The following is a 72,089-nucleotide window of genomic DNA, read 5'->3' as shown; positions in this document are numbered from 1 at the left end:
GGAAGAAGGAGAAAATGTTGCTCAGTATAGTGCAAGAATGAAAGAAGTAGTAAGTGCAATAAGAAGTTTGGGTGGTCAACTACAAGAGGAAAAAATGAGTAGAAAATACTTGAGAACTCTGCTCCCTTTCTATGATATAACAGTTTCAGCCATCCAAGAGCTAAGGTGTGTACATGGAAACACACTAACCTTTGAAGGAATAATTGGAAGACTCATTGTATTCGAGCTATCCAAATTTGACAACTACAAGCCAGACAACTTTGAATCTTCTTTTAAAGCCAAAATGATAGTAAAAGATACTGAGGAGGTGCAAACAGAAAAGAAGAATAGAAAAGGAAAACATGTATCTAGTGATAGCGGCACTAATGAAGATGATGTAGACCAATTGGAGGCATTACTAGCTAGAAGATTTCATAGAGAAAAAGGAAAATTCAAAGGTAAGTTGCCTATCATTTGTTTCAATTGCAATGAAGTTGGTCATATTGCAACAAGATGTACACAAAGGAAGAACCATAAGGAAGGAAGCATGTACAAGAACAAGAAAGAAGACAGTAATAAAGACTACAAAGACAAAGGCAAGAGATGCTACATTGTTGAAGAAGATTCAGATGATAATGATGATGAAGTAGTCTATGTGGCTATGAAACATTAATCAGATGAAGATGGAGCAACAACCTTGGTAACCTGCATGAATAAAAATGACAAATGGATCATAGACAGTGGATGCTCTCATCACATGACTAGAGATACAAGTAAGTTCATTACCTTTACTCAATATGATGGAAATAGTGTTAGATTTGGTAATGATGCACCATAACTAATCAAAGGAAAAGGTAGCATTAAACTTGTAGAGAAGATATCATGTGATAATGCATACTATGTAAAAGGCCTGAATTATAATCTTCTAAGTGTATCATAGTTAAGCAATATACGATGCAAGGTATAATTTGAAAATAGAACTGCCAAGATCTGTGATTCTCATGGAAGCTTAATAGGAAAGGGTGACCAAACTAGGAGTAATCTATTTTATCTAGATATGGAAGATACTTCTTGTCTTATGGTACATATTGATGATGTATGGTTGTGGCATTAGAGGCTATGCCATGTAAATTTTGACAATTTGATCAGCATAAGAAAAATGAAGAAAGTCAGAGGATTACCAAAATTGAAGAAGCCTAACAACACAATGTGAAAACAATGTCAATTAGGGAAGATGACAAAGTCTAGTTTCAAAAGAAAGACCTATACTTCCAAAGAAGTATTAGAGTTACTTCATACTAACTTATGTGGTTCAATTGAAGTACAAAGCTACAAAGGAGATAGATACATAATGCTATTTGCAAAAAATTACTCAAGAATGATGACAATCATGTTCTTGAAGCAAAAATTTGATGCATTCCAAATGTTCAAATGGTACTTGGTCAAAGTTGAGAAGGAGATAGGAAAGAGCTTGAAATGTCTAAGATCTAATAGAGGAGGTGAATTCACATCAAAAAAACTTTAAGAATATGCAATGACAGAGGAATCAAAAGGCAGACATCATCACCTAGGACTCCACCATAGAATGGTATAACAGAAAGAAGAAACTGATCAGTGATTGACTGTGCTAGAACTTTAATGATGGAAAAGAATGTTGCAGTTAAGTACTAGAGAGAAGCTATAAGTACTACAGTCTACACCCTCAATAGAGTTTAGATCAAGAAAGGTACTCATGCAACACCTTTTGAGCTATAGTATGGTCATTCACCTAATGTCAAACATTTCAAAGTATTTGGATCTAGTTGCTATATACTTAAAGAGTTTAGGAATGGAAATTTTGATTCCAAAAGTGATGAAGGCATATTCCTTAGTTATTCCACTAGAAGCAAAGCTTATAAGTGCTTAAATGTTAATATTAACAAAGTTGTGGAAAGTGAAAATGTAGAATTTGATGAGCTTGTAGAAGTTCAAAATGTTGAATGTACCAAGAAAATGGAGGAATACAAGTTTTTTTTATACTTCTATGAAGGCATGCCTAATGAAGGTGATGCTGCAAATCAAAATGGAAATCAGCAGCAAACTTCAATATCTGTCGAGTCACAGCCAGTGAATGTCATGTTGCATTTAGAAGTTGAGCTATGAAATGTAGAAAATGCATACTCTGACTCTGAAAACATAACACATGAAAGAGATGAAGAGTTACCTAATAGAGATATGCACAGTAACTCTGATGCTGAAAGGACTAACATACAAACAAGGAAAAAACCAAGATTGGCAAGGTATGTCAAAAGTCATCATCTTCTAGAATAGATCGTTGGAAGCAAAGAGGCCAGACCAATGACAAGAAACAAGCTTAGATGTGAGGCATGTCTAATCAACAAAGTGGAACCCAGGATAGTGACTAAAGCTCTACAAGATGATGATTGATACAAAGCAATAAAAGAAGAGATATAGGAAATTGAGAAAAAAAAGACTTGGATCTTAGTTCCAAGACCAGCAAATAAGAATGTGATTGGAACCAAGTGGGTGTTCAGAAACAAGTTAGATGAAAATGGTGAGATCACAAGGAATAAAGCCATATTAGTCTGCAAAGGGTATGCACAAGAAGAAGGACTAGATTATGGATAAACTTTTGCTCCTATTGCAAGAATGGAAGGAGTAAGGACCTTACTTGAATATGCTATTTATAAAGATTTCAAATTCTACCAAATGGATGTAAAGTCTACATTCCTAAATGGTATACTAGAAGAGGAAGTCTACATAGAGAAACCATAACGGTTTGTTGATGAGAACAACAAAGACAAGGTTTATAAACTACATAAAGCTTTGTATGGATTGAAGCAAGCTCCTAGAGCTTGGTATGAGAGACTTCAAAAATATCTAGTAAAGATAGGCTATGAAAGAACTGATGACAATAGAAATATGTACATCAAATCAGAAGAAGGTAAGGACATCCTTATATCACAAAACTTTGTGGACGATATAATCTTTAGAGGAAAAGAAGTAATTAGCAAAGGTTTTGCTGACAAGATGAAACATGAATTTGAGATGTCAATGTTTGGAGAAATAAAATTCTTTGTTGGAATGCAAGTACATCAATTTTAATATGGTATATTTGTGACCCAATAAAAGTATATCAAAGAGATACTCAAGGCATTTGGTCTAGAGGACTCCAAACCTATTAGCACACCAATGGAAAGCAGACACAAGCTATCCAAGAATGATGAATCTACTAAAGTCAACCAGACAATGTACAGGTCTATGATTGGAAAGTTACAATATCTTGTACATAGTATACTGATATAGCATTAGCAGTTTGAATAGTGGCAAGATTCTTTGCTAACCCTAGAGAAAATCATCTCATGGTAGCAAAAAGGATAATGAGATATCTTAAAGGAACAGATGATTTTGGTTTGTATTACAAGAGGAGTGATAAGTTTGAGTTGAATGGCTACACTAATGCTAATTGGGGAGGAAACATTGATGATAGAAAAAGAACCAATGGAGGGGTACTCTTCTTAGGAAAGAAAGTAGTCACTTGGACTAGCAAGAAACAAACATGTACATCACAGTCCACAACAGAAGCAGGATATGTAGTAGCAACCTTTAATTGTACAAACATTGTATGGCTCAAACATCTATTGAAGGGAATAAAGGAAGAGATAACCAAGCCAGTGATACTATATTGTGATAACACAAGTGCTATAAACATATCCAAGAATCTTGTAATGCATGGAAAAACCAAGTACATTGCTATGTTAGAGAATTGGTAGAAGACAACCAAGTGAAGATGGAATACATTCACACTAAGGAATAGATAGTTGTTATATTCACTAAACCATTACCTAAAGATGCTTATGAGTATCCTAGAGGTAAGTTAGGGGTAAAGCCCCTAACCCAAGCTAATTAAAGCAATACCAAAAGTTTCCCTACATCAAAAGGAGTTGATCATTGAAATATTAGAAGTTGATGTAAAGGATGTTAACAGAAAAGAAAATTTCAAATTAGTCACAAGCATGGTGATAGAGGGAGAAAATTGGAAAAGCATAATCTACATCAAGCATATTCAAGATGCAACATCATTGGCATTAATGTCAAAGATGGAGATTTATGAGAACCTGATCAATAGTAGATCAGAAGGAGAGATAGAAATTCATCAACAATAATTGTAAAGAATTAGAGGGAGAAAGCAGTAAAAGCTATTAACACTAAGGGAGTAATAGCAGAAGAAATAGATCGAACATACAAAGAAAGGACATAGCAACTTAGATGAAGAAGACAAAAAGAGAAATCAATTTGTATCAACAAAAGAGGGAGATATGATACAAAGAGAGAGATATGAAATGGTGTGAAATGATAATAAGTTTTCTATTTGACATACAAGTTTGATGGTAACTAAGTTGATCAACTTAACTAATTTTTCTATTTGGTTTGCCACCAATGCCAAAGACGGAGATTGTTGGAAATGATAAAAAAGATCATTGATAGAAGTATAATGGAGTTGGTAAAGAATTTTTTCAATCATTGTTTTGTAATTGATGTCAAACTTTCTATTTGTAGGAATGACAATTTCTTACATGATCCAAGTACTATCACTTAGTTGATTAACAAGGAGGAGTTAATCAATAAGAGGTAACTAGAACACCTAGAGAAAAGGTTGAAGTTATGTTGTTGTAATGAAGTATAAGTATCAGCTAAGACTATGATGAGATAATTTATTGATGACATACTCTAAGACAAAGAGGATGGACACACTTAGATACATTAGAAGTGCAAGTTTTGACAAGGTCAATTGCAAAGCTTAACTAAGTTCATCTATGAGTGCCGAGCAAGCTAGTTCAAGCTGAGAAAGTTTTTAGTGGGAACCGAGCAAGTGCAAAATCTAGTGTGTGCCAAGAAAAGTTCAAGTATGGAGCATCAAAGAAATGTAGTGGATGTCGAGAAAAATTGTTTAGGTGTTGAGCATTAGTAAAACACAGTTGATGCCAAGTAACATAGTATGTCCTGAGCACCAGTATTTCAATAGTGTTGAGTTGCTACATTATTTGAAAAGTCAAGGATTCACCAAAATAAAAATGATATTGTTGTTACATTGAATTTTGTGAACCAGTTGGGTGACAAGGATGATGAGTTGGTGTCACAGACTTTTATGCTAACTAATTCTAGGTGAATGCAAATGGATTTATCATGATGTTTCTAGAAGAAACAATTTGGAGGGAAAATAACATCATTTATCTATAGTCCAATTCAAGTTATGAGTAGGAAGAATTAAGCAGGAAATGAACTACAAAAATTCTTTATAAGGAGTTATTGGTCAGAGATCAAAGAGAGAGTGGAGAGTGTGGTTAATAGAAGAAGCCAAGAGAAGGCTAGTGAGAAGTGTCAAATGGAAGACACAGTAAAAAAAAAATAGAGCACAGAGACTCTAATTCGATCAAGTGACCACAAGGAGATAGTTGCATTGGCATAACAAGAAAAAGACTCAAGGAGACAGATCTTGAAGGGTAGATAAGCTATCAAAATTGCAACGAAGGAAAGCCAAGCAAGGTAGATGAGCTGAAGTGTGATCTGAGATCTACAAGGTTTAAGTTGCAAATTGTATTAGGTCAAAACTTTATAATACTCTCTAGAAATTGTATTAGATATTGAAATCTTATATTGATAGGTTAGCTTAACAGCTAGGTGGAGAAGCCTTTTGAGAAGCTGATTGAAAGTCCTATGGAATTAGCTGGGCCTAACAACCTTTTGTAAATCCTTTAATAGGGTGAAATTCCAAGTTGAATGTTCTAAAGTCCTCTAACAAGGCACACTCCTAATAGGCTATTGAAATCCTTTGATAGGGTCATATTTAACGGTGTGTTGTAGCCTTTAACCTGGTAGGCTTTTAACAGGGCATCACTTCAGAAGGGTAACAAAAGAAGGTAGCATGTTACTGGTGGTTTTCCCAAATTGGGTTTCCACATAAATATCTTTGTTATGTGTTGATTCTATGTGTTTCATTATTGCATATTGATTTATAGTGACTTGCTAGGATAAAGAATAAAAGCTTGGATGAATGGTAGCATGTATGGGCCTACTATAATTTAGCAAAAGTTTGAATTGGACATATTGGACCCTAAATAATTGATTCACCCCCACCCCCCTCTTAGTTATTCCAAAGAATTCTAACAATTAACATACATAATACATCCATCCATCATTAATATAACTAAGTGTGCAGTACCTCCTGACTATCAATAGCATCATTAGACCATCATTGGCCCTAGCCATCATCCATGCGTAACATTGCAAGCTACTAATCAAATCATCGGTACTATCATAATAGGGATGTCACTCCTAAAACATGCTGCAACATAGTCATAAAGAAATCTAACATGCTACAACATATGCATAAAGAAATCTAACATACAAGAATAAAGCATAAGATGATCCTACAAAGTAGATAACATCATCTATCACATGCTAATCATCAATATAAAGAAACATGTTAGTAAATCACTCCCATCATAATGATCCAAGAACAAAGTGAAGGTAAATGCCTACCAAGAATGGTCCAGCCACAGTGTCTATGGACAAATCTCAAAGATAAGAGTGAAAAGCACTACCACCCGACTACATGGAACCTAAATGGCCCACTCCCACAATGCTGAGGAGATAATCTCAAGTCCCAAATAGGATATCAAATCACATAACACAAACACTCTTTAAGTTCAAGAAATCCTAAAAGTATACTAACTGAAATGTTCCAACATATGCTGACATCTATACCTAGAGGCATTCAAAGAAACATAGGAATCTACTATGTAAGTGGGAAAGTGTCATCACACAAATCACATTTGGAGCTACTTGAGCAATCCCTTCGAAATCCTAGGTCCCTAGCGTTCGCTATGGCCACTAGTATCCTCTCATACCAATGAGGCATACTACAACATGTAAGAATGTAAGCAAGCATTCTCCCTACTCCCATCATAGTTTGTACTAGCACTTGAAGCATGGGTGAGAACATGCAATTATCTTATTAGGTTTATTTTAATCCCCATTTAGTGTAATGTTTTCACTTATTAATACAACTTACAATAGGTTACCTCCAGAGCCTCTTAGGGCTCTCGAGCCCCATTGCAAGCCAGTTCCTGACACTACATATAGATAACCTACCCTAAGCTCATGAAATCACAAATCACATGATAACGTCATCCCTATACAAGCGACTAGAAAGAATCATAATTATAATCATGATATCACATTAATTCTCTATGAGCAACTGAAAAGCATCAAATGATAAATCACAATATTCATTGGTTCTCAACGAGCAAACAAAAAATATCCCAAAGTAAATCACAATACCCTTTGGTTCTCAATGAGCAACCAGAAAATATCCCAAAATAATACTAATCAAAGACTCCAAAATGGTTAAGTCAAATATGTCACAACATGACATCATCAAGATCAAAACAAACACTTCAGTCCCATCAACGCAACTAGAAACTAATCCAAATGTAACTAATCAATGACTAAAAAATGGTTACATCAAGTATCTCATAGCATAAATCTTGCTATCCAACAAAGATATTGAACATAATAACCAACAATATAAACATACTCATCATAAGCATACGATCACATACAAGGTTGAGGAAAATGATCGAGATCGAGTCAACATGATACCACACTCACAAAACCCCTGAGCCTCTAGTAGATGTCCTATAATTGGTCAACAATCTAGTCAACCCCAAAACTCCAAACATAAATGTCACACAAAAGAAAAGATGTAATTTCATATTTTGGTTTTGTTTGAATCACATGGTTGGGTTAAATACAAGGTCTTCCATTTTGTTCCAATGTATGTTTTCAAGTCAAAGGGACCCCTTGTTAAGCCGTGAATTTATTTAAATAACACAAGGATTTACCACCATAGTTTAAAAATCAATTTCCTAAAGTACCAAGGGTAAATATTATATTTGTTTGAGATTGCTAAAGTAAGACTCCCATTGATTTGCAATTCTACTAGAGTCGGATTAACAATCTTTAAAAATATCTCCTATCTTTAATGCTCATAATAATTTACATTAAATTTTATTTTACATAAACTAATATCTTTACATATAACATTTAATTAATTTAATATCTCTTAAATAATATTAATTAATTATTATAAATTAATAACTTTTAATAAATTTTATTAATAACATAATATGTAAAATAATTTATATTAATATTATTTTAAAAAACTTTATCTAAAATAAATTTTAATAAAATTAAAACTTAATTCTAAAAAACTTTTTAAAAAACCTACGTTCTAACTATCATTTGACATTGTCTTAATATATATGGTAGTGCCATCTGCCTATTAATGCAAGGCTATGACATCATGGTTGTCGCAGTGTCTACGGTAGTAGAGTTGCCGACACTTTGCCATTACAAAGGGGTGGGGGTGTAGGTTCGTCCCTCCCCAAAATTCATTTAATTAATTAATTTTAAAAAAAAATTAAAACATTATATTTATATTAAACTTTTTCTATTCCACATAAAAATTTTTATAAATAATTTATTTATGGGTTCTCATGCAGACCCATAAAAAAAGAATATCTTTTTAAAACCCATCTACATTCAAAACCCTATGCTACTAAATTTCTTTAATCTACTGAAGAGGGTCATATAGATTCATTGGGTTTTCCCATACAAAAGATTAAATATTCATGACAAGAATGCATACAATTAAAAACATTCATCTCAAGAATTCCTTAGAAAGCATTCAGCAGATACGAAGAAGACAGGAAGCAAAAAGGAGCAAAATAGTATATGTAAAAATCACAAGTGTCTACTTGGATACTGATGCTAATTTTCTACTCCTTACAATCTGTAGAGAAAAGTCCCTTCTCCAACATTTGTAGTTCCATCAAAATGAACCCCAAAGCCACTAGGAGTGCTTTTAGATAAGCACCTCTCAAGAAGCACCTAGAATGTCTCTAGAAGCAATTAGGAGATAAGATAAGCATTGACAACTAAGCACAAGCCTTATGCAACCTTCTAGATAAATAGATAAGAATGATAAGGTTGTAGACACCATGTGCTTAATTAGTGTGCTTGCTCCCATGTTGTAGACAACATGTGCATAAAAGAGGTAAACATACTCCTAGGTAGACTTATAACTTTTATTTTTTATTCTCTTTTATTTAATTATTTTATTTAATTAATTTCCCAATTAATTAAATAAAATAAAATATCATATTAATTTTCCATTAAATTATATCATTAATTAAATCTTTTAATTAGACCTAATTAATAAAAAATTTGGCAAAGACCTCCAAAGTAAAATATGAAAATCCATCATAGAAGAATTCATACACAATTAGACGAAGGGGTTATAATCATGAATTACATCATCTGACGCATTCAGGAGGTAAACATCTCAGATACTTGTCCTACTTTTGTAGGAAAAATGGTTTAAGGGTTTAGCATTTGGACCCAAAACAATAGTACTAATCATCAAACATAAAACTAGCCTAACAGAGTTTGGCAATGACTGAACAAATGCAAACTAGGGGTGTGCACTACATATTATAAATCCAATATTGAATGACCAAGATTTTAATTGTTTAAATCAACAATCCTATTAGATCAAGGAAATCTACAAATTAGCGGCTGATTTCCTTCTATTGTACTGTCACCCAAATTGTTTCTCCTTTTTAGATAATGTAATATCATCTTTTGACTATACCCAATATGAGATGATAGTGAAGAGATTTGTCCTTTTTCCATAATTTCTAATTTAAAATAGATACATAATCACTCTTCGTGCAATGGATTTATCTGTAGATCTAGTTTTTTTCCCAATGGAATGTAACCCTTCCTTAACACTTTCAATAATATATTTTTCTAGTTTAGAAGTTTTCCTCTTTTTTATACTTGTATCAACAGCCAATAGTTTCAATGACTCTTTTAATTCATCTTTAAGAAGTGAAATTAATAATATTTGAGCTTTCTCCACTGTATCAAGATTCTCAAATTGTACAATTATTTCATTAGAGTTTTCACTCAATTTCCTTTTCATTGTATGTATAGGTTGATGAGCATATTCTCTCAATTTTTCCAGATCCATTTTAATTTAATGATCTATGTTTTCTCTTCAAACTTTGAGCTAGATTTGCATTCTCATTCATTGTTTGATCTCGGGCTACAAGAAAAATAATATAAAATAATATAAAATAAATACTTGAGATATAGCTTCTCTTTAGGGTTCACATATATGTATATACATAACAAGTGAACTATTAGATACAATTTGTATCTAGCCTTTAGATGATCCTTGTTTGATATCCATTGCTTCATCTTGAATTTCCTCATGTCCAACATTTTCATCATTGACTATTGCACATGCATGATATAACAAATAGAATCAAGCAATTATGTAAGAGGATTTGTCTCTAAAATTTAAAATCAAAGATATAACGTTTGCATCTAGACCTAGAAATCTAGAGAGAGATTGTACTTGGGAGAGATGCTTGCATACATACCTTTTTGAAAATGGGATGAACCTTCTCCAACCTCAGTAGGTTATACTGGTTTACAATGTCCTAAATAAATTCATAATTTAAATGAACCCTAATTCTAAATATTCATAATTAAAAAACCATAATGTAACAAACCCTAATTCTAAATATTCATAATTTAAAAACCATAATGTAATAAACCCTAATCCTAGCTATATACATACAAAAAGTCTACAATAAGATTGTACACTATATGAAATAAATATGAATTGGAAAAAAGATTGTACATGTGTACCTTGCATCTTATAGTATCCTTTCTGATCTTTTTATCATGCATATTTACTCACTCTGTTACCTTTATTGCCCATGTCACAATTTTTTCTTCCAAATTTTGAAAATAGACAAGTTGCAAAATATTTGCTCCCTCCAAATTGAAGTGCAAATTATTTGATTGGATTTGAATGTTACAAATAAAAATAAAATTTATATGAAATTTTTTATTTTAAAAACCCTTTAAAGCCAACCTTAGTTTCGATCGAAATGACATTAGGTAGTTTTGATTGAAACTAAGGTCGGGTCAGTTAACCACATGGGTTGCACTTTCTTAGTTTTGATAGAAACTAGATAATTTTGTTTCTATCAAAACTAATGTTTTTAATTCCATCAAAACCAGGTAATCATAGGTCTTCCCCATGTGTAAGAAGATTTCCAATGTTTTCATGGCTTCTAGACTCATTTACCAGGTTTAGATGGAACACTAAAGTCATGTCATTCTGCATGATAAAAGTACTCTGAGAGAGATTTCTAATGACTATGAATTTGCTACATTTTGAATTTTTTAGGTAAACATTTTTTCACATGAATTGAACAGAGGTTTGTTATAAAAAATAAACTTATTTATTCTATGCTTATGGAAAAATAGTAACAAAGAGAATATTATAATAAAAAAATACCTACAGTCTTCATATTTTAGTCCTCTTTCAAGAAGAAAAATTAATTTTGAAATTGGCTAAATATACAATAAGTTACATGTGTCAAAATCCACGTATGTCCAAATTTGTGTTATGTAAAATTTAACTCTGATAAAATATAAAAATCTAAATTTGAATGAATCACATTGATATCTATTGTAGAAAAAAAATTATGTGAGTAAAAAATAATGTCAGTTTTTAAAAATCATGTTTTCAAAAACATACCAATTTTTGTGGGAGAAAAAAAAATTCAATCAAATCTATTAAAAAAAAAATTAAAAAACATATTTTGATTCTACAAAGAAAAGCCTAAAATGCTCTAATTTAGTTCTTGTTCAAATTCCTAATCATTAAATGGCAATATGTATCGAAAAGTAAAAGTTTTCTTGAAAATTGACAATTCAATGTTAGTTAAGGCAAAAAGTGTAACCCACTATTGTGGGTTCACCCATAATTGGCATCTTCCACTTTGATTTAAATTTAAAAAATAGTTATTCCAAATATTTTTAAAAATTCTCCTACAATTTTGTTCTAACATTTTATCATGCATTGGCTTCAAAATATTTCTATCAATGTCAATTACTTACATTGTGTGCATTCATCATTTCAACTTGAGATGTCACATTAGGCGCATTAGATGACATAAGTGTATTTGTCATAATCATTTCAATTGGGGTGCATTGAAAACTTTTGTTTGTCAAATTAGGTGTGTTTACAACATTAATATCAATAGGTAGATTTTCATCATTTACATTGGAGGAATCTGATGATGTACCTTCATGTAATCTCCTTATACGCATCCTTGTTTTTTCCTTTGCTATCTCTCATTTTTTAACAATTTCTTTCTTGTTCTCTCCCATGATTTTAGATTTGAATTACCCAACAAACAATAACATTAATAAAATACAAAACTAATTAAAATTTTATGGCTATTTTATGCTCAATCATAATATAGTAACATAAAATAAGATACATTGGAACATGAAAAATATAAAATGTAGCATTTCCAAGAACAAAAAACCTTATACTTGCATACTTGGTATAGAAATACATGTGAAACAATAGTAGAATATCATGGAAGGCACTGAAACAACATAATAACCATTGACATGCTATTTTATTTACATTTTTCAATAGCTTGATCTAGTTATTGAGTTCTTACTACATTATCCATATGGACTAATATCCCGATCGGATCTTACATGACCCATTTGGATTTGTAACACTCAATCAAGTTATGTATACTATTACACAAAGGTAGATTGAATGAGGGAGAGAGTGATGGAGAGAATGAGAGAGAGAGGGTGAGGATAGGATAAAGAGAGAGAAGTGGATATGAAGAGGGAGGTGGGAGAGAGAGAGAGAGGTGGGTGAAAGGGATAAGAGGATGTGATAGAGAGAAATTGTTGAGTGGAGAGAGAGAGAGAGAGAGAGAGAGAGAGAGAGAGAGAGAGATCACACACACACACACACACACAATATACTCTTGTATAGTAGTAATACATAACCTGATTGGATTTTAGAAAACCTAATTGGGTTCTACAAAACTCGATCAGATTCTACAAAACCCGATTAGGTTATAAAAAGCTTGATCGTGTTCTAAATGCATTCTTTATTTTAAGAAACCCGATCGAGTTATTTGAATGCAAAATTTCCAATTGGATTATGCCTTGGGAATAGCCTCGAGAAACAATCCAAAGGCTTGGGAGACTTTTTTCATCCTTTAGACGCTTTTTCATTATGTAAAATGAATTGTTATCTTTGTCTTCATCAGGTATGTGAATGGTGAAGTGGGTATCTCTAAAATCACCACCATAATCTTACACATCTTCCTAGATTTCTTATTATTTATTATTTTCTACTTTTGGACAATGTTAAAATATATAAACATTAATTACTTCTACCAATGCCTTGACATTCCTCACAGACATATGTCTACCATTTTTTAAATAACTTTTGATATACTTAACCAAATTCAAAATAAATTACATATTATTGTTCTACACTTGATTATATACATTTTTTTAATTGAAAAAATCATTTTAAATTATTTTGATGCAAGTTATGCTCAACACATGAGAAAGTACCAAAATTTTATGATGTAGTATGTTCAATAATTGATAACAAAAAATAATTCATCACCAAATTACAAAGAAAATACACAATTTCTAGATATGACTCTTAACTATCATCCTACCAAAGGGATATGAAAAATAATAAATATAACTATGTCTTTTGTGTTGCACACAAAAACAACTATGTTATATTTTCTAAAAAAATCAGGAACTATTTTTCATGTACATGGGGTTCAACCCACCTAATCTTATCTATTGTGTAAAAAATCTAGTAGCTTAGAAAGAAGATTAAGAGTACTATCATTTATATGTTTTACACATCTTATCATTTTTTGTGGATTACCATCAAATGTCTCATCCAAGTTTAGGTTTACCTGATTTCAAAAAAAAGGTGTCCACTGACACCCCTTTTTTCTACACCATCTTGGTGCACTCACCCTTTCATTTTCATTTTCTATCTTCATTGTTTATTTCTTGTGGATGGCACAAGAACTATATTTCTAAGCTAATCATGCATTCTCATATCAATAAATTTCTCTGACTTATTTCCATTTTTATGAATATGGATGAATTTGTTAAGACCATCTAGACTGTAGAGGAAACTCATTCAATGGATGCAACCATGGGGGTAGTAGTGGAGGGAAAAAATGAGGGAGATTAGTGTATAGTATGATACAATCCCAAGAACCAAATTTAATTACTCATATTAGCATTAGTGCAAAGGTTGTACCTTATGACCAATGCAAGGTTCACCAAATGATAGCTATCTTTATTATATCTATTTAATATGTAATAGAAACACATTTTTTTTGGAGGACAATTTAATATGGTTTGGAAAATAATCAAATGTATAGATAATATTGTATAGATAATATTGATTGGTTAATCCATCATTCTCACAAAAAAAAATTCCTTTCAATTTTAGAGATGCACAACATTGGCTTAGCTATACAAATTTACAATGAGATGTATAAAATTCCCTATGAATTTGCCAATGTGGAAACTTAACCAAGTGAAACAAACAAGGGACCTTCAGCAAGAGAACTAAATTGCTAGCCAAGAAACCCTATTTCAATCACTTTATGGTTAAATTACAAGAATATCAAGTTCAATCCTTCAATTGTTTCGAGAACTTAAAGTATTTACAAAAATTGTTTGTAGGGTTTGAAATATTGACTTTTCCATGTCATCAGTTTGTTTCACAAGAACTTGACACTAATGTAGGAATTGTAGCAATTGATGCACTCACTCTAAAGCCAACTTCCCTATAATTGGTAACGTTTACATTTCAAATCTATTTGGGTAATAGAGGTGTTGGGATATCTTAAATCTATTCCTCGAATGTAATAAATGGAAAATAGTATTTGAGAAAAATAAATAAGATGACTACTAAAAAAATCTTCGTTTCAATCCCTTTTGAACCCTACTTATAATTTCAATGTCCAATCTTTAGAAGAACCAAGCAATTTAACATTCTTCAATGTCTAAACTTCACAACATCCAAGTAGTAGCATGACATTTTAAATGACCCTTTCTTGCATTTGAATTACTCATGTTTGCATGCTTACCTCTACTATCACAATAATGAATGCATAGAATATAATTTGAATTCTTTTAGTATAACGTTGTTGTTTAAAAAATAATATTCTTAAAAAAATTATATTTATTTACGAGAATAAAAATATAAACTTATAATTAATATCAGCCTAAATCTTGCACTTTTTGTTACAAGTACTAGTGACTATAGCTTACATATAAGCTTTACATTGTTCTAGATTAACATTTACATGATGATACATGTTTATAGATTGATACCTTTTTTCAGTTGGAAAATGTAACATCTATCAAACATTTTCCTTACATTTCTTACATTTCCTCTCAATGCTAAATGCTAGGAATACCTAATAAGTATAGCTTACATTATTCTTGATTAACCACGTCACCAACTATAGCTTGCATATAAGCTTTACATTATTCTAGATTAATCACGTCACCAACACTATTACTCTCAATCTGAATAGCTAGCTAGTAACTATAGCTTACATACAAGCTTTACATTACCCTAGATTAACCACGCGACCAACACACTCACTCTCAGTAGTGTTTCTCTGATATGTTCGATTGTCAACAAGCACAAGGGTCATGAATTTCAAATGAGATGGCTCCATCTTCCCTTCCAGCATCAGCACCACCTGTCCCATGGTTGGCCTCATCTCCTCATCTCTTTCAATACAGAGCAATGCTACAACACTTGCTCTTCTCACCTCTTCAATATCTTCCTACTCAGAAACACCCTTTTCCACAAAACTAATCATGTTCCCCTAACTAATTTGGGTCGCAATCCATGGCAAAAATTAATATATACTTGAATCTTGCACATCTAAATCCAAGTTCTTCTCCTGGAAATGATTTCCAAGAGCGTCATGCTAAAGCTATATGCATTGATCTTTGGAGTAATGGGAACACCAAAAATCCATTCCAGAGCTAAATAACCTCTCGTTCCCCTCATTGTGGTAAGAATACAAATTAAATCCCTGTTCACAAGCTTTGCCAACTTGAAATCGTCCAACTTGGGGCAAAAATCAGCATCAAGCAGAATGTTCTCAAGCTTTACATGTTGGAATATTAAATGAAGCGTATGTTAGCCCCTTGAGCAAAATGCTCACCTACCACCTCTGACGTCTAGAATAGACAAAAACATAAATACAATGGGTGAGATTTTTGAAATAAAAAATGAGGGGGAAAATGGAATGTGAAAAACGGGAATGTTTCTACATTCATTTTCATTTAGACAGATTATTTAGAGATTTAGTTTAGCAAAGAAAAGAAAAGGAAGAAGAAATTGGTCAATAGATCCACTTGTTGCAGAGACAAAAGGAAGTATGTTCAGTGTCTCCAGTTGCACGTGACTCCTCTGTTCATTCTGTGAGTTGGTTGTTGTTTTGTTTTGTCTAGTTGAAGAAGTGATTGCTCTAGGCACCATTGTATGCAGCCATTAGTGTTGCAAGTTTAAAGTTTATTGAAGTTTGAAGATTTACCAGTTTAAGGTTATTTTAGGGTTTTTTGGTTGAAGTTGAATCCTCCCAGATTTTGTAATAGTTTAATCTTAGTTGAATAGTAAAGAAAATAGGCATACTTGAATCCATTGTTCTTCTCTTGTTTATTGCATTTGACAAGTTTTTTTGGAAGTTTCAAGTATTGGCTCTTTGGTTTTAATGGTGAAAGCATTCATGTTGAAATTTTATAAGTTATAATATTTTTTCAGTTTGAACACAACACTCGGCATCCTCTTTTGTTTTCTTGGTTGGAGGCGAGTTTACTCAGCATCTATTGTTACCGAGCACTCTTCTTCATGTGTCGAGAATTTTTTTTTGGTTTAGAGTTTTGAGTTTTAAGTTTAATTTATATTTCTCACATGGTATCAGAGCTTTGAGGCCGCACATCCAAAGTGAGTTAGAGCATTTTTTTTTTTTGGGATATTCGACATGGCAGTAGATACAGGAAAGATTTGGCAGCAACCACCATCATTTAATGGGAAAAATTATGATACATGGAAAAAGAAGATGAAAATCATTATGGTTGCAAATTATTTGTGGGAGTTTGTAGTTAATGGGTTCAATGATCTGACAAACCCAACTCAGTATGCTGCTCTCACAAATGCACAAAAGACTCATTTGAAAGTGTCAAGGAGAAAGGATGCAAAGGCATTATGTTTGATTAAGGCAGCAACGACAGAGACAGTATTCCCAAAGATTACAACAGAAAATTATGCAAAAGAAGCTTAGGATATCCTTGAGACAAACTTCAAGGGGACTGATTAAGTCTGTACAGTAAAGCTACAGAATATAAGGAGGGAGTTTGAGAACCTTCAGATGAAGGAAAATGAATCAATTGCATATTTTAGTTCAAGGACCTCCAATGTGATTAATCAACTGAAATCAAATGGAGAAGACTATTAAGAGTAGAGGATAGTGGAAGAGATATTGAGGAGCTTACCTCATAAATATGAAAATTTGGTCATGACCATAGAAGAGGCAAAAGACCTCATTGTTTTGACAATGGATGAGTTGATGGGTACTCTTCAAACCCATGAGCATGGGATCAATAGATCTACATCTTCTTCTTCCTAAGAGCAAGCATTCAAGACTCAGTCAAATCCAAGAGGAAGGGGGAGAGGAAGAAATGGCTCAGGCAGAAACTCCAGAGGTAGAGGCCGAGGTAATGGAGGACAAAGAAATGCTACAACAGAAAGCTCAAGAAGAGCAGATGGACCAAGTAGCTCATAAAATACTTGAAGAGGAGGTAAGAAAAACTACAACTCAAATAAGAGTAATGTAGAATTTTACTACTATCATAAATATGGGCATTATGCAAGTGAATGCTGGAAGAAGCAAAATGATCAGTCAGGACAAGAAAATGTGGTTAATATGAACATGGGAAGTGGAAACAATGCCACTGCCTTCATCATGTGTAATGTTGGTGAAGAAGGAAGCCCTGAGGTTTGGTACCTCGATAGTGGATGTAGCAACCACATGAGTGGTAATGAAACCTTGTTTTCATTCATTGACAAGAGTTTCAAATATGAAATTAAAATGGCTAACAATGGAACCCTACCAATTATGGGCAAAGGATCTATTATGGTCCGCACCAAGAAAGGTGAGAAGAAGGAAATACAAAATGTGTATTTTGCCCCTGGTATTAAGTAAAATTTGATGAGCATTGGTCAGCTCATTCAAAATGGATACAAAGTGCTGATGGAGAATGACATGTGTGTCATTCATGAAAAGGATGAGAGCAAGAACCTACTTGCAGTAGTTCAAATGACAAAGAATAGAATGTTTTCCTTGAAGATAGAGACATGTTTCCCATCTCAAGTTGGTGCTGCACCTCCCACACAATCAACTCTAAGGAGTGTGATTGAAGACTCCTCACGGCTATGGCAGCTCAGGTATGGTCATCTAGGCTATGTTAGTTTAAATTTATTGTTAAATAAAAGAATGGTAGAAGGTTTGCCACATATAGGAAATTCATGTGACAAGTGTGAGGCTCATATTTTGGGTAAGCAACATAGGCTTCTCTTTAATTCTAAAAATTCTAGGAGGGCTAGATATCCATTAGAGTTAGTGCATATTGACCTTGTCGATCCTATGCAAGCTACTTTCATTGGGGGGAGTACTTATTTTATGAAATTCATAGATGATTTCAGTCATAGGACATGGGTGTATTTCTTAAAGAATAAATCTGAAGCATTTCATAAATTTGTAAAATTTAAAGCCTAGGCTGAAAGAGAATGTGGACATTATATGAAAGTCCTCAAATCAGATAGAGGAGGGGAGTATACCTCCAATTCTTTTGTAAACTTTTGCAAGAAACATAGCATAAAAAAAGAGCTCATAGCTAGCTACACACCATAGCAGAATGGAGTGGCTGAAAGAAAGAATAGGACATTGTTGAAATGGCAAGAAGCATGATGAAAGAGAAAGGTCTCCCAACTGAATTTTGGGAGAGAAAATGGCAATAGTATTTTACCTAATTAATAGGTGTCCTACAAAGGCAATATGTGATAAAATTCCAATGGAAGCATGGTCATGAAGAAGATGGATAGTTGAACACTTAAGGGTGTTTGGATGTGTTGCATATGGACATGTGCCTAAAGAGAAAAGGCAGAAATTGGATGACAAAGGTGTAAAGTGCATCTTCACAGGGTATAGCTCAGAATCAAAGGCATACATATTGTATGACCCATTGAACAACAAGATGACTCTTTCAAGAGATGTGAAATTTTTTGAAAATCAGTCTTGGTATGGTCTAACGGATGAGTCACCAAGCACTTCAAGTAAAGTGTTGATTATGAGTGAAGAAGATGCTGATGAATAGGAAGAAGAAGGAGAAAATAGAAGAAAAAGAAAGCAAACTCAGTCATTATCGAGCTCCTCTAGGTATGACCGAGTGTTAGTGTTGAGTAACAGTGAAGACCAAGCTAGTCGGCAAAGCAGTAGCAGTGAAGATTCTGATCCCACACTCTCCTCCCTATTACCAAGAAAGACCAAGAGTCTTAGGGAGATATATCAAGATGAAAGGTATGAAGCTTATGATGAGAGTGTTAATTTTGCATTATTTTCTCATAGTGATCCAGTATATTTTGAAGAAGCTATTAAGGAGAAGAAATGGTGTAATGCCATGGATGAGGAAATAGATGCTATAGAAAGAAATGAGACATGGGAGCTAACTGAATTGCCTCTTAAGAAGCAAGTGATTGGAGTGAAATGGGTCTACAAGACCAAATGCAATGCTGAAGGCAAGATTGATAGGCATAGGGCAAGGCTGGTAGTCAAGGGCTACAAACAACAATATGAAAGAGACTATGATGAGACATATGCCCCTATTGCAAGAATGAAAACCGTACATGCTGTTATAGCAATTGTAGCTCAGCACAAATAGAAGGTATACCAAATGGATGTGAAGTCTACCTTCCTAAATGGTGTATTGAAAGAAGAAGTATATGTGGAGCAACCACTTGGTTATGAAGTTGCAGGTGAAGAGAACAAAGTATATAGATTGAAGAGAGCTCTTTATGGGCTCAAGCAAGCTCCAAGGGCATGGTATAGTAGGATTGATTCATATTTGATGAGCAATGGCTTTAGCAAAAGCAATGGTGAGTCTACTCTCTACATCAAGGCATCAAATGGTAATGTGTTGATTGTTGTGTTGTATGTAGATGATTTAATTTTTACTAGTAATTACAAGGCTCTAATTGGTGAGTTCAAAGAGGTCATGAAAAATGAATTTGAGATGACAAACTTAGGTCTCTTGAAATATTTTCTAGGCATAGAAGTAAAACAAATGCATGATGGCATCTTCATCTTTCAAGAAAAGTATGCAGGGCAGATCTTGGAGAGATTTAAAATGCAGAATAGTAAAGTAGCCCCCACACCAAACTTAGTAGGTCTGAAATTGAGCAAGGAAGACTCTAGCAAGAGAGTGGATGCAACACTATACAAGAGTATGGTTGGAAGTTTAATGTATTTGATTGCAACTCGGCCAGACCTAATGCATGCAGTAAGTTTAATTTTTAGATTTATAAAAACACCAAAGGATTCCCATTGGCAAGCGGGAAAGAGGATCCTAAGGTATGTGAAAGGTACCAAGGGATTTGAAATTTTGTATACTGCAAATGATGATTTTAAGTTGGTTGGTTACACAGATAGTGATTGAGCTGGAAGTATAGATGATAGGAAGAGCACTTTAGGATACATGTTTCATATGGGATCAGGTGCAATTTCATGGGCATCCAAGAAGCAACCTATTGTTGCTCAATCTATAGCAGAAGCTAGATACATAGCAGCAAATGCAGCAGCACATCAAGCTATTTGGTTAAGGAGGATCTTGATAGATTTGAATGAAAGATAAGAGGATGGAACCACAATTTATTGTGACAACATCTCATCAATTGCATTGTCCAAGAATCCAATCTTCCATGGGAGAAGCAAGCATATAGAGATTAGATATCACTTCATCAGAGAGTTGGTGGAGAATGGGGATATCAAGATGGAATTTTGCAAGTCTAAGTAGTAGCTAGCAGACATTTTCACCAAGCCATTAGGCATTGGAATTTTTGTAGACCTAAGAGAGAGTCTTGGTGTAGTTGATTTGGATCAGTTGTGATCCTTTTTTGTTTGGCTCGAGACAAAGGGGGAGTGTTGGAATATTAAATGAAGTGTACGTTTGCCCCTTGAGCCAAATGCTCACCTACCACCTCTAACGTCCAGAATAGATAGAAACATAAATACGGTGGGTGAGATTTTTGAAATTAGAAATGAGGAGGAAAATGGAATGTGACAAAAGGGAATGTTTTTACATTCATTTTCATTCAGTCAGATTATTCAGACATTCAGTTCAGTAGAGTAGAGAAAAGGAAGAAGAAGAGAGTGGTCACTAGATCCACTTGTTGCACAGACAGAAGGAAGTATGTTGAGTGTCTCCAGTTGCACGTGACTCCTCTATTCATTCTGTGAATTGGTTGTTATTTTGTTTTGTCTTGTTGAAGCAGTGATTGCTCCGGGCACCATTGTATGCAGCCATTAGTGTTCCAAGTTTGAAGTTTATTAAAGTTTGAAGATTTACTAGTTTAGGGTTATTTTAGAATTTTTTGGTTCAAGCCGAATGCTCCCAGATTTTGTAATAGTTTAATCTCAGCTGAATAGTAAAGCAAATAGTCATACTTGAATCCATTGCTCTTCCCTTGTTTATTCCATTTGACAAGTTTGTTTGGAAGTTTCAAGTATTGACTCTTTGGTTTTAATGGTGAAAGCATTCACATTGAAATTTTATAAGTTATAATATTTTTCAGTTTGAATAGAACACTCGGTACCCTCTTCTGTTTTCTCACTTGGAGCCGAGTTTACTCGGCATCTATTGTTGCCGAGCAATTTTCTTCATGTGCCGAGCAGTTTTTTAGTGCCGAGAATTTTTTTTGGTTTAGAGTTGTGAGTTTTAAGTTTAAGTTATATTTCTCACATTACATCGCCATGAATGATGCGATCTCTGCATTCCTCGTGGAGATATAACAGAGCTCGAGCAATGCCTAAGGCGATCTTGAACCAAGCCTTCTAGTTGAGCAACTTGATTTTACTTTTGGAGCCACCGGTGAAGAGTATGGAATTCAGCAATCCATTGGGTATGTAATCATACACCAGTAACCGTACTTTGGATCCTTGTGCACAAAACCCTCCAAGCCTTACTAAATTCCCATGTTGTATATTTCAAAGTGAACTGATTTCCGTTCGAAATTGCTTCTCATCTCGGCTTGAATTGGACTCCAATTTCTTCACAGCCACAAGTGTACCGTCTGGTAGCGATCCTTTAAAAACTGAGCCGAATCCTCCGCTCCCCAGCTTAGACCTGAAGTTCCTAGTCGCAATCTTCAACTCCTTGTAACTGAACATTCTAAGAAAAGAGTCGGATGAATCTTCACAAAGTTCAGTAGATCATAGTCGATCTTGTCGCCTCCTCCACATAAAAAATGAAAAGACAGCTAAAGCGATGGCGAGCGCAGTGACAATAGCAATCACAACAGGCATGACGGTTTTGCGTTCGGATGACGATGGTGGATAAAACGTTGCATGGGCAGAGGCAGGGGCTACTCGAATGAAGACATTTGAATTGCTACTAGTTGATGGAGAATCACGCAAACCAAACAGAGCTGTGGACCAGATTTGGCAGGGACCTGAAGGTGGATTGAAAGCATAAGCAGTGCACGAGCAGTTGCTGAGGCAGGCTTTCTCGCAATCTGTCGTTGTGGGCGCTGGGATGTAAGAACCATAATCATTAAACGATGTTGCATTGGACTCGATGAATCTGTCGGCTGTGCAATTCAAGGGACTCTGGCGAACACAGCCACTGCACGACCAGTCCAGTGAATCCCAGGCTTCATTGTCTTTTGGTGTGAAGCCATTTACACAGCTGTAGAATTCAGAATTAATGGAGTTACAGACGCCGAAAGGGCCGCAGAGGCCATACACCGCGCATTCATCTCTGGGCAGAGACCAGAACATGCTCCATTTATTCCCATCGAACTGAGCAAGTCGCATATCTCCGGACTTGGTCAAGATGAAATGCATGGGCGCACGCATATTATGCGTTGGTGTTAAACTGACATACAAACTAGAGCTGGTGATTTCAACGCTGACATTGAAAAACCTTTTGTCTGTCATCTCTGGAATACGACTAAAAATTCTACCATCCCAAACTCCGCTGGACCAATACTTGACAGAGTTATTCCACATTAGTACAATTTGTTTGGCGCTAGATGGATCCAACTGGAAAGAGAATAGCCCAGGAGCAGGATCCAACGAGCTTTTCCAAGACACCAGTTTTAGTTGTTCACCAAATCTCATTGCAGGCAACCAGATATCTGTCGGCATGTCGAAACTCTGCCACACAGTTTCAGATTTGTTGTCATCACCGCTCAGCATCAAAAAATTACCGGACTCTAGTATCACAGCACGGGATGCCTTCTTCGATATGTTGACCGACCAAATAGACACACCCTCTGCGTCCAACAGATACAATTCAACTTCTCTTGACAGCTTCAAAACTCCAGGCTTGTTCCTCGCGGGAGTCTCTCTGTTGGCCACCAAAACGATCATCTTCTGTCGCATATTGCGGTACCACATTCCAACGTACCAGTTATTGGTTCCGTTTGGGCTGAAGAAACCCAATTCAAATTTGCCATTCTCTGAAATCAATGTCTGATTTCCAGCAAGCGAGGCGCCCAAAAAAAGAGTATCTCCGGCCCTGACATAGCTACTCAATGGAATAAACACAGCAACTGCAAAAACAAGTCTGAACCGCTTCTCATTCATCGCCAAATTGTGAGCCATTGATCGAACGTCCCCCAGGCTTTAAGGCAACGGCTATCCAGGCAGTTCGTTCGACTGCATGGATGCCCCATCCTCATGGCAACGGCTATCCAGGCAGTTCGTTCGACTGCCTGGATGCCCCATCCTCATGACATCCCCATGCATCCCATCCGGCCTCCTACGTCCGTCCACGTCCGTCCTGCTGGGCCGTACTCAGAGGGAGGGTGACAGAGGGAAGTGCGTGGAACGCTAGATGTTGAGGAAGGTGGGTGAGCCATTGCCCTCTACATCAAGTTTCTTTATTATTTCCATATATCTGTCCTCCCGACATGTTAATTTCTTTCAAAATTCATTAATGAAAAACAGCTACACATACTCATATATCTTTATCACTTTAAAGTTATCATTTCTTAGATTAAGTGGATGTTTATTTCCTCGTAGGCATTTGTTTGGATGTTTATTTTAAGTTTCTTATATTTCCACATTGACTAAAAATATTTTGCTTGGCATATGACTGGTGGCTGGTAAATATAATAGTTTTGAAACAAAGGGAATTGTTGAGCATCGTAGAGGAATTTCAAGCCATCGTGGTTTATGGGATTGGAGATTGAAATCAAGTTAAGAAAAATTAGTATCTTATTTTCTTTTGTACATCTAACAACACTTTCTAAAGATAACAATATCTCAAAAATATGATTTTAGTTTTACCTTCAAGAAATTGATCTTGCATTTGACTTTATCCAGTCTATATCATACTTGATTTCATTTTTTAATTTTTTAATTGTCTAATATATATTATATTTATAATATTAAAAAAATAAATTTAAAATTATATATTTTAAATTATATTGATTCGTTCTAATTTTAGTAATTTTAGATTTGTAACGTAAAAAACAAATGATTTGATTTAATATTTGAAAAACTCTATAACCATTAAAATGTAATCTTGCATCTATTTTGAGAGATGTGAAGATTGAAGATAGATGGATAGGAAAAGATAAAAGGATATATGGATAGGAAAAGATAAAGAGCTATAGTGATATATATAATAAGATGATGTGATAGAGACAAATTTAAGTGATTAATTCAAAATGCAACATTGTCAACTTAATCTAGTAAATGATAACTTTAAAGTGATAAAGATATATGGGTATGTGTAGCTATATTTCATTAACGAATTTTGGAAGAAATTAACACCTCGAGAGGACAAATATATGGAAATGATAAAGAAACTTGATGTCGAGGGCAATGGCTCACCCACCTTTCTCAACATCTCGTGTTCCACACAGTTCCCTCTGTCACTCTCCATCAGAGTACGGCCCAGAAGGACAGATGTAGGAGGCCGGATGGGATGCATGGGGATGCCATGAGGATGGGGCATCCAGGCAGTTCGTGGGTGAGCCATTTCCCTCTACATCAAGTTTCTTTATTATTTCCATGTATCTGTCCTCCGGAGGTGTTAATTTCTTCCAAAATTCATTAATGAAATACAGCTACACATACCCATATATCTTTATCACTTTAAAGTTATCATTTCCTATATTAAGTGGACAATGTTGCATTTTGAATCAATTACTTAAAATTGTCTCTATCACATCATCTTACTATATATATCACTATAGCTCTTTATCTTTTCCTATCCACATATCCTTTTATCTTTTCCTATCCATCTATCTTCAATCTTCACATCTCTTAAGATAGATGTAAGATTACATTTTAATGGTTATAGAGTTTTTCAAATATTAAATCAAATCATTTGTTGTTTATGTTACAAATCTAAAATTACTAAAATTAGAATGAATCAATATAATTTAAAATATTTAATTTTTTAATTTTTTTTAAATATTATAAATATAATATATATTAGACAATTAAAAATTAAAAAATGAAATCAAGTATGATATAGACTGGATAAAATCAAATGCAAGATCAATTCCTTGAAGGTAAAACTAAAATCATATTTTTGAGATATTGTTATCTTTAGAAAGAGTTGTTAAATGTACAAAATAAAATAAGATACTAATTTTTCTTAACTTGATTTCAATCTCCAATCCCATAAACCATGATGGCCTGAAATTCCTCTACGATGCTCAACAATTCCCTTTGTTTCAAAACTATTATATTTACCAACCACCAGTCGTATGCCAAGCAAAATATATTTAGTCAATGTGGAAATATAAGAAACTTAAAATAATCATCCAAAAAAATGCCTATGAGGAATGTATAGGAGAAACACAATCTTTTGTTAATTATCATTCTTCATAATGTTAAAATATATTTAAATTCTGAATTTGACTTTTGAACATATCAACATCATTATTTCACCTTTCGATGCAAAGCGTATTATAGTTAAGTTTATAATTATACAGAAGTTTGAAATGCCCTCTAATTCATTAAAGTTAATTGACTGAAATGAATTAAATTAGAAATGAATCAAAACGAATAAGGTGGATATCATAGTTATCACCTTTAGTCTTTGTTAATTATACTATTTTAAAGTAAAGCATATCTAACGTTGCTCGCTTCATACAATTCTACAATATGAAAACCTTGAAATGGTTTATGATTCCCACTAATGCTTCAATGCAAAATTTGTTCATTTTATTTATTTGTTCACTACACTCAATTCCACCCAAGTACTTGCGCTATGCTTATTTAATGACACCTTTTTTTGGCCTTTTCAGGCGTGACCAGATTTTATTTTACGGCCTGACATGATTTTATTTTATGGTGTCCAACACTGCTAGACACTCGGAAAAGAATCCTACTTTTATGAAAGAGGCAACGACAAAAGAAGTACCGACTAGTAGTGTGGTGAGAGGGCAACGGCTATCTAGGCAGTTCGTTCAATTGCCTAGATGCCCCATCCTCATGGCATCCCCATGCATCCCATCCAGCCTCCTACGTCCATCCTCCTGGGCCATACTCTGATGGAGGGTGACAGAGGGAAGTGTGTGGAATGCGAGATGTTGAGGAAGGTGGGTGAGCCATTCCCCTTGACATCAAGTTCCTTTATAATTTCCATATATTTATCCTCTGAAGGTGTTAATTTCTTCAAAAATTCATTAATGAAATATATCTGTCATGACATCAACCTTTTTTACTGTGCACATTTTTTGTTTTTACATGAAGTTAAGGAAAGTCCAAGAAAGCTGGTTAGCGTAAAATTATATTTTTTGCTGCTCATCAAACATTTTTTCATGACCATTCCACAATTAATTTTAGAGTGACCAATCCACACGTTAATTTATCAAACAACTTTATTAAGTTAATTGTTACGTTTGAACTAATGAATATGACCCAGTTGAGGAGAAACAAATGTTGCCATCTTCAATTGTAGATTTCATTATAAAAAAAATATTGCCATCTTCAACTGTATATATGACTATAAAATTATTGTAAGTTTAAATTGCAGGTATGACCAAATCAACATGAGACAACTGGTTAGAAAACTAATGTCAATTTTAAGAAAAAATATCTATAGTATTAATAATTAAAAAAATGTTAAGTGTGTCAATATATGAAATGACTATGATAATACCTATATTATAAATGCTCAAAAAAAAGAAACTTTAACTAAGCTTGAGAAAAATGTAATTAATACTTAGGTGAGAGATTATCAACATAAAATATTTTAATTACATCAATAAGAAAAATATTTTTTAGTATTTTGAAAAGCTATTAAGACAGGATCTTTTTTATCACATTGGTTCTCTTCAAGTTCAAACATCCGGTGACCACATCATATAGCTCTTCCAAATTATACTTTTCCATATCATGACTCTATTTTATGGAAAATAGCTTAGGTTTTATGTGATTTTTTCTATTATCGTATTTCTTTCAAATCACCTCATTTCTTTAATGAATTGCAAATGATTGGTTGCAACTACTATTGTACAAGTCGGAGGGGAAGGAGAAGAACAAGGAGAGTTAATTCTCCTTTAGTTTTATTTTTGTTATCTTTTCTAATTTGGTACTGGGCCCTTATGAGCACTAATATGGTGCTTTTATGGACTCTCTTTTAATATTGGTTGTATATATACTATGTTTATGACTGCTCATAGTTTCTTAGTGATGGTTAGACTTTGGGACACTTTGATGCAGGGGTTTTTGAAATCAAGAAGGGGGTAGGTTAGTATGTGTTGTATTTGACTTTTAGTTATTTTATAGCATTTTGTTTCTAGGTTAGACCCCTTTTTTTGTTGATTTTCAATTTGAAAAATATACATTGAAAAGTTGTATAAAGGGATAAAGGGCATCTCTAGGAGAAATGGAGGAAATTGTCAGCACATGGTATTATTTTATAAGATCAATAAAGTAATGATGTTGTCATTGTATTGTATTCTCCTTTATATTTAACAATGATATTGATAATATGCTATGATGAAGAAAAGAACCATGTTCCCTTCTAGATGTAATTTTATCAAGTGAATGATTGGAGTAATTAGTGAACATAATATGAATGGTAAAAATGTGTAGTTAATAACTTAAATCTAGGATGTTCATTCAAATGAGTAAACATGAGTAAATATTTAAGAGTGTTGATGAGAATGACGATGTCGACTTGAGAGGACATGCGAGTTCAAGAGAAGATGGGTAAGCTCTAAAAATTAAAAATTAATGAGATGGTTCAAAGATTTAACAAGTGCCACATAGTGGCTTGTATTTTCCTTAAGTTTTAATAATTTACAATTGATTAAGTTATTAAATAAATTTAATAAATAGAAGTTAAATATAGGTAGTAAAATTATTTCCCCTCCACGTCCGGATGTTCACCATTCTCAACCAACCATGGTAGCCAGAGAAATCCAAGTATTGCAGAGTTGACATGGTCCCCAACTCCCTCGGAATATCCCCACTAAATCCAGCCATTGAAAAATTCAAGTAGCGCAAATTCTTGAGTCTGGTCAATCCAGGAGGGATGGGAACTCCAAAGAAGTTATTGAAGCTCAAATCGAGGTACTCCAGGTGTTCCAGATTGATCAATGGGGAGAGAACATCCCCAACTAGATTAGTTAGAGACATAACATCAATGAAAGCATCAAAGGAACTGTGGAGATCGAGACTAGTGACATGAAGTGTGTGTAGACGGCACTGAAATGGAAGAGGGAATCTCTTTCATGGTCTGGATAACATGTAGAGCCATTAACATGCAAGAGCAAAAGAAGAATGGCTTCCCAAATCATTTTCATTTAACAAGACATGGACCGATTGCTCTTTTTTTGTGGCTCTGAGTGCCTCTATTATATATATATATATATTTGAAGGATAACTTGCCAGAAGGGCAACGGCTATCCAGGTAGTTCATTCGACTGCCTGGATGCACCATCCTCATGGCATCCCCTTGCATCCCATCACTAACTAAGAAAAATAAAACAAATATTCTAAATACACATGAACACACAAGAACACTAGATTTATGTGGAAAAACTAAGATGGGAAAAGCTATGGTAAGAAATGTAATAACTCTATCTAAATATCTAATTACATATTTTATGCTAAAAGCCAAAGAACTCATTTTTTTCACCAATTACAGTACACTGCAAAGGGTTATATAATTCATAGTGAACATAGATAGAAACTCATTAATTTAGAAAAGGTAAATATAAATTTCCAAATAATGTAATGACCTTTTAGTCTAATTTTTTTCATATTTTTGTCTTGTTTAGATTGACTTGCCTTTGCACATGAATAATCTAAACTTCCAACTTTCTCACACACTCTCTTACAAATTTATTTTATTTCTATCAAAATATATAGAGATTTATCCATCACAAACATCACAACATTCATCACGAGAAAGTAGGCATTATTAATAAAAAGTTGGACACCTTGAACAAAAAATACTCAATGTGGTCCACTCTAGGAAGTAAAAGGACCTAAACACATCATACATGTTCATTTTAAATTAATAGATATCATCCAAATGCATCATAATTCTTTTGAAAACTAGACCAAAAAATAATTTGCAACATGCATTAAATCTGCATTACCCATTAAATTCCCAAAATATCTTCCAACATAGTAGTGCAATCTAAAGTATGACATGCCATGGTAAAATCATCTTATATCCCAAAGAACTTTCCTTGACCTATATCTTAAAAAAAAATGTACCACAAATATTCAAGTAATTCAAAAGCTAAAAAGAATAGTATAATATTGCATGTGACAATAACACTACACTTATAAATCAACTCATGAATAAATATATGAAAAAATACCATAAAAATCATATCACCATACCCATAAAGATGTGTAACCTAGAATTTCATCTCAAACTAATCATATCCATACAAGCTTGTTGAGATCATCTTGACAATAATTCTTACATTTGGCCAAAAAGTGCAATCATTTCTTTTCTAAATAATTTGTTTGTGTACATGTACACATATCAGTACAATATTTACAATAGCTAATTATGAGTCCTAGAGTTGTAAGTAGTCATCAACTCAAAGAATTCTTCAATTATCTTTCATAAATATTTGTCCTTTTGAAATATAGTACTTCCATGATTATTCAAATATTTTTAATAAATCAATGTCATAGCCTTTGCAACTTCCTTACATATTTTTCTCAATAAATATCTTAGAAACCTCCTATAAATCTAAGTAAATTTATTTAACTTCTTCAAATAAATTTATCATTAATGAGTATCTCAACAACTTCTTCTTTGTTCTAACAACTTCTTTAACTTTCTTCAAATCTTCTTCTTTAGTAAATATCTCAAAAGCATAACATTAATGCCACACCATAGGTTGACATAAATGACAACACAAATAATAATTGATGTTACCATATAGGATTTCATAGACGTGTTAGATCCACTCAGTAATTGTGATATTTACTACTACAATGGTTAAAATATAAATAGTGTAAAGTGATCTACTAAAAAATAGAAGCTACATTTTCTTGATTGGATCTTTGTTCTTTCTTTATCGCTATCTTTTATGCACTCAAAAGCTTCCTTTTCTTTTCTCTCTACTTGGATCAGTTCACTTTTATCTCTTCTCCTTCAACAACTTCCCATTCTACAACAACTATCAATCATATCTCTTTTAGCTTCATTGGCTCTTGAACAACATCAGAATGACTTCATTGCCCACTTTGATACAACAACCTAAAGCTTTAATTTTGTCCTCCTTAAATATATTTCTCAATGCTTCTAGATCCTTCCATCTTTTTCTGCTTAATCAAAATCATTGATCCTAGGGTTGCAATTGAATTCCATCATACAATGAATTTAGAAACATAGAAAATATAACTTTGTATAGAACTTTGTTTTCCATCCTTATCTTCAATTTCCTTCAATGGATTCTTCTTGATTTTTCTGCATTGTTGATCTTGCAAAAAAGTTTTTATTCTTGCAATAGACCTTCTCAAACTTTCCAAATTTCCATCAAAAGTTGGCCATAGATTCCAATTTCTGAAAAAAAACTGATATGGCTATCACTTAGGAAACATTACATTTAATTAGGCAACACATAACTTGGTTAACACTAACTTACTCAGGCAACATTGCATTCTTCATCTTCCTTACAATCGCTCAAGAAATACTATAATCACTTACCCAATACATTCTCCTTCATTAACCTTGTGACTCAGTGAAACTTGTGAACTTCAACATATTGAAACAATACATGATTGTAAAACAATCTAACCAATATTACATAGTCATTATCCAACTCCTTTAAGTACCCATTAAATACCTTACATATCAACTCTATCATTACTATACTTTCTTCAAATCCTTCTCATAAATCAAATGATGTAGTACTTTCTTGAGTTAGCATAATGTCTAGCTAATTAAGACTTTGACACTAGTGACAATATAACAATTGATATGACTCTTTTACATACATTCATAGCATCATTAGTTACAATATCAACTGGTGCTAACAATCTCCCCCTTTGGCATTGATGGCAACACATAACATAAGATTCTACATTGCAAAACATTACATAAGATAATCAAATGTATGCTATGTAGGAAAAAACAACCTTGTGATTCTTATTGTTCAAACTAATACTCGGCGTGTATCTCTAGTAGCAACAAAACTTCAACTTATTCAACATTGCTCCCCCTTTGATTATTTTCTTTACTCATCATATTGTCTTCTTTGTTTTCTATCCCATTGTTGGGTATATGCAACATTTGGTATATTCTCCCCTTTGGATATATTCTCCCTCTTTGTACATCTTCTCAGTTATCTCCCCTTTTCTAGATTATTCTCCCACTTTGACAACAATGTTAAAGGTTATTATAAATTTCAAATTTGAAACTTATAAAACCTTGTAATTACCTTTGTACCTTGCATGTATAGATTACATAAGATTCATCATAGTTAACTTTTCAACTTCAAAAATTCTCTTAAAGTGTAAACACGTATGCATCAACTCCATAAGATATTATAATTCATTCGTGAATTGATGTAGCATGTAACTTTACCTAGTGAGCTTTGGATAGGAGAAGGAGTACTAATTTACCTCTTAGATACTCTAAAGTATTCGTAGACAATGGCTTGGTAAATATATCAGCAATTTTCTATTTAGAATTTACATACTCAAGCCTCATTTTCTTTGATTGTAGTTACTCCCTCAAGTAATGATACTCGATAGGTATGTGTTTTTTCTTTGCATGCACCATTGGATTTTTTGATATTTATAGCACTTGTGTTATCATGGTAAATAGGGTAATGAGCTGCCAGTTGCAAATATCCTTGGGATCTCTAGCTTTAGGTATGAATTTAATGTTTCCTTTGTTGATAATAGCTCTTAGGCTCTTAGAATGATATGCTTCAAGATAAACTTTGTGCAGATCGAGACCAATATACTCCCAGAGGTGTTTGCAAAATTCACAAGGAAACCAATCACAACTAGGGGATTTATCATCTGCCATAGAGAAAACTACCTCTTTAAGGTCTCAGAGGGTAAGAAGTTGCTCACAGAAAACATTGCTCAACTACTAGGTGGTTTGGAGTAATAGAAATACACTTTCTGAGAGCTTCCTCGTGAGCAACCAAATTTCTCTATGAAGCAAACATGTTCTCATAGTGATGGACAAATGCTTACAAGATGTTAGGGAGATTGCAGAGAATAGAAGTGCCTTGTTTGATTTTTTTAATGCCAAAATTGGTATGACAAGGTCAAAGAGCCTAAAAGAACTCTTTCAAAGCTTTCTCGCCAACCTCCAACCAATGGAGGCGAGCTTTGATTTGGGCCCCTTGAGCAACATAATTATCCACAACCTATTTTTCATCATGAAATTTGGCAAGTTGAATTTTCAAATTAACATCAAAATGGTTAAGGGTGAGAGCCTCAAAAGCTTTTTTGAGAGCAGTGGTTGTGGATTCGTAAGATTGCCTTCTAAAAACTGCCTACCACACATAGATGAACAAAAAGTGTGTGGTTTTGGTAATGACATCATTCCTCCACTGAATTCACCTTATCTAGGAATGCAGATGTGGCTCCAAATTCCAGACACGTAGGATATGAGCAATAGTGGAGGCATGCATCAACACTAACATGTTGAGGAAAAATTGAGATTTGACAACTCTCTAGACAGATGAGTGCGATGAGATAGAAAAATAAATTGGATTGTGGTTAGATAACATCACATCTAGCAAGAGAATGATATGTAAATCTCAATCCTTAGAGAAGGAGAAAAAAGATTATGCAATAATCATGCCACGATTGTGATGCTTCAAAATGGAGTTAGAGCTAGCTCAAAAGTTGGACTAAAGTGTGCCAGACCCCATTGTGCTAGTGATGATTATTATTGGGATAAAAAAGGCCCAATTTATTGTGCATGTAGTAGTAGGCTTCCCTTCTCCCAACCCTCCAGTGAAAATGCAAAATGCCATCTTTTTCAAAGGCCGGCTCAACCATATTCAAGTCACCACACATAACCCAAGTATTCGAAGGCAAGTTGTCAGCCATCTAGCCCCATAATTGAGATCTTTCCACAACATAATTGGGAACATAAACATTAATGACTCCAAAAGAATGATTGTTAATGAAAAGAAAAAGCCAAATGGTTATGTGCATGGGGTCGAAACCATCCAAAATAATAGTAGAATGAAGGCAAGGTGACAAGAGAGTAACTACACCACACTTGTGAGAATCATGTTTAGAGGAAAACATAATGCCATATGGCCAAATAATGTGACATGGAGAAGAAAGCATGAAACCAAAGATCTTAACTTATTGCATATAGAGAAAATCTAAATTTCCAAGTCTATCAGGCTGACATAGTACTTTATGGAGAGGTCTGTAAGACCTCGCACATTGCATGATAAAAAATTCATGAAATTTCTTCCATATCTTCCTTCTCCTTGAGAGAGGAGTAGCTATTCTACAAGAAGGTTAAAACCAGATTAAAGCTAGAAGGAAGATTCTTTGGATTGATGGCCTGCCATTTCACCTTTGTTTTCTTAGCATGTCTAGGAGGATTGTGAGAATGCTACACATTCTGAGTTGCTATGGAAGAAGCAACAAGAGGGGTGTGAATCACAACCAAGGTGTTGGCCCTGGCAGTCACCCTAATCCCCTATGAACCTGGGTTTGAAACCTATGAAACACTAGGGTTCGGTTCCAAAAAAACCACTTGCATCCCTACACTAGCTAGGGTTTGCGCTCCTGTTGAGATAGGAGGAACCAAAACAATGACCATATATGATTGTTTATGAGCCAAGGGAGCCTTACCCTTGTGCCCAATAGTAGTCCATTCTTCTTTTGTCCTTTTTGTTAGTCTGGCAGGAGCCTCTTTAGTCAGGGTTTTAACCCTAGGCATAGCCAAAGGAAAATCCCTAATCTTGTGTTCCGCTGACTGGCACCTATAGCAGGTGTTAGGAAGGATTAAATAAAGCACCTTCTGAGAGAAGTTTTGGGAACCAATCTATATTTCCATAGAATCCTTAAGATCCTTGGAGAGGTCAACCTCAACGCAAATGCATTTTTGAGGACGAGCATTGAAAAAAATTTCATATTTGTTTCCATGATTTTATATCCTACTACTTCACATTTCATTAAAAAAAATCTTTATGTAGGTTTGTATTAGAGAAATTGATGGATCCCATATACAAGTTTCTATCAATATGGACATAGAAATTGATTATTCCACCATATTAAAGAGATATAAAATTATAAAATATATTCCTCACATAATCTACCCAACTTCTCCAATCATTAGGTCACATGAAGAACTCGTTACACTCATCAAAATTGATAATAGAAAACATTCTTCTAAACTAAGACCATTTTCGAACTAAGATTTTTAGAAGGAATCTAATGACCTATGAAGTAGCCTACTAAACTTTAAGTAATGTGAATAATTAGAACCTAGTGTTTAATGTTGTAGGTATGAGACCCATTTTGCATTAACACCTCTTGTCTATTCCATTTATACGATTTTTCCTATAAACTATGTTTATCCATTAATAACTACTTTTCTTTATCTCTATTTAGTTTTTGATCTCATGTGTACATGTTCTATAGTTAATATTTTTTCATTTATATTCCCATGTAGTGTATTGATTTTTTTCTATCATCTTATCCATTATTTTATTGTACTTGCCTTAGGAAATGTACTATTGCCTTCACTTTATGCCATTGCTGAATTAGTTTCCCTACCAATCACAAAAAACAATTTTTAGAAAATAGATATATGTATAATGTTTTATAATTTATTTTTTAATCTTTAATATTATATAGAATATATGATTGGGTGATTTGACTTTGTGTTATAGGAGCTATTTTTTCGAAGGGTTCTCCATACTCTATTTTTCTCAAGTAAATTTTTATTATAAAAAAACAAAAGAACTCTAATCTTATAATTATTAAAGTTTATAACACTATTTTCTATGAGCTCATTATATAGTTTGAAAAAAATCATGCTTTAAATAAAATTTAGATATTAAAATTAAAATAAACAATCAATCAATCTTTGATATAATACATAAATGAAAATCAATGATTTATTTGACAAAATAATCAACTCTAATTTTTTTTAAAAATATTCCATTTAAAAAAAACATATAAACATATTTTTCATTTCTCCAACCATTTCACTATTTTTTATTTCTTACAAAGTATTCCAGTATTTTTAATTTCTTACACAATTTTTTTATTTTTTATTTTTAAATTAATAAAAGAGTACCTTATTTTCAAGTCCTCATGCAAAGCTGCTAGGCTTATTTTAGCTGACAGCTCCATGGAATCAAATTTACCATCTAATTTCTAAGCATCATTGCTAAATGAAGGTTTGTATAATATTTATTGTTAAAATATGTTAGAAAAGAAAATTTAGGTAAATAAAAATAAATAAATGTAGGCAAATAAAAAAGAAGGGAATAAATGGAGTGAGGACATTTGGCATTTTTCCAATAACTAGTGGCTACTTATTTTCAACCCCACATTTTTCCAAAGCTTATTTTAAGAATCACATTAGGACATGGGTTAAGAGTTTATTATATTACTGGTTGTAACAACAATTTTTCTTTGTACAATTCATAAATATTAAAGTTTAAGATTTGAAGCAAGCACATGAGGACATAGGGTAAAAGTTTATTATATTGCAGGTTGTAGCAATAATTTTGCTTTTTACAATTCATTTTATATTAAAGTTTAAGATTTTAAGCAATCACATGAGGACATGTGTAATGCCCCTAATTAAAACCTTCATTAATTTATTTCAATTTCCTAATTGTTGACTTGTTTTCGTATTTTCCTTTTATTTTTCTCCATAACTCTCGATGTTTGTTTCTTACACAGTTTATTATAACAATGTTACTTATTGTATTTGTCATAGGCAATATACTATTGCATTAAGTTGTATTTAATTAGTGATTAATATTTTTTATTTCAACCAATCGGATGAAAGTTTTCTAATTTTTTATTGTCACTTTTCATTTTTCTAATGTATATATGCGAGTTTTTTAATTTTTTAATTCATTAAAAATATTTTAATGCAGTATGATTGGGTAATATATTTGGATGTTATAGGAGTGGATTTTCAGGAAACACTGTTGTATTATGAGGCAATATACTAGGATGCCTAATATATTAAAATATAAAACATATGTAAACTTAATTCTTTTATTAATTATCTCTCTTTTACTTCTAAGTTTCATTATTAACTATTTCATCCTATTTACACTCTAAATGTGTTTTTCCTACAAATTCTATTCCACACACTAATTCATCAATTTCATATTTTGTTATATTTATATATTAAAAATACATAAATATTTTGAATACAATTATATATTACTTCTATATTAATCTAATTGTTTCAACTTCTTATTGTACTTGTCGTAAGCTAGTACTATTGCATTTGGTTTGCACAAGTATTGTATTAGTTTATCATCTACCATCCAATCACAAGTACTTATTTTTTAATAATTTAAATATTTATAATGTTTTTTTATTCGTTTATATTTTATATTTTATACAAATTATATGATTGGCTAAATTGGTTTTGTGTTATAGGAGCCCTTTTTTCAGAGGTTCTCCATACTGCAATGTTTTCAACGAAATTCCTATAGTTACATAGCACTTATATTAATATATCATTAATAATGAAATTTTGTAAGAGGGAAACTAAATACATTGCCATGTATATAAAAAGACATATAAATAAAATATAAAAGAAAAGCTTATATATATATATATATATATATATATATATATATATATATATATATATATATATATATATATATAAAGTGATAAAATTAAGCTACCCTTATATTTATATAGTAAAATGCAATAAAATAAAGTTGGTATATGTGGATTATTGTGATGAAAAATAGATAACATATATTGATTACATTGTCGATTCATGCTAAAAAGAGTTGACTACATTAAAATTAAAGAAATTTGTTTTATTTTTTTCAACAATTCTATTAATCTATTTCTAACTATACACCAAAATTTATTAATTATCAATTATTTTTCACATTTCTTGTTTAAAAGAACATTTGAATTAGACTAAATTAATTTTATTTAAAATATAAAAATAACAATTTATATTCTATAAACTTATTACAAATACAATTAAATTATAAGACAAGTACATGCCACTATGTGGCACTTGTTATTTAAATAATATTGTATAATCATTTTACTTAAATGAATTTTTTTTATCAAACTTTTACTACTTATACACTATTTCTATTATTTAATAAACTTTACAGCAAATACATGTCACTATGTCGCACTTGTTATTAAAAGTCATCATTTTGAAGTATTTAATTTTCATTCTAGTGCATCTTACAACTTCATCTCTATACTTATTGTATTTGTTGTAGGCTATACTATTGAAATCACATGTACATAAGAGTGATTAATAGTTTTGATTCCAACCAATTAGATGTAAGTATTATTATTTTGTATTATCAATTTTCATTTTTTTAAAAGTATAAATGTGAGTTTTTAAATTTATTAGACTATTGAAAATATTTTAATGCAATTTGATTGGCTAATATATTTGGTTCTTATAGGAGTAGATTTCCAAGAAACACTACTTGCATTGTACGACAATTTCCTAGAATGCTCCTATATATAAAAATATATTAAAATTAATTTTATTTAGGTTAATTTTCTATCTAATAGTTCTATGTTCTAGTCATCTTAATTTATATTTTTATATTCACATATTTTGACTTTTTTCTACAAAGAATGTTTCATACACTAATTCAATATTATTTATTATTTATATATAAAAAACACATTATTATTTTGAATATTATTATACACTACTTCTATAAAAAATGTTTTTTCATATATTACATAATCAATTCATTCAAATAAATTGTTTTCATCTAACTTTTACTACCTATATTTAACTTCTATTTATTAAATTTATTTAATAACTTAATCAATTTTAAATTATTAAAACTTAAGGAAAATACAAGCCACTATGTGGCACTTGTTAAATCTTTGAACCATCTCATTAATTTTTAATTTTTAGAGCTTATCCATCTTCTCTTGAACTCACATGTCCTCTACAGTGGGCATCCTCATTCTCATCAACACTTTTAAATGTTTTCTCATGTTTATTCATTTGAATGAACATTCTAGATTTAAGTTATTAACTACACATTTTTACCATTCATATTATGTTCACTAATTACTCTAGTCATTCACTTGATAAAATTACATCTAGAAGGGAAAATGGTTCTTTTCTTCACCATAGCATATTATCAATATCATTGTTAACTATAAAGGAGAATACAGTACCATGACAACATCATTACTTTATTCATCTTATAAAATAATACCATGTGTTGACAATTTCCTTCATTTCTCCTAGAGATGCCCTGTATCCCTTTATACAACTTTTCAATGTATATTTTTGAATTTGAAAATCAACAAAAAAGGGGTGGCTGACCTAGAAACAAAATGCTAGAAAATAACTAAAATTCAAATACAACACATACTAACCTACCCCCTTCTTGATTTCAAAAGCCCCCACATTAGAGTGTCCCAAAGTCTAACCATCACTAAGGAACTATGAGGAGTCATACACATAGTATATATACAACCAGTATTAAAAGAGAGTCCATAAAAGCACCATATTAGAGCCCATAAGGGCCCAATACCAAATTAGAAAAGATAACAAAAATAAAAAATTAAGTGAAAGGAGAATTAACTATCTTTGTTCTTCTCCTTCCCCTCCGACTTGTACAATAGTAGTTGACACCAGTCATTTGCAATTCATTAAAGCAATGAGGTGACTTGAAAGAAATATGATAATAGAAAAAATCACATAAAACCTAAGCTAATTTCCATAAAATAGAGTCATGATACGGAAAGGTATAATTTGGAAGAGCTATATGATGTGGTCACTGGATGTTTGAACTTGAAGAGAACCAATGTGATAAAAAAGATCCTGTCTTAATAGCTTTTCAAAATACTAAAAAATATTCTTCTTATTGATGTAATTAAAATATTTTATATTTATAATCTCTCACCTAAGTATTAATTACATTTTTCTCAAGCTTAGTTAAGGTTTTTTTTTTTTTGAACATTTATAATTTAGGTATTATCATAGTCATCTCATATATTGACACACTTAACATTTTCGTAATTATTAATACTATAGATATTTTTTCTTTAAATTGACATTAGTTTTCTAACCAGTTGTCTCATGTTGATTTGGTCATACCTACAATTTAAACTTGAAATAATTTTATAGTCATATATATAGTTGAAGATGGCAATAAATTTTTTATAATGAAATCTACAATTGAAGATGACAACATTTGTTTCTCCTCAACTAGGTCATATTCATTAGTTCAGACATAACAGTTAATTTAATAAAGTTGTTTGATAAATTAACGTGCGGATTGGTCACTCGAAAATTAAATGTGGAATGGTCATGACAAAATGTTTGACAAGCAGTAGAAAATATAATTTGACACTAACTAGCTTTCTTGGACTTTCCTTAACTTCCTGTAAAAACAAAAAGTGTGCGCAATAAAAAAAGGTTGCTGTCATGATAGCTGAATTTCATTAATGAATTTTGGAAGAAATTAACACCACTGAAGGATAGATATATGGAAATTATAAAGAAACTTGATGTTGAGGGCAATGGCTCACCCACCTTCCTCAACATCTCGCGTTCCATGCACTTCCCTCCGTCACCCTCCGTCAGAGTACGGCCTAGCAGGATAGACATAGGAGGCCAGATGGTATGCATGGGGAAGTCATGAGGATGGGGCATCTAGGCAGTTGAACAAACTGCCTAGATAGCCATTGCCCTCTTGCCGCACTACTAGTTGGTACTTCTTTTGTCATCGCCTATTTCATAAAAGAAGGATTCTTTTTCGAGTGTCCAGTAGTGTCGAATGCCATAAATTAAAATCCTGTCAGGTCGTAAAATAAAATCCAGTCACGCCTATAAAGGCCAAAACTGGTGTCATTAAATAAGCATAGCGCAGGTTCCCGGGTGGAATTGAGTGTACTGAACAAATAAATAAACTGAGCAAATTTTGCATTGAAGCATTAATGGGAATCATAAACCATTTCAGGGTTTTCATATTGTAGAATTGTACGAAGTGGGCAACATTAAATATGCTTTACTTTAAAATAGTATAATTAAGAAAGACTAAAGGGGATAACTATGATATCCACCTTATTCATTTTGATTCATTTCTAATTTAATTCATTTTCAGTCAATTAACTTTAATGAATTAGAGGGCATTTCAAATGTTTGTATAATTCTAAACTCAACTATAATACACTTTGCATCGAAAGGTGAAATAATGATGTTGATATGTTCAAAAGTCAAATTCAGAATTTAAATATATTTTAACATTATGAAGAATGATAATTAATAAAAGATTGTGTTTCTCCTATACATTCCTCATAGGCATTTGTTTGGATGTTTATTTTAAGTTTCTTATATTTCCACATTGACTAAAATATTTTGCTTGCAATATGACTGGTGGTTGGTAAATATAATAGTTTTGAAACAAAGGAAATTGTTGAGCATCGTAGAAGAATTTCAAGCCATTGTGGTTTATGGGATTGGAGATTGAAATTAAGTTAAGAAAAATTAGTATCTTATTTTCTTTTGTACATCTAAAAACTCTTTCTAAAGATAGCAATATCTCAAAAATATGATTTTAGATTTACCTTCAAGGAATTGATCTTGCATTTGACTTTATCCAGTCTATATCATACTTGATTTCATTTTTAAAATTTTAATTGTCTAATATATATTATATTTATAATATTAAATTTTTTTTAAAAAAAAATTATATATTTTAAATTATATTGATTTGTTCTAATTTTAGTAATTTTAGATTTTTAACATAAACAACAAATGATTTGATTTAATATTTGAAAAACTCTATAACCATTAAAATGTAATCTTACATCTATTTTGAGAGATGCGAAGATTGAAGATAGATGGATAGGAAAAGATAAAAGGATATATGGATAGGAAAAGATAAAGAGCTATAGTGATATATATAATAAGATGATGTGATAGAGACAATTTTAAGTAATTAATTCAAAATGCAACATTGTCAACTTAATCTAGGAAATGATAACTTTAAAGTGATAAACATATATGGGTATGTGTAGCTATATTTCATTAATGAATTTTGGAAGAAATTAAAACCTCAAGAGGACAGATATATGGAAATGATAAAGAAACTTGATGTCGAGGGCAATGGCTCACCCACCTTCCTCAACATCTCGCGTTCCACACACTTCCCTCGGTCACCCTTCGTTATAGTACGACCCAACAGGACAGATGTAGGAGGCCGGATGGGATGCATTGGGATGCCATGAGGATGGGCAACGACTACCTGGATAGCCGTTTCCCATCCTCATGGCATCCCCATGCATCCCATCTGGCCTCCTATGTCCGTCCTGTTGGGCCGTACTCTGACGGAGGGTGACAGAGGGAAGTGCGTGGAACACAAGATGTTGAGGAAGGTGGGTGAGCCATTGCCCTCAACATCAATTTTCTTTATCATTTCCATATATCTGTCCTCTAGAGGTGTTAATTTCTTCCAAAATTCATTAATGAAATACAGCTACACATACCCATATATCTTTATCACTTTAAAGTTATCATTTCCTAGATTAAATTGACAATGTTGTATTTTGAATTAATTACTTAAAATTGTCTCTATCACATCATCTTACTATATATATCACTATAGCTCTTTATCTTTTCCTATCCATATATCCTTTTATCTTTTCCTATCCATTTATCTTCAATCATCGCATCTCTCAAAATAGATGTAAGATTACATTTTAATGGTTATAGAGTTTTTCAAATATTAAATCAAATCATTTGTTGTTTACGTTACAAATCTAAAATCACTAAAATTAGAATGAATCAATATAATTTAAAATATATAATTTTAATTTTTTTTCTTTTTAATATTATAAATATAATATATATTAGACAATTAAAAATTAAAAAATGAAATCAAGTATGATATAGAGTAGATAAAGTCAAATGCAAGATCAATTCCTTGAAGGTAAAACTAAAATCATATTTTGAGATATTGTTATCTTTAGAAAGAGTTGTTAGATGTACAAAAGAAAATAAGATACTCATTTTTCTTAACTTGATTTCAATCTCCAATCGCATAAACCATGATGGACTGAAATTCCTCTACGATGCTCAACAATTCCCTTTGTTTCAAAACTATTATATTTACCAACCACCAGTCATATTCCAAGCAAAATATTTTTAGTCAAAGTGGAAATATAAGAAACTTAAAATAAACATCCAAACAAATGCCTATGAGGAATGTATAGGAGAAACACAATCTTTTATTAATTATCATTCTTCATAATGTTAAAATATATTTAAATTTTGAATTTGACTTTTGAACATATCAACATCATTGTTTCACCTTTCAATGCAAAGTGTATTATAGTTGAGTTTAGAATTATACAGACATTTGAAATGCCCTCTAATTCATTAAAGTTAATTGACTGAAAAATGAATTAAATTAGAAATGAATCAAGACGAATAAGGTGGATATCATAGTTATCCCCTTTACTCTTTGTTAATTATACTATTTTAAAGTAAAGCATATTTGACGCTACCCGCTTCGTACAATTCTACAATATGAAAACCCTGAAATGGTTTATGATTCCCATTAATGCTTCAATGCAAAAAAATTTCAATTTATTTATTTGTTCAGTACACTCAATTCCACCCGGGAACTTGTTCTATGCTTATTTAATGACATCGATTTTGGCCTTTACAGGTGTGACAGGATTTTAGTTTATGGCCTGAAAAGATTTTATTTTGTGGTGTTCGACACTGCTGGACACTCGGTAAAGAATCCTTCTTTTATGAAAGTGGCGACAAAAAAAGAAGTACCAACTAATAGTGCGGCGAGAGGGCAATGGCTATCCAAGCAGTTCGCTCAACTACGTGGATGCCCCATCCTCATGGCATCCCCATGCATCCCATCCGGCCTCCTACGTCTGTCCTGCTAGGCCGTACTCGAACGGAGGGTGACAGAGGGAATTGCATGGAGTACGAGATGTTGAGGAAGGTGGGTGAGCCATTGCCCTCAACATCAAGTTTCTTTATAATTTCCATATATCTGTCCTTTGGTGGTGTTAATTTCTTCCAAAATTCATTAATGAATTACAGCTATCATTTTAGCAACCTTTTTTATTGTGCACATTTTTTGTTTTTACAGGAAGTTAAGGAAAGTCCAAGAAAGCTGGTTAGCATCAAATTATATTTTCTACTGCTTGTCAAACATTTTGTCATGACCATTCCACAATTAATTTTAGAGTGACCAATCCGCACGTTATTTTATCAAACAACTTTATTAAATTAATTGTTACGTCTGAACTAATGAATATGACCTGGTTGAGGAGAAACAAATGTTCCCATCTTCAATTGTAGATTTCATTAGTAAAAAAAATTAGCTTCTTCAACTCTATATATGCCTATAAAATTATTGCAAGTTTAAATTGTAGGTATGACCAAATCAACATGGGACAACTGGTTAGAAAACTAATGTCAAATTTTAGAAAAAATATCTATAGTATTAATAATTACGAAAATGTTAAGTGCATCAATATATGAGATGACTATGATAATACCTAAATTATAAATGTTCGAAGAAAGAAAACCTTAACTAAGCTTGAGAAAAATGTAATTAATACTTAGGTGAGAGATTACTAACATAAAATATTTTAATTACATCAATAAGAAAAATAGTTTTTAGTATTTTGAAAAGCTACTAAGACGGGATCTTTTTTTATCACATTGGTTCTCTTCAAGTTCAAACATCCGGTGACCACATCATATAGCTCTTCCAAATTATACTTTTCCATATCATGACTCTATTTTATGGAAATTAGCTTAGGTTTTATGTGATTTTTTCTATTATTATATTTCTTTGAAATCACCTCATTGCTTTAATGAATTGCAATTGATTGGCGTCAACCACTATTGTACAAGTCGGAGGGGAAGGAGAAGAACAAGGAGAGTTTTTTCTCCTTTCACTTAATTTTTATTTTTGTTATCTTTTATAATTTGGTATTGGGCCCTTATGGGCTCTAATATGGTGCTTTTATGGACTCTCTTTTAATATTGGTTGTATATATACTATGTTTTTGACTCCTCATAGTTTCCTAGTGATGGTTAGACTTTGGGACACTCTAATGTGGGGGTTTTTAAAATCAAGATGGGGGTAGGTTAGTATGTGTTGTATTTGACTTTTAGTTATTTTCTAGCATTTTGTTTCTAGGTCAGCCACCCCTTTTTTTGTTGATTTTCAAATTCAAAAATATACATTGAAAAGTTGTATAAAGGGATAAAGGGCATCTCTAGGAGAAATCAAGGAAATTATCAACACATGGTATTATTTTATAAGATGAATAAAGTAATGATGTTGTCATGGTATTATATTCTCTTTATATTTAACAATGATATTGATAATATGCTATGATGAAGAAAAGAACCATGTTCCCTTCTAGATGTAATTTTATCAAGTGAATGACTAGAGTAATTAGTGAGCATAATATGAATGGTAAAAATGTGTAGTTAATAACTTAAGAAAACATTTAAAAGTGTTGATGAGAATGAGGATGCCCACTGTAGAGGACATGTGAGTTCAAGATAAGATGGGTAAGCTCTAAAAATTAAAAATTAATGAGATGGTTCAAAGATTTAACAAGTGCCACATAGTGGCTTGTATTTGCCTTAACTTTTAATAATTTAAAATTGATTAAGTTATTAAATAAATTTAATAAATAGAAGTTAAATATAGGTAGTAAAAGTTAGATGAAAACAATTTATTTGAATGAATTGATTATGTAATATATGAAAAAACATTTAGTATAGAAGTAGTGTATAATAATATTCAAAATAATAATGTGTTTTTTATATATAAATAATAATAAATATTGAATTAGTGTACGAAACATTCATTGTAGAAAAAAGTCAAAATATGTGAATATAAAAATATAAATTAAGATGACTAGAACGTAGAACTATTAGATAGAAAATTAACCTAAATAAAATTAATTTTAATATATTTTTATATATAGGAGCATTCTAGGAAATTGTCGTACAATGCAGGTAGTGTTTCTTTGAAATCCACTCCTATAAGACCCAAATATATTAGCCAATCAAATTGCATTAAAATATTTTCAATACTCTAGTAAATTTAAAAACTCACATTTATACTTTAGAGAAATGAAAATTGATAATACAAAATAATAATACTTACATCTAATTGGTTGGAATCAAAACTATTAATCACTCTTAAGTACATGTGATTTCAATAGTATAGCCTACAACAAATACAATAAGTATAGAGATGAAGTTGTAAGATGCGCTAGAATGAAAATTAAATACTTCAAAATGATGACTTTTAATAACAAGTGCGACATAGTGACATGTATTTGCTGTAAAGTTTATTAAATAATAGAAATAGTGTATAAGTAGTAAAAGTTTGATAAAAAAAATTCATTTAAGTAAAATGATTATACAATATTATTTAAATAACAACTGCCACATAGTGGCATGTACTTGTCTTATAATTTAATTGTATTTGTAATAAGTTTATAGAATGTAAATTGTTATTTTTATATTTTAAATAAAATTAATTTAGTCTAATTCAAATGTTCTTTTAAACAAGAATAGTGAAAAATAATTCATAATTAATATAAGTGCTATGCAACTATAGGAATTTCGCTGAAAACATTGCAATATAGAGAACCTCCGAAAAAAGGGCTCCTATAACACGAAACCAATTTAGCCAATCATATAATTTGTATAAAATATAAAATATAAACAAATAAAAAAATATTATAAATATTTAAATTTTTAAAAATAAAGTACTTGTGATTGGATGATAGATGATAAACTAATACAATACTTGTGCAAACTAAATGCAATAGTACTAGCTTACGACAAGTACAATAAAAAGTTGAAACAATTAGATTAATATAGAAGTAATATATAATTGTATTCAAAATATTTATGTATTTTTAATATATAAATATAACAAAATATGAAATTGATGAATTAGTGTGTGGAATAGAATTTGTAGGAAAAACACATTTAGATTTTAAATAGGATGAAATAGTTAATAATGAAACTTAGAACTAAAAGAGAGATAATTAATAAAAGAATTAAGTCTACATATGTTTTATATTTTAATATATTGAGCATCCTAGTATATTGCCTCATAATACGATAGTGTTTCCTGAAAATTCACTCCTATAACACCGAAATATATTACCCAATCATATTGCATTAAAATATTTTTAATGAATTAAAAAATTAAAAAAATCGCATATATACATTAGAAAAATGAAAAGTGACAATAAAAAATAAAAAAAACTTTCATCTGATTGGTTGAAATAAAAAATATTAATACTAATTAAATACAATTGATTGCAATAGTATATTGCCTACGACAAATACAATAAGTAACATTGTTATAATAAACTGTGTAAGAAACAAACATCGAGAGTTATGGAGAAAAATAAAAGGAAAATACGAAAACAAGTCAACAATTAGGAAATTGAAATAAATTAATGAAGGTTTTAGTTAGGGGCATTACACATGTCCTCATGCGATTGCTTAAGATCTTAAGCTTTAATATAAAATGAATTGTAAAAAGCAAAATTATTGCTACAACCTGCAATATAATAAACTTTTACCCTATGTCCTCATGTGCTTGCTTCAAATCTTAAACTTTAATATTTATGAATTGTACAAAGCAAAATTGTTGTTACAACCAGTAATATAATAAACTCTTAACCCATGTCCTGATGTGATTCTTAAAATAAGCTTTGGGAAAATGTGGGGTTGAAAATAAGCAGCCACTGGTTATTGGAAAAATGCCAAATGTCTTCACTCCATTTATTCCCTTCTTTTTTATTTTCCTACATTTATTTATTTTTATTTGCCTAAATTTTCTTTTCCAACATATATTAACAATAAATATTATAAAACCTTCATTTAGCAATGATGCTTAAAAATTAGATGGCAAATTTGATTCCATGGAGCTGTCGGCTAAAATAAGCCTAGCAGCTTTGCATGAGGACTTGAAAATAAGGTACTCTTTTATTAAATTAAAAATAAAAAATAAAAAAATTGTGTAAGAAATTAAAAATAGTGGAATACTTTGTAAGAAATAAAAAATAGAGAAATGGTTGGAGAAATGAAAAATATGTTTGTATTTTATTTTTTTAATGGAATATTTAAAAAAAAAATTAGAGTTGATTATTTTGTCAAATAAATCGTTGATTTTCATTTATGTATTATATCGAAGATTGATTGATTGTTTATTTTAATTTTAATATCTAAATTTTATTTAAAGCATGATTTTTTTCAAACTATATAATGAGCTCATAGAAAATAGTGTTATAAACTTTAATAATTATAAGATTAGAGTTCTTTTGTTTGTTTATAATAAAAATTTACTTGAGAAAAATAGAGTATGGAGAACCCTTCGAAAAAAGAGCTCCTATAACACAAAATTAAATCACCCAATCATATATTTTATATAATATTAAAGAATAAAAAATAAATTATAAAACATTATACATATATCTATTCTCTAAAAATTGTTTTTTGCGATTGGTAGGGAAACTAATTCAGCAATGGCATAAAGTGAATGCAATAGTACATTGACTAAGGCAAGTAGAATAAAATAATGGATAAGATGATAGAAAAAAATCAATACATTACATGGGAATATAAATGAAAAAACATTTACTATAGAACATGTACACAAGAGATCAAAAATTAAATAGAGATAAAGAAAAGTAGTTATTAATGGATAAACACAGTTTATAGGAAAAATGGTATAAATGAAATAGACAAGTATAGAATAGATGGACAAGAGGTGTTAATGTGAAATGGGTCTCGTACCTAGCACATTAAACACTAGGTCCTAATTATTCGCATTACTTAAATTTTAGTAGGCTACTTCATAGGTCATTAGATTCCTTCTAAAAATCTTAGTTCGAAAATGGTCTTAGTTTAGAATAATGTTTTCTATTATCAATTTTGATGAGTGTAACGAGTTCTTCATGTGACCTAATGATTGGAGAAGTTTGGTAAATTATGTGAGGAATATATTTTATAATGTTATATCTCTTTAATATGGTGGAATAATCAACTTGTATGTCTATATTGATAGAAACTTGTATATGGGATCCAATCAAGAAAATGTAGCTTCTATTTTTTAGTAGATCACTTTACACTATTTATAGTTTAACCATTGTAGCAGTCAATCTCACAATTACTGAGTGGATCTAACACATCTATGAAATCCTATATGTTAACATAAATTATTATTTGTGTTTTCATTTATGTCAACCTATGGCGTGGCATTAATGTTATGCTTTTGAGATATTTACTAAAGAAGAAGATTTGAAGAAAGTTAAAGAATTTGTTAGAACAAAGAAGAGGTTGTTGAGATACTCATTAATGATAAATTTATTTGAAGAAGTTAAATAAATTTACTTAGATTTATAGGAGGTTTCTAAGACATTTATTGAGAAAAATATGTAAGGAAGTTGCAAAGGCTATGACATTGATTTATTAAAAATATTTGAATAATCATGGAAGTAGTATATTTCAAAACGACAAATATGTATGAAAGACAATTGAAGAATTCTTTGAGTTGATGACTACTTACAACTCTAGGACTCATAATTAGCTATTGTAAATATTGCACTGATATGTGTACATGCCCACAAACAAATTATTTAGAAAAGAAATGGTTGCAGTTTTTTGCCAACTATAAGAATTATTGTCAAGATGATCTCAACAAGCTTGTATGGATATGATTAGTTTGAGATGAAATTCTAGGTTGCACATCTTTCTGGGTATGGTGATATGATTTGTATGGTATTTTTTCATATATTTATTCATGAGTTGATTTATAAGTGTAGTTTTATTGTCACATGCAATATTATACTATTTTTTTAAGCTTTTGAATTACTTGAATATTTGTGGTACATTTATTTTTAAGATATAGGTCAAGGAAAGTTCTATGGGATATAAGATGATTTTACCATGGCATGTCATACTTTAGATTGCACTACATATGTTTGAAGATATTTTGGGAATTTAATGGGTAATGCAGATTTAATGCATGTTGCAAATTATTTTTTGGTCTAGTTTTCAAAAGAATTATGATGCATTTGGATGATATCTATTAATTTAAAATGAACATGTATGATGTGTTTAGGTCTTTTTACTTCCTAGAGTGGACCACATTGAGTATTTTTTGTTCAAGGTGTCCAACTTTTTATTAATAATGCCTACTTTCTCATGATGAATGTTGTGATGTTTGTGATGGATAAATCTCTATATATTTTGATAGAAATAAAATAAATTTGTAAGAGAGTGTGTGAGAAAGTTGGAATTTTAGATTATTCATGTGCAAAGGCAAGTCAATCTAAACAAGACAAAAATATGAAAAAAATTAGACTAAAAGGTCATTACATTATTTAGAAATTTATATTTACCTTTTCTAAATTAATGAGTTTCTATCTATGTTCACTATGAATTATATAACCCTTTGTAGTGTACTAAAATTGGTGAAAAATATGAGTTCTTTGGCTTTTAGCATAAAATATGTAATTAGATATTCAGATAGAGTTAGTACATTTCTTACCATAGCTTTTCCCATCTTAGTTTTTCCACATAAATCTAGTATTCTTGTGTGTTTATGTGTATTTAGAATATTTGTTTTATTTTTCTTAGTTAGTGATGGGATGCATGGGGATGCCATGAGAATGGTGCATCCAGGCAGTCGAATGAACTGCCTGGATAGCCGTTGCCCTTCTTGCAAGTTATCCTTCAAATATATATATATAATAGAGGCGCTCAAAGCCACAAAAAAAGAGCAATCGGTCCATGTTGTGTTTAATGAAAATGATTTGGGCAGCCATTCTTCTTTTGCTCTTGCATGTTAGTGGCTCTACGTGTTATCCAGACCATGAAAGAGATTCCCTCTTCCATTTCAGTGCCATCCTCACATACTTCATGTCACTAGTCTCGATCTCCACAGTTCATTTGATGCTTCCATTGATGGTATGTCTCTAACTAATGTAGTTGGGGATGTTCTCTTCCCATTGATCAATCTGGAACACCTGGAGAACCTCGATCTGAGCTTCAATAACTTCTTTGGAGTTCCCATCCCTCCTGGATTGACCAGACTCAAGAATTTGCGCTACTTGAATTTTTCAGTGGCTGGATTCAGTGGGGATATTCTGAGGGAGGTGGGGAACATGTCAACTCTGTAATACTTAGATTTCTCTGGCTACCATGGTTGGTTGAGAATGGTGGACATGCAGACGTGGAGGGGAAATAATTTTACTACCTATATTTAACTTCTATTTATTAAATTTATTTAATAACTTAATCAATTTTAAATTATTAAAAGTTAAGGCAAATACAAGCCACTATGTGGCACTTGTTAAATCTTTGAACCATCTCATTAATTTTTAATTTTTAGAGCTTACCCATCTTCTCTTGAACTCGCATGTCCTCTCAAGTGGGCATCCTCATTCTCATCAACACTCTTAAATGTTTACTCATGTTTACTCATTTGAATGAACATCTTAGATTTAAGTTATTAACTACACATTTTTACCATTCATATTATGTTCACTAATTACTCCAATCATTCACTTGATAAAATTACATCTAGAAGGGAACATGGTTCTTTTCTTCATCATAGCATATTATCAATATCATTGTCAAATATAAAGGAGAATACAATACAATGACAACATCATTACTTTATTCATCTTATAAAATAATACCATGTGCTGACAATTTCCTCCATTTCTCCTAGAGATGCCCTTTATCCCTTTATACAACTTTTCAATGTATATTTTTCAAATTGAAAATCAACAAAAAAAGGGGGGCTGACCTAGAAACAAAATGCTATAAAATAACTAAAAGTCAAATACAACACATACTAACCTACCCCCTTCTTGATTTCAAAAACCCCTGCATCAAAGTGTCCCAAAGTCTAACCATCACTAAGAAACTATGAGCAGTCATAAACATTGTATATATACAACCAATATTAAAAGATAACAAAAATAAAACTAAAATGAAAGGAGAATTACCTCTCCTTTTTCTTCTCCTTCCCATCCGACTTGTATAATAGTAGTTGTAGCCAATCATTTGCAATTCATTAAAGCAATGAGGTGATTTGAAAGAAATATGATAATAGAAAAAATCACATAAAGCCTAAGCTAATTTTCATAAAATAGAGTCATGATATGGAAAAGTATAATTTGGAAGAGCTATATGATGTGGTCACCGGATGTTTGAACTTGAAGAGAACCAATGTGATAAAAATGATCCTGTCTTAATAGCTTTTCAAAATACTAAAAATTATTTTTCTTATTGATGTAATTAAAATATTTTATGTTGATAATCTCTCACCTAAGTATTAATTACATTTTTCTCAAGCCTAGTTAAAGTTTTTTTTTTTTGAACATTTATAATTTAGGTATTATCATAGTCATTTCATATATTGACACACTTAACATTTTTTTAATTATTAATACTATAGATATTTTTTCTTAAAATTGACATTAGTTTTCTAACTAGTTGTCTCATGTTGATTTGGTCATACCTACAATTTAAACTTGCAATAATTTTATAGTTATATATACAGTTGAAGATGGCAATATTTTTTTTTATAATGAAATCTACAATTGAAGATGGCAACATTTGTTTCTCCTCAACTGGGTCATATTCATTAGTTCAGATGTAACAATGAACTTAATAAAGTTGTTTGATAAATTAACGTGGTGATTGGTCACTCTAAAATTAAATGTGGAATGGTCACGACAAAATGTTTGGTGCGTAACAGAAAATATAATTAGACGCTAACCAGCTTTCTTGGACTTTCCTTAACTTCATGTAAAAACAAAAAATGTGCACGATAAAAAAGGTTGTTGTCATGACAGATATATTTCATTAATGAATTTTGGAAGAAATTAACACCTCCGGAGGATAGATATATGGAAATTATAAAGAAACTTGATGTCAAGGGCAATGGCTCACCCACCTTCCTCAACATCTCACATTCCACACACTTCCCTCTGTCACCCTCCATGAGAGTACAACCTAGCGGGATGGACGTAGGAGGCTGGACGGGATGCATGGGGATGCCATGAGGATGGGGCATCCAGGCAATTGAACAAACGGCCTGGATAGCCATTGCCCTCTCACCGCACTACTAGTCAGTACTTCTTTTGTCGTCGCCTCTTTCATAAAAGTAGGATTCTTTTTCGAGTGTCTAGCAATGTCAGACACCATAAAATAAAATCCTGTCAGGCCATAAAATAAAATCTGGTCACGCCTGAAAAGGCCAAAAAAGGTGTCATTAAATAAGCATAGCACAAGTTCCCAGGTGGAATTGAGTGTGCTGAACAAATAAATAAACTGAACAAATTCTGCATTGAAGCATTAGTGGGAATCATAAACCATTTCAGGGTTTTCATACTGTAGAATTGTATGAAGCGAGCAACGTTAAATATGCTTTACTTTAAAATAGTATAATTATTAAAGCCTAAAGGTGATAACTATGATATCCACCTTATTTGTTTTGATTCATTTCTAATTTAATTCATTTCAGTCAATTAACTTTAATGAATCAGAGGGCATTTCAAACTTCTATATAATTCTAAACTTAACTATAATACACTTTGCATCGAAAGGTGAAATAATGATGTTGATATGTTAAAAAGTCAAATTCAGAATTTAAATATATTTTAACATTATGAAGAATGATAAGTAACAAAAGATTGTGTTTCTCCTATACATATCTCATAGGCATTTTTTTGGATGATTATTTTAAGTTTCTTATATTTCCACATTGACTAAATATATTTTGCTTGGCATATGACTAGTGGCTGGTAAATATAATAGTTTTGAAACAAAGGGAATTGTTGAGCATCGTAGAGGAATTTCAGGCCATCATGGTTTATGGGATTGGAGATTGAAATCAAGTTAAGAAAAATTAGTATCTTATTTTCTTTTGTACATCTAACAACTCTTTCTAAAGATAACAATATCTCAAATATATGATTTTAGTTTTACCTCCAAGGAATTGATCTTGCATTTGACTTTATCCAGTCTATATCATACTTGATTTCATTTTTTAATTTTTAATTGTCTAATATATATTATATTTATAATATTTAAAAAAATTAAAAAATTAAAAATTTTAAATTATATTGATTCATTCTAATTTTAGTAATTTTATATTTGTAACGTAAACAACAAATGATTTGATTTAATATTTGAAAAACTCTATAACCATTAAAATGTAATCTTACATCGATTTTGAGAGATGCGAAGACTGAAGATAGATGGATAGGAAAAGATAAAAGGATATGTGGATAGGAAAAGATAAAGTTCTTTAGTGATATATATAGTAAGATGATGTGATAGAGACAATTTTAAGTAATTGATTCAAAATGCAACATTGTCCACTTAATCTAGGAAATGATAACTTTAAAGTGATAAAGGTATATGGGTATGTGTAGCTGTATTTCATTAATGAATTTTGGAAGAAATTACCTCCGGAGGACAGATATATGGAAATAATAAAGAAACTTGATGTAGAGGGCAATGGCTCACCCACCTTCCTCAACATCTCGCGTTCCACGCACTTCCCTCTGTTAGCCTCCCTTAGAGTACGACCCAGCAGGACAGACGTAGGAGGCTGGATGGGATGCATGGGGATGTCCCATCCTCATGGCATCCCCATGCATCCCATTCGGCCTCCTACATCCGTCCTGCTGGGCCGTACTCTGACGGAGGGTGACAGAGGGAAGTGCGTGGAACGCGAGATGTTGAGGAAGGTGGGTGAGCCATTGCCCTCGACATCAAGTTTCTTTATCATTTCCATATATCTGTCCTCTTGAGGAGTTAATTTCTTCCAAAATTCATTAATGAAATACAGCTACACATACCCATATACCTTTATCACTTTAAAGTTATCATTTCCTAGATTAAGTGGACAATGTTGCATTTTGAATCAATTACTTAAAATTGTCTCTATCACATCATCTTATTATATATATCACTATAGCTCTTTTTCTTTTCCTATCCATATATCCTTTTATCTTTTCCTATCCATATATCTTCAATCTTTGCATCTCTCAAAATAGATGTAAGATTACATTTTAATGGTTATAGAGTTTTTCAAATATTAAATCAAATCATTTGTTGTTTACGTTACAAATCTAAAATTACTAAAATTAGAACGAATCAATATAATTTAAAATATATAATTTTTAATTTTTTTTTTTTTTAATATTATAAATATAAATATATTAGACAATTAAAAATTAAAAAATGAAATCAAGTATGATATAGACTGGATAAAGTCAAATGCAAGATCAATTCCTTGAAGGTAAAACTAAAAGCATATTTTTGAGATATTGTTATCTTTAGAAAGAGTTGTTAGATGTACAAAAGAAAATAAGATACTAATTTTTCTTAACTTGATTTCAATCTCCAATCCCATAAACCACGATGGCTTGAAATTCCTCTACGATGCTCAATAATTCCCTTTGTTTCAAAACTATTATATTTACCAGCCACTAGTCATATGCCAACCAAAATATTTTTAGTCAATGTAGAAATATAAGAAACTTAAAATAAACATCCAAACAAATGCCTATGAGGAAATAAACATCCACTTAATCTAGGAAATGATAACTTTAAAGTGATAAAGATATATGGGTATGTGTAGCTGTATTTCATTAATGAATTTTTGAAGAAATTAACACCTCGGGAGGAGAGATATATGGAAATAATAAAGATACTTGATGTAGAGGGCAATGGCTCACCCACCTTCCTCAACATCTAGCGTTCCACGCACTTCCCTCTGTCACCCCCCCTCAGAGTACGGCCCAGCAGGACGGACGTAGGAGGCCGGATGGGCTGCATGGGGATGCCATGAGGATGGGGCATCCAGGCAGTCGAACGAACTGCCTGGATAGCGGTTGCCTTAAAGCCCGGGGGACGTTCGATCAATGGCTCACAATTTGGCGATGGATGAGAAGCGGTTAAGACTTGTTTTTGCAGTTGCTGTGTTTATTCCATTGAGTAGCTATGTCAGGGCCGGAGATACTCTTTTTTTGGGCGCCTCGCTTGCTGGAAATCAGACATTGATTTCAGAGAATGGCAAATTTGAATTGGGTTTCTTCAGCCCAAACGGAACCAATAACTGGTACGTTGGAATGTGGTACGGGAATATGCGACAGAAGATGATCGTTTGGGTGGCCAACAGAGAGACTCCCGCGAGAAACAAGTCTGGAGTTTTGAAGCTGTCAAGAGAAGGTGAATTGTATCTGTTGGACGCAGAGGGTGCGTCTATTTGGTCGGTCAACATATCGAAGAAGGCATCCCGTGCTGTGATACTAGAGTCCGGTAATTTTTTGATGCTGAGCGGTGATGACAACAAATCTGAAACTGTGTGGCAGAGTTTCGACATGCCGACAGATATCTGGTTGCCTGCAATGAGATTTGGTGAACAACTAAAACTGGTGTCTTGGAAAAGCTCGTTTGATCCTGCTCCTGGGCTATTCTCCTTCCAGTTGGATCCATCTAGCTTCAAACAAATTGTGCTAATGTGGAATAACTCTGTCAAGTATTGGTCGAGCGGAGTTTGGGATGGTAGAATATTCACTCGTATTCCAGAGATGACAGACAAAAGGTTTTTCAATATCAGCGTTGGGAACACCAGCTCTAGTTTGTATGTCAGTTTAACACCAACCCATAATATGCGTGCACCCATGCATTTCATCTTGACCAAGTCCGGAGATATGCGACTTGCTCAGTTCGATGGGAATAAATGGAGCATGTTCTGGTCTCTGCCCAGAGATGAGTGCGCCGTGTATGGCCTCTGCGGCGCTTTCGGCGTCTGTAACTCCATTAATTCTGAATTCTGCAGCTGTGTAAATGGCTTCACACCAAAAGACAATGAAGCCTGGGATTCACTGGACTGGTCGTGCAGTGGCTGTGTTCGCCAGAGTCCCTTGAATTGCACAGCCGACAGATTCATCGAGTCCAACGCAACATCGTTTAATGATTATGGTTCTTACATCCCAGCGCCCACAACGACAGGTTGCGAGAAAGCCTGCCTCAGCAACTGCTTGTGCACTGCTTATGCTTTCAATCCACCTTCAGGTCCCTGCCAAATCTGGTCCACACCTCTGTTTGGTTTGCGTGATTCTTCATCAACTAGTAGCAATTCAAATGTCTTCATTCGAGTAGCCCCTGCCTCTGCCCATGCAACGTTTGATCCACCATCGTCATCCGAACACAAAACCGTCATGCCTGTTGTGATTGCTATTGTCACTGCGCTCGCCATCGCTTTAGCTGTCTTTTCATTTTTTATGTGGAGGAGGCGACAAGATCGACTACGATCTACTGAACGTTGTAAAGATTCATCCGACTCTTTTCTTAGAATGTTCAGTTACAAGGAGTTGAAGATTGCGACTAGGAACTTCAGGTCTAAGCTGGGGAGCGGAGGATTCGGCTCAGTTTTTAAAGGATCTCTACGAGACGGTACACTTGTGGCTGTGAAGAAATTGGAGTCCAATTCAAACCGAGAAGAGAAGCAATTTCGAGCGGAAATCAGTTCACTTGGAAATATACAACATGGGAATTTAGTAAGGCTTCGAGGGTTTTGTGCACAAGGATCCAAAGTACGTATACTGGTGTATGATTACATGCCCAATGGATCGCTGAATTCCATACTCTTCACTAGTGGGTCCAAAGGTAAAATCAAGGTGCTCGACTGGAAGGCTCGGTTCAAGATCGCCTTAGGCACTGCTCGAGCTTTGTTATATCTCCACGAGGAATGCAGAGATCGCATCATTCACGGCGATGTAAAGCCTGAGAACATTCTGCTTGATGCTGATTTTTGCCCAAAGTTGGCCGATTTCGGGTTGGCAAAGCTTGTGAACAGGGATTTAAGTCGTATTCTGACCACAACGAGGGGAACGAGAGGTTATTTAGCTCCGGAATGGATTTCTGGTGTTCCCATTACTCCAAAGGTCGATGTATACAGCTTTGGCATGACGCTCTTGGAAATCATTTCCGGGAGAAGAACTTTGGATTTAGACGTGCAAGATTCAAGTATGTATTACTTTCCGCCATGGGCTGCGACCCAAATTAGTCAGGGGAACACGATTAATGTTGTGGAAAAGGGTGTTGCTGAGGAGGAAGATATTGAAGAGGTGAGAAGAGCAAGTGTTGTAGCATTGCTCTGCATTGAAAGAGATGAGGAGATGAGGCCAACCATGGGACAGGTGGTGCTGATGCTGGAAGGGAAGATGGAGCCATCTCGTTTGTTCACGACCCCTGTGCTTGTTGACAATCGAACAAATCAGAGCAACACTACTGAGAGTGAGTGTGTTGGTGACGTGGTTAATCTAGGGTAATGTAAAGCTTTTATGTAAGCTATAGTTACTAGCTAGCTATTCAGATTGAGAGTAATAGTGTTGGCGATGTGATTAATCTAGAATAATGTAAAGCTTATATACAAGTTATAGTTGGTGACGTGGTTAATCAAGAATAATGTAAGAATTACATGTAAGCTATACTTATTAGGTATTCCTAGCATTTAGCATTGAGAGGAAAAGTAAGAAATCTAAGGGAAACGTTTAATAGATGTTACATTTGCCAACTGAAAAAAAGTGTCAGTCTGTAAACATGTATCATCATGTAAACGTTAATCTAGAACAATGTAAAGCTTATATGTAAGCTATAGTCACTAGTACTTGTAACAAAAAGTGCAAGATTAAGGCTGATATTAATTATAAGTTTATATTTTTATTCTTGTAACTAAATATAATTTTTTTAAGCATATATATTTTTAAACAACAACCTTATACTGAAAGAATTCAAATTATATTCTATGCATTCATTATTGTGGTAGTAGAGGTAAGCATGCAAACATGAGTAATTTAAATGCAAGAAAGGGTCATTTACAAATGTCATGCTACTACTTGGATGTTGTGAAGTTTAGACATTGAAGAATGTTAGGTAATTGCTTGGTTCTTGTGAAGTTTGGACGTTGAAATTATATATAGAGTTCAAAAGGGATTGAAACAAAGATTTTTTTAGTAGTCATCTTATTTATTTTTCTCAAATACTATTTTCCATTTATTACATTCGAGGAATAGATTTAAGATATCACAACACCTCTATTACCCAAATAGATTCGAAATGTAAACGTTACCAACTATAGGGAAGTTGGCTTCAGAGTGAGTGCATCAATTACTACAATGCCTAAATTAGTGTTAGGTTCTTGTGAAACAAACCGATGACATGGAAAAGTCAATATTTCAAACCCTACAAACAATTTTTGTAAATACTTTGAGTTCTCGAAACAATTGAAGGATTGAACTTGATATTCTGGTAATTTAACCATAAAGTGATTGAAATAGGGTTTCTTGGCCAGCAATTTAGTTCTCTTGCCAAAGGGCCCTTGTTTGTTTGACTTGGTTAAGTTTCCACATTGGCAAATTCATAGGGAATTTCATAGATCTCATTGTAAATTTGTATAGCTAAGCCAATGTTGTGCATCTCTAAAATTCAAAGGAATTTTTTTTGTGAGAATGATGGATTAACCAATCGATATTATTTATACATTTGATTTTTTTCCAAACCATATTAAATGGTCCTCCAAAAAAAATGTGTTTCTATTACATATTATATAGATTTAATAAAGATAGCAATCATTTGTTGAACCTTGCATTGGTCATAAGTTACAACCTCTGCACTAATGCTAATATGAGTAATTAAATTTGGTTCTTGGGATTGTATCATACTATACAATAATCTCCCTCATTTTTTCCCTCCACTACTACCCCCATTGTTGCATCCATTGAATGAGTTTCCTCTACAGTCTAGATTGTCTTGAGAAATTCATCCATATTCATAAAAATGGAAATAAGTCAGAGAAATTTATTGATATGAGAATGCATGATTAACTCAGAAATCTAGTTCTTTTGCCATCCACAAGAAATAAACAATGAAGATAGAAAATGAAAATGAAAGGGTGAGTGCACCAAGACGGTGTAGAAAAAGCGGGTGTTAGTAGACGCCTTCTTTTTGAAATCAAGCAAACCTAAACTTGGATGAGACATTTGATGGTAATCCACTAAAAATGATAAGATGTGTAAAACATATAAATGATAGTACTCTTAATCTTCTTTCTAAACTACTAGATTTTTTACACAATGGATAAGATTAGGTGGGTCGAACCCCATGGACATGAAAAATAGTTCTTGATTTTTTTAGAAAACGTATCATAGTTGTTTTTGTGTGCAACATAAAAGACATAGTTATATTTTTTATTTTTCATATCCCTTTGGTAGGATGATAGTTAAGAGTCATATCTAGAAATTGTGTATGTTCTTTGTAATTTGGTGATGAATATTTTTTTGTTATCAATTATTGAACATACTACATCATGAAAATTTGGTACTTTCTCACATGTTGAGCATAAATTGCATCAAAATAATTTAAAATGAATTTTTTTATTAAAAAAATGTATATAATCAAGTGTAGAACAATAATATGTAATTTATTTTCAATTTGGTTAAGTATATCAAAAGTTATTTAAAAAATGGTAGACATATGTCTGTGAGGAATGTGAAGGCATTGGTAGAAGTAATTAAAGCTTATATATGTTAATGTTGTCCAAAAATAGAAGAAAATAAATAATAAGAAAGCTAGGAAGATGTGTAAGATTATGGTGGTGATTTTAGAGATACCCACTTCACCATTCATGTACCTGATGAAGACAAAGATAACAATTCATTTTACATAATGAAAAAGTGTCTAAAGGATGAAAAATGTCTCCCAAGCCTTTGGATTGTTTCTCGAGGCTATTACCAAGGCATAACCCAATTGGAAATTTTGCATTCAAATAACTCGATTGGGTTCCTAAAAATAAGGAAGGAATTCAGAACCCGGTCAAGCTTTTTATAACCTAATCAGTTTTTGTAGAATTCGATCGAGTTTTGTAAAACCCGACCAGGTTTTGTAAAACCCAATCAGGTTATGTATACGAGATAATTTTCACAGCAAATCAAACTATGATATTGCTATCAGGATTTAACTGTGTGATTTTTTAGTCAAACTCATTGACCCATATTTTATGAGTAGTGATTCAACATGAATCCATCTCTCAATTGATGAGCTTAAGGGGCTTTCTAATAAATGGGTCATAAGGCACAACACTTGGTGAAGATTTTGCAAATGGGGTTGCAACCTTTGGGTTTAACCTTAGAGGAAACTTTGTAGTTAAGTGCACTCAGGCTAGAGTAGTACTGGGATGGGTGACCTCCCGGGAAGTCCCGGTGCTTCACCCCTGTGAGCATCACCTAGATCCAATGAGTGTTAAGTGTTCCATTTATTCTTATGAGAGATGGATTCATGTTGAATCATTACTCATGAAATATGGGTCAATCAGTTTGACTCAAAAATCACACAGTTAAATCATGATAGCAATATCACAGTTTGACTTGTTGTGGAAATTATCTCCTACTTATCAATTGATGAGCTTAAGGGGCTTTCTAATAAATGGTTCATAAGGCACAACACTTGGTGAAGGTTTTGCAAATGGGGTTGCAACCTTTGGGTTTAACCATGGAGGAAACTTTGTAGTTAAGCGTGCTTAGGCTGGAGTAGTACTGGGATGGGTGACCTCCCGAGAAGTCCTGGTGTTTCACCCTTGTGAGCATCACCTAGATACAATGAGTGTTAAGTGTTCCATTTATTCTCATGAGAGATGGATTCATGTTGAATCACTACTCATGAAATATGGGTCAGTGAGTTTGGCTCAAAAATCACACAGTTAAATCTTGATAGCAATATCACAGTTTGACTTGTTGTGGAAATTGTCTCCTACTTATCAATTGATTAGCTTAAGGGGCTTTCTAATAAATGGTTCATAAGGTACAACACTTGGTGAAGGTTTTTCAAATGGGGTTGCAAGCTTTGGGTTTAACCATGGAGGAAACTCTGTAGTTAAGCGCGCTCAGGCTGAAGTAGTACTGGATGGGTGACCTCCTGAGAAGTCCTAGTGCTTCACCCCTATGAGCATCACCTAGATCCAATGAGTGTTAAGTGTTCCATTTATTTTCATGAGAGATGGATTATGTTGAATTATTACTCATGAAATATGGGTCAATGAGTTTGACTAAAAAATCACACAGTTAAATCCTGATAGCAATATCATAGTTTGATTTGCTGTGGAAATTATCTCCTATTTATCGATATATGATATGATTGCACCTTTTATTTATATTTTGAATGATATATGATCGTAACACTGAATTTAAAATAGTAAAAACAGTGTAAAATGTTCCCCAGTATATATCCATGGGAATAAAATAAGAAGTTGAAAATGATGTTAACATAGTCACTGGGTCTTCTCAATTATTTTTGGAATAAAATAAGAAGCAGTTAAAAATAAAGTCACGATTGATGTAACATACTCACGAGGTCTTCTCAAATTTCTTCATAAATAAGTTTGACTCCAATGGCATTCTGTCTGATTTCACTGAATTGTTTCATACTCAATAGGCACTTTATGAAATCAAATTTATTCCTCTCTTTGGAATTGACATTCAATGATGTGCTTCTCCATGGCAATAGTCTCTTCATTCCTTAAAAATTAAGACAATCAAACCATTAAATTCAAGTATTCCCTATGAATATAATTACTTAACATGAACATTACTTGTAATTTTGGCTTGTTCTGATCAGTCACTCTTATCCCAGCTAGATAAATTGTTATAAAAGAATAGTGTGTTGACAATGCTTTGATTATAAGTCGTAGTGACACTTACAGACAATGTCCTATCAGATTTCTTTCAGATTAGGTAATTTTAAATGTCAACCTTTTTAGAATGCAACAAAAATATTATTTTATAGGCTTCTATCATGGTCCTCCACCACATTTATTCTAGAAGAACATTTATGTTTGTAGCTTCTTGCTTTAAAGCCTAGCAACAACTATCTAGGTAGTTTGTTTGACTGCCTGGATGTCCCATGCTCATGGCATCCCCATGCATCCCATCTGGCCTCCTACGTCCATCCTGCTGGGTCGTACTCTGAGGAAGGGTGACAGAGGGAAGTGCGTGGAATGCTAGATGTTGAAGAAGGTGGGTGAGCCATTGCCCTTGACATCAAGTTTCTTTATCATTTCCATATATCTATCCTCCGGAGGTGTGAATTTCTTCCAAAATTCATTAATGAAATACAACTACACATACCCATATATCTTTATCACTTTAAAGTTATCATTTCCTAGATTAAGTGGACAATGTTGCATTTTGAATTAATTACTTAAAATTGTCTCTATCACATCATCCTATTAAATATATCACTATAGCTCTTTATCTTTTCCTATCCATATATCCTTTTATCTTTTCCTATCACTATCCTTTTATGGATAGTGATAGATAAATAGATATATCTTTATTTATACACCTTCCTTGTATGAACTACATAGTCAAATATAGTAATCACCACTAACTACCAAGAATGCCAATGTATCAAACAGAGGTGAATAACATAGTGTTGCATCTTTCAGAAAAAAATCAATGTAACCTTTCATTGGCACAATATAACATGATAACTGATCTCATTCTATTGGGGATTGAACAAAACAATTTTATGGAGATCAAAACTCTTAGCATATAGTTTAGCCAAATCAATACATAGTGCAAAGGATTGTATTCTTCAAGACACATAGGAGAATCACCAGATGAATAGATAAGAAAATCCATTGTACTCTCCTTATGTTATTTAATTGGCATATTCAGTAGGAGAAAGTAATGACACCAAAAGGAATAGAAAGCACTCTAGGGAGATAATTTTTGGAGCGAATTTCCTCTTCCTAAATTATGACATATAATAGCAACAGAGTCATGAATCAATTCTAACGCATTGAAGTGAAAAGATTATTCATCTTTGTTGGAGTAGTAGCTATAGAGATAACATTCTAATTATTAATACATATTGATTGGATAAGATATAAGATATTAGGAAAAAACATAACTTTGTGATAAATGAAAACACCATACTAATTTAAACCATTAAACATCGAACATTGCTAAGAAAAGAGGAAAATTAAGATATTAGGAATTGATAATTCTCTTATTTATCTACCTTAGCACCTGCACTATGCCCATTAACCATTTAGAAAAAATGATGCGCAAATCTTGAAATTATGATCAACCAACTTGGACCACCTACCTTGTTCTTTACATTAAGTGTTGAATATATGAAATGGATAGTTTGGACAACATAAGTATAGGTATGCAAACAAATAAACAATGATCAAACAATGTCATTAATAATCCACACATTTTTGTGATATACCTACATCAAAGGTTCACAATATTTCAAGAGGAAGTGATTAAAAATCTCCTGGGCATAATAGATTGGTGGTATAGAATTGAATAGCAACATTGAGGAATTGGAACATACATGGATTTATTTGGATGTCAAATGTACCAAAAATAGATACACTAGATTGGAAAAACAACATTGAAGTTGAATGTGCTAGAATTTTTTTGATATGTGTGTTACTGCCTAGAATCTGCAAGATGCATGCCTTCGCAATAATATGGTATATCGTTCTCCATTAGATGATCCTCATCTTTTGAACACAACTAAGATATTTATTATAAATATTATGATGATTACAAAGAACTGGTATCCTAAATTCAAAGATACACAAGATGCATTGAGTGTACATGTCTACATAAGAAAGGAAACAAAGTCTCTTGTAGATATAAAGCCCCTTGGAAAGAGAAAGATGTATCCACATTATCACACAATGAAATTGGAAAAGTAAAATATGAACCTACAAGAAATGATGATATGTTCAATATACATGATGCAATGATGCTATCAATTTGGAGAGTGAACACATATTGCCAACCTATCCTTTCACGAACCCTCGTCTTGAAATATATTACAAAATATGTAGCAAAGGTAGAAAAACAATATGAGACATGTACTTAAATGCTAAGAAAAATATCTATACTACAAAAGTTAGATGACTTAGCCATGTCTACATATCATAAATTCTTATCTAAAGTTATTATCACAAGAAACATGTCATATGTTACAAAAACTACCACTTATTGTTTTTAGTTGAGAGTTTATAGCATTAAATGTTGGACAAAAAGTGCTTTATCGAATAATAAAAGGGCCAGCAAATACTCAAATTTAACCTAGTTACCTACATTCCTACATAAATTGCCCTCTTGAAATTGAAACATTGAGTTGAATTCAAGCTGCAAGATCTTATTTATATATTGCAAATCGAAAAGGATGCAAATGGAAAGCATGAGAAAAGATAGGTATTGTCAATGCTTATCCAAATTTTTATAAAATCCCACATATCTAATCCAAATATTTTGATACATTCTATTGGAGCGAGTTACTCTTATATAAGAATTTTCATAATATAGAAGCAACGAGAATACTCAAAAAAGAAAAAATAGTAAAAAATTGGTATCAAATGAATACTACAAGTTACACTATGTGGCATGTAAGTTGTACTAGTGATGTTGGGAACAACTCTAAGGAGGAAGATGATAATGAAGAAGAACATGAAGGTAATCAAGATATAGATGATGTGTTAGGTGCATGTGAATGGGAACTTCTCTTGCGAATGGAACCATTCTATACTATTATACTCAATAAATTAAATATGCTCAGAAGGTGTGAATTTGACATAAACAACAATTGGGACCATATTGGAGAAATTTAACTAGAGATATGTCTAGTATGATTAGAGTCATTTTGAAATTTACTATCGTTGACTTAAGTACATATATGGGTAAAAGTACAAAGATGTGTCACCTATCAGGATGATTTATCAAAATGACTAAATTTGAGTATTTCTATCTAAAAGTTATTTTTTTTCAAACATATGATCTAGATAAATTCATTCTAGCTAAGTTATTTATCGTCTAACACTTTTCCATTTGGAAATGTCTATTAAATGCATGTTTTATTCAAGTTTGTATCCAATTAATAAAGAAATAAAATTGTTTTAGAAAATTGATACTTTAATAACTCTTACTATTTTTCATGATATCTTTTAAATAAGATATAAACACCATTTTATAGAGCTCAAAGTTAAGAAAATTCTCATATAGAATTTATTGTGTTTTAATTAAATATAGAATATTGTAGTTGAATAATTCTACAAGCATGTATTTTAACACTCAAATTGGTGTCAATTTTGAGAGAGAAAAAATATGAAATCATATCCAAATAAATTAAAAATTATCTGGCATTCTAGAGGAGAGAGTCCTCTTCTAGAATGTATTTATTTTTTCTGGTTAGAATAATTTTATTTCAAAAGATGTGGCGGGAGATGAAAACTGTCGATTTCGTGTGAGTTGAATTTTGATTCATTATAAAAGAGAAAATATATGTGTAAAGCCAATTTTTATTTTTGATTCTAGCTATATATGTTATCTATAACATAGTCTAAGATCAAAGAGAAATTAGTTTATTTCCATAGAATTTTGTGGTGGGAACTACACCCCTAATTTTCAACGTTTTTCAACAACTAAAAAATTATCTATAAAAATTAGAAAATTATATCAATTCTTATTCCAAATAGTTATTAAAAACTATAATCCTAACCTTCATCCATTTCTACACATTTCATTAGTTTACTTCATTTTGAAATTCTAAATAATAATACTAGTTTTATGGCATGGAAGGTGAATAGTTATACTTTTTTTAGCCTTTTCCTTTACAAAAGGGTGACTCAAGTTTATGCTTTTAACCATACATTATCTCTTTGAAATGATAGTTCATCATTTCCTCTATATGAAAAAATAATTAAATTCTAAACACTCCAAAAATATAGTTTTCTTTTAAATAAAATAATAAAAATTGATTTAATAGTATTTTTTCAAACTATAATAATAATATGATCCAAAGATAATAATTATGATCTAAAGATAATAATTATGAATCTAGAATGAGAGGTAATGTATACCAAGAGTTGTTATACAAGAATTAAGATTGAAAAGAAATATGCTTTGACGACTTTGATAAAATGTTAGCTATATGTGCATCATAATTTTATGAATTTTATAAATAGTAATAATAAGTGTTAATATAAATGTAAGCTATATTATATGTTAACATAATATAAATGTAAGTTATATTATATGCTAACATAATATAATGTATTAAATGTAAACAAATTTAAAAATATTAGCAATTTTTAGCTTTTTATTGTATTTGTATTTTTAATTTCTACTTAAAGATTAATATTATAAAAATTTAAAATGAAATTACATGTGTTAATTTATTCATTTATTCACATATTTTGCAATTGATATTTTTAGTAAATATACATAGTGGGTATGTGCAAGATCACAGTGTGCCAAAAAGTGGCAATCTAAAAAATTTGTAATTTTGAAATATCTCAAACCATTTCAAAATCTATTCCAACTTTTTTCCCACCCACCCTGATACTAAATGAAAACAATTGATATCTTTGTAAGGTCTACTATATCTTTTGATACCAAACCTATATGGTCAACTTTAAAAGCATCCTAAAAATGTGCTTTTGGCATATTTTAAGGTGATTTTTATTTCAAACATGTAGCTGACAACTTTTTTTTCACCAAAATTTAATTAAATGAAAAGGGTTTCTTAAGAATGTTCTTATCTTTCTGTAAATGTAAAGTTTGTCAAATGATGAGTTTGGTAAGTAATTATTACTTATTTTCTAATGGAGTTACGTATAAAGTTCTGGCTGACACACTACTTGAAAAATAACTATAACATTCAAATGGTACAACATTTTTTAAATCCAAAAGATGCATCACATTCTATCTTTCTTCTACTGTAAGGAAAAAAAAAAATGAAATTTGAATTTTGCAGAGTTTTGAATTAGTTAAGGTGGTCAGACACAAGTGTTTTTTAATTCCAAAAATACTAAAGTCAAAAATTAATTAATTATTATTTATTTAGAATAAAAATACTAAAAAATATGTGTCACATCCATGCATGAGTCTACTACTTATATCTTGAATATTATTAAAAAATATTATCATTTGATTTTGATTAAGGTGATCAGACATACGTCTACTTTTTTTTTTTGTTCTAAAACTTTTGTCATATTGCATTAAAATTCAAAATTTTGACCAATCAAATTTTTTTTCTTAAGATAAGTTATAGTAGCTTACAAACTAGATTCAATTTGCTTGAGATTCTTTTCTCTCAACTTTTTGATATAAAGTTAATAATAATTAGAAAACTGCACGTCATGTTGACATAACCCTGATTTTCTAATTTTTTATTGCCACTTAAGAGCATAGTTTGGTTGACCATGATCCTACACATACCCTAGTTCATTCATAAAATATTTAATAAAAAAATTAGTTATTGTTTGATAATGTGAAACAAAAGCTTACCAGCCTATAATGAGCTTTTCAATCAAAGAAATTACTAGGTAAATGAAATATTTTTGAGGATAAGATCAAGGATAGGAAAAAAAAGAAATATTATAAGGAGAAGAGGAGTTTATTTATCTATGAATAAGTTAGATCTGGTAAATCAAAGGGTGTTCAACTTTTCAATTTTGGGGAGGATCATAGTATAAGAGATGATTGAACTACTTGTCTAATAGTGGGAATGACAATTTGTTGAAGAGGAGTTTATTGATCTATGAATTAGTTGGATCTGGTAAATCAAATCATCATAAAATTTTCAATTTTGGGGAAGATCATAGTAGAAGAGATGGTTTAACTACTTGTCTAATAGTAGGAAAGACAATTTCTATAGGTCATTAAAATATGTTTTTTCCTATTGAGTTTTTGCATCTTACTCACCATTGTAACTATATGGACCATTTTGAAAAAGTAGCCAAAGATAATTTTTTCTTTGTTGAGTATGTATGGCTCACCATTGTTAATATATGGGTCATGTTGGAAGAGGAGAAGCAAAGACAAATAACTATTTACAACTACTTTGTAAGGGCATTGTTTTCCACAAAATTTTATGACATACTTACTATATTTCTATAATCTAGAGGCACAAGCATCATCAAAAGTATAAATGACTATCAGTGTAACCCTTGCACTTTTCAAATGCGCAAGTGCTAGTTTATTGGCCAAGTGAGACATTACATTATCCACTTGAATGTTGCTATACAATATTCTACCAACTCATAAAATAAGTTAATAACTATAGATTAGATGTTTATCTTATATATATGTTGTTTTTATGATTAATTAATTAAAATTATGGTAACTATCTATGTTTTAATATTGTTATACTAGTTTTGGTATGAATTTCTTCTTAAAGAGATGAAAAAAAGATCTTTATTTTGAGGAAATTTTCCCACAACTCTTTCTTTTTTCATGACACCATGAACTTGTCTATTTATAAATTTTAAAATTAAAGAACTTCTCTTTGCATATGTCCTCTTGCCTAAATGATTTAACATTTTTCAAAATCTTACTACATGGACGCATGTAGATTTAACATTTTGAAAAGTTTTTTGAGGTTCAAGGATATCCAAACTCTAGAGGAAGTAGGTTTTGCCTAATTTCTTTATGCAACATACTAAATTTTACTATGGTAATATTTCTTTTAAGACTAAAACTTTAAGGCATACAAAAAATAACTTTTGAAAACTGTGATCGTGAATGACATTGCCATCAATTTTTGCCTACAAATCCATAGATTTTATTATCAAAATGATTTAGAGATGCTATAGTAGATTTTGACAAGCATGAAGCTTTGCCCCATGATTTAATAAATAAATAATAGTTCTTTAAAAACATCTTGAAAATGTATTTTTGGCCTATTCTTGTGTGTTTTTTTACTTCAAACATGTAGCTCATGACTTGTTTTCACTAAAATTTGATGAAATAAAAAATATTTCTTAAGAATGTTTTTAGCTTTCCATAAATGCTAGGTTTGTCAAATTATGAGTTCAGTAAAGTAATTATTACTTATTTTCTAATGGAGTTACGTATAAAGTGTTGATTGACACACTACTTGAAAAACAACTATAACTTGCAAATGGTACAACATTTTTTAAAACCAAAAGACTTGTCACATTCTATGTTTCTTCTACTATAAGGGAAAAGAAATGTAGACTTTTTAATTAGTTAAGTTGGTCAAACACGAGAGTTTTTTAATTCTAAAAATACTAATGTAGAATATTAATACTTTATTTTATTAGAATAAAAATACCCAAAAATATGTGTCACATATAGGCATGAGTCTACTTCTTATATCTAGAATATTATTAAAAAGCATTATCATTTGATTTTGACTAAGGTGGTCACACATATGTCTACTTATTTTTGTCTTGAAATTTTTGTACTATTGCATTAAAATTCAAAAATTTGCCCAATTTTTATTTTATAAGGCTTAGTATTTGAGAAAGTAAATTCAATTTCCTAGAGATTCTTTTCTTTCAATTATAATAAATAGAAAATTGCATGTCAAGTTGACATAACCTTGATTTGCTGAATTTTTATTGCCACTTAAGAGCATAGTTTGGTTTAACATGATCCTACACATACCCTAAGAATTTATTAGTACTAACATTTTGGTATAAGAGTAACTTATGATACATTGGTCTTACCTTCATGTCTTCCCTATTCTAATCTAGTGGTCACAATAGTTTAGGTCCTCTTGGAAAAGAATGTTGAGTTCTTTGGACTGTAACTAAACTTGCAGAATAATTTTCATGCAATCTAAAGTTTATAACAAGTATTTGAAGGTAAATTTACACACACATTTTAAAATAGTACACTTTAAACTATTTAATTTCTTCAATTCATGAAAATTATTGGTGCTTATTAATTATAGCATTTTACCTTTTACATATTCAAACTTGTTGATTAAGAAGATGACATAGATTATTTATAGTTACAGCTATTAATTTTTTATGTTTTTAATCCATTTGAATGTTTCTTTTAGAAGGAGCTCTATAATTTTATTTCATCTAAAATAGATGTTATGATATGGAAAATTTCTTTTGATGATGACACATGTTATAAAGCTACACTTTTATCCACTTAATTCTATTATGCACAATTTCAACTATAGTTTCAAATCAAACATCTATCAACATTTCCCTTACTTTTCTTTTGAATGCAAGTTCTGAAAAGCTAATAAACCCTTTGCCCAGTTTAACCATTACAATGTCTTAACTACTAGTCAAATGAGGGGCTTTAGTGAGGGGCCTACTTTGCCGTGTGGCTCTTATAGAAACCCATCTATGCTCAACCCTACCACTGAGCTATTATGGCATGCAATGCTTGGAGGGATGAAGTACAAAACAACAAATTCTACGATTCTAGAATACACTTTGGATTGTTTGGAAACTTCATATGTTCTCTTCATAAAGATGATATAATAATGTATGAGCCTATGTAGACATGTTCGCGCATGTTTCCCCCATTTCCCACTATTAGTAGATGTGCAAAATTTTGACATTTGGTTTGTTGGAAAAGAAAAATCATCTTGTTTGGTTTCACAGGTGATGAGCTAGACATTGGATGCATACTGGTACCTATGATTTTTCTTTTACTCATTGACATCTAGGAAAGGAAATGCCACTTTTGTATCTTCATTTGATCAATTGGAATTTTTTACCTCTATTGAAGGATGTGGTTACGTTGTAGGATATGCAAGAGAATTTATAAGATCTCAACAATTCACAAGATAGAGGAAGATAGATGTGAGTTTCTTCCAATGATGCCAAATCCAATTTGGAGGATTTTAGGTGTTATATTGGAGGAGTCTTACACATCATAGATTTAGAAAATGTTGGGGCTCAAAGATTCAATCCCAACAATAGAGTATGGAATACAATTGATAATTATAATCCCAGAATATGGAATATCTTGGAAGTTTTATATCCATTTGGGAAATTCTTTATTTCTATATGTGCAGAGATGAAATAACATGATTTGGAGAGGACTTGATTTATGTGGCAATCTAGCTTTTCCATTTTAATATTTTTTTCAAGTTTATTTTGATTTCTTGTAATGCCCCGCTAAGGGATCCAAAGAATTAACCTAGAATTTCACTAAGTTTGGTAGCATTTTTTTTTTTTAAAACATGAAAGTAAATACCACTTATAACTTATGCACAATAACAGAAGCAAT

General features: G+C 31.9%; 1 protein-coding gene and 1 pseudogene across 2 annotated transcripts; one reads left to right on the top strand and one right to left on the bottom strand.

Annotated features, from left to right (window-relative positions):
- Positions 1-22,502: 22,502 nt before the first annotated feature.
- Positions 22,503-23,879, bottom strand: LOC149539358 (G-type lectin S-receptor-like serine/threonine-protein kinase At2g19130). The gene has a single exon (XM_089802554.1). The coding sequence runs from the start codon at positions 23,877-23,879 to the stop codon at positions 22,503-22,505; it is 1,377 nt and encodes a 458-aa protein (XP_089658680.1).
- Positions 23,880-55,765: 31,886 nt separating this feature from the next.
- LOC149539357 (G-type lectin S-receptor-like serine/threonine-protein kinase At2g19130 pseudogene) lies at positions 55,766-58,741 on the top strand (annotated as a pseudogene). The gene has a single exon (XR_016356226.1). The product of XR_016356226.1 is annotated as a G-type lectin S-receptor-like serine/threonine-protein kinase At2g19130 pseudogene (transcript).
- The last annotated feature ends 13,348 nt before the right edge of the window (positions 58,742-72,089 follow it).

This window comes from Cupressus sempervirens, chromosome 9 (genome assembly GCF_028749045.1).
Source record: "Cupressus sempervirens isolate cs-2001-9-10 chromosome 9, ASM2874904v1, whole genome shotgun sequence".
Lineage (NCBI taxonomy): Eukaryota > Viridiplantae > Streptophyta > Pinopsida > Cupressales > Cupressaceae > Cupressus > Cupressus sempervirens.
The sequence above is the reverse complement of the archived record's forward strand: the minus strand, read 5'-3'. Positions and strand labels throughout refer to the sequence as shown.

Excerpts from the sequence above, each read along its gene's own strand:
- LOC149539358 (XM_089802554.1), bottom strand. The coding sequence starts at position 23,879 with ATGAATGAGAAGCGGTTCAGACTTGTTTTTGCAGTTGCTGTGTTTATT.